The sequence below is a fragment of the Phoenix dactylifera genome, chromosome 17, assembly GCF_051530095.1.
Source record: "Phoenix dactylifera cultivar Ajwa chromosome 17, Ajwa_hap1_PhDact_Kaust_v1.1, whole genome shotgun sequence".
Lineage (NCBI taxonomy): Eukaryota > Viridiplantae > Streptophyta > Magnoliopsida > Arecales > Arecaceae > Phoenix > Phoenix dactylifera.
In genome coordinates, this window is record NC_143206.1 from 5582246 (window position 1) to 5633590 (window position 51345).

At 37.7% G+C, this 51345-nt stretch overlaps 2 protein-coding genes across 3 annotated transcripts; both read right to left on the bottom strand.

Moving 5' to 3' along the window:
- Positions 1-16057: 16057 nt before the first annotated feature.
- Positions 16058-16432, bottom strand: LOC103695760 (chaperone protein dnaJ 20, chloroplastic-like). The gene has a single exon (XM_088713799.2). The coding sequence runs from the start codon at positions 16430-16432 to the stop codon at positions 16058-16060; it is 375 nt and encodes a 124-aa protein (XP_088569925.2).
- A 5694-nt stretch (positions 16433-22126) lies between these two features.
- Positions 22127-40419, bottom strand: MOS4 (modifier of snc1,4). 2 transcript variants are annotated; one of them, XM_039120021.3, is made up of 7 exons: positions 40093-40418; positions 35807-35982; positions 30977-31060; positions 23181-23250; positions 22949-23082; positions 22816-22874; positions 22127-22599 (listed from the first exon to the last, which is right to left on the bottom strand). In XM_039120021.3, the coding sequence occupies exons 1-6, from the start codon at positions 40327-40329 to the stop codon at positions 22817-22819; spliced, it is 759 nt and encodes a 252-aa protein (XP_038975949.1). In that variant the 5' UTR covers positions 40330-40418; the 3' UTR covers positions 22127-22599; position 22816. The 2 variants fall into 2 exon arrangements, with proteins under 2 accessions (XP_038975949.1, XP_038975950.1); XM_039120022.3 differs by having other exon boundaries at positions 22459-22615; positions 40093-40419.
- Positions 40420-51345: the final 10926 nt, after the last annotated feature.

The window sequence follows — 51345 nt, forward strand, 5'->3', positions numbered from 1 at the left end:
TGGATATGGATATAATTTGGCCCTCTGATCTGAGATCGCAACCTGTAACTAGCAAGCAACTCACTGTACTTTGGTACCGATCTACCTGAATTTCTAATTCAGTGACGGAAGGTCATTGGGTGCAGTCAAGTACTTGCATAGTCAGTTGTGAGTCGAGATGGAGTTGACCCTTCCTGGAAACAGAAGATAATGTCTTGTGATTAATTTAGCAAAATCTTGGCCAAGGTAATCCCAGTGAGGAGTCACGGGATATGTAAAGTTAACCACATAATGGATGTACTAATTATAGGGTTGACAGTGAGCTCTAAGTCATCCTGGCATTAGGAGTCAAAGGGATTGAATTATACAGTAACCATAGTCCAGGATTTCAGAATATTTGCTTCACATATATTCGGCCTATCCGGACGTCGAGTACCATTGCTAGATGGTCACATCGATTAGTATAAGAAGACGTTCCTATACTACCGACTTAGGTTCGAACCTATGAGGTCACACGCATAGAAGTTTCTAGGTTGATCAAATCGCTGATTGATGATTAAGAATCATTTAGGGATAATTTGGTCAATTCGATTGACAAATTATCTAAAGCAAAAATTGCATTAAAATAATTATTAAATTATTGGAGGATTAATTAGTAATTAGATTGCTAATGAACTCAATTTGATTGAGTAATTGCGCTTAGGTTGAGCCAAATTGAATAGGATTCAATTTGGGCTGCATCAAAGTTTGACCTAATTGGATTGGGTTCAACCCAAGTAGATTGAGCTTGATCCAATTGATGGGACTTGACCTAATTGGATTAGGCTTGATCCAAATCAATTAGAAGACCTTATTTGATGAGGATTATGAGTCCAAATAATCAGAATTGGATAAGAAGAAGAATTCCTAAATTTTAGGAATCCATCCTTATCTTCTTGGAGAAGAATGATACCTTGATTTATCCCCAATATTTTCCATGCCTATCCTCCTTATTTTTGGCCAAAAATTGGCATGAGAAGAGAGAAGGCATGGGGCTATATTTTCTATAAAAATGGCACCTTAAATCTTTCTAGAAAGATTTAGATGAATTTCCTAATTTGTAGGGATTGCATGGTGCATGAAATAGGGTGGTCTGCGGCTGAACTTTGGACGTATGAATTTTTATCTTTTAGAGATCCAAAATGCACAAAATTTGGATATGTTTATCTTATCATAGCTGCCAAACCACCAGAATTTTTTAGGGATTTTATCAGCTAAATTAGTTGGCTAAATTAGGTGTGAGGCGTGGGGTGGTCTTTTGGCTATAAAAGACCCCCATACCTTGGGTTGAAGATATACAATATTTAGAAGTTTCAAAAAATTTTCTGAAAAAATTTTCTGAGGGCCTCCATACCTTCTTCTCCTTCTTCCTCACATCCATCCTCCATATCCTTGAAGAACAATCAAAGGTTGAGTGTTTAGAAGGAGACAGCTTCAGCCATTGCAACGTTCCTGCGCGAGCTAGCACTCCCGTGGAAGACGATCTACCTAGGGCTTTGCGTGTACTTCAAGTTTCTTCTATCATAAAAGGTATTAATCCCACATCAATATTTTATTTTGGAGTCTGGGTCTAGGTTTGATTCTCCGAGGTTTTATCCTCCTTTGGGGCTTCTCACGGAGTTATCTTCAGAATCCATTCGATGGATATTTGGAGATTAATCGGAATAGAGTATTTACCTTTCAGATCTGAAAGTTAATCATGCATGAAAGTTTTAGCATAATTGTTTAAACGATTCCGGCATAATCCTATGTGTTCTTAAAGTGCTGATTTCTAGATTTGATCTTATAAGCATGCATGAATTAAATTGTTTGATTTGATTTTTTCCGCTGTATTTTAAAACTTAAAAAGAACTACGTATGGTTTAATCCCCTTATGAAGGGGTACGTAGGCAACCCGATCAGGTTCAGCCATGGTTTTCACAAAAGAAAAAATCAGCATGCTTAACACCGAAGAACCTAGGATTCACCTTCAGAGACATCCTCCCCATTTTATTATTCGCATGAAAGCTAGAACCGAACATCCTCCCAAGCAAAAACGAATAACAATGGTTGATCTATAACCTGTAAAGGTCTCTGGAACTAATCATCAAATGAAATCCTGAATAAAACATAAAATTTGTTAATAAATTTAGAGTGGTAGAATGGTTGTGGATTAATTTGTTCATAGAAAAATAATTTGAAGAACCATTTTCCTTCTCAAGAACAAAAATGAAGAACCATTTAGTGAATTAGATACTGAGAATAATTTGAAAATTAACCTATAGATTCTAGAGTACTGTTAAGAAAGATAAAATGCCATCCAGTGTCTCTAGACCCATTGTTCGATGCAAGAGGTAATTGACCCACTTTGTTGATAGTTAACTTGAAGTAAAGCTAAGCCAGGCTAGTAATTTAGGATCCCCACATTCGAATTTGACGCAATCTATTTTTAATTCAAATGCATTCATGAACACATGCTGTCGCACAACTGAATGAAATTTTGCTCGTGCTTAAGTTCCACATTTGTAATATTAGAACTATTCATGTCATATCACTTTTCTTTTAGCAAATAGAAGTTAATTCATGAGTAAATGTGTTATATGAGTGATTCAACATTTTGGTCTGCCTTTCAGTTGAACATAGCTATGGTTATAATGTTGGTTGAGTTCGAGATCTCCATAGGCTTGGTCAGCCTAGGTGGTGCACATCAAGTTTTGTAACAGCTTGCCTGCCAAAAACAACTAAATAATCTTCTCATATATATAACACAAACTCTAAAGTTAGCATACATGAGGCAAATCACATTGTCAGCATCTCCACATTTTCCAAGGGTACAATGTGTACTACTTTTCTCTAGCTATATCATCTTTAAATTTTCAAGGTTGCAACACAACAAACTTGGGGTCGTGGTGTAATGGCCCACTGACATGGTATAACAATCTTGGGATCGTGCTATAACAATCCAACGCATGGTGGATGCCTCCAAGATGATAGAAGCCGAGTTGCTCCTTCCTAAAAAAACCTTGCTCAGCTAGGGTCAACAATTAGGGTTGCAGGGTCAAGTTGGAAGGATGCCGACTCGAGACTTAAATGCTTCTGCTCTATTTGGTCCAGCCAAAGAGGACGGACCAAGATGCACTAAAGGGGACTCAAGCACACAAGGATCATAGTATGGGCTATACGTTAGATGAACCCTCGTGCAACACGTCATTATGTTCGTGAACTGCTACATCACTTATCCCCCACTTCCTCTCCCAAGATGAGAATAGAATCTCGGATCGAGGAAGTAGTCTATTCAGCAGTTCAAAGGGTCATGCCTGATGACTTCAACTTTTAGGCATTTAGTATTGTCTCACAATTTTGAATCCTCCATCAGAAGATGCAGCGCTTGAAATCTCATGCTACGATCATGGCAAATTACTCTGAATCTGGGCTTATCATTCAAAATTATGATGCCACTTCATTCGCAATGCATGGGGCATGTTGCTGGAAACTGGACCCGGGGGCGACCACTGGCTAAGAAGGAGGAGCTCCGGTGGGTGGTGCGTCGGCGGGCTGCGTCCTCCGGGGGACCTGCAAGAAGCCGATGGTCGGGGTTTCCGATGCGGCCCTCCGATGCTTAAGTCAAAGGGGACTTTTATCGAGAAAGAAAGAGAGATGGCACGTAAAGTTCAAAGTCAAAAGTCAAGAAGTCCCCCTCCCCTGAGGCGAGGGAGTTTTCTTTTTACAGGAGAGGTGTAAGGGTTACCTGTGATGTAACTGGGCAAATTAATGAGTTACCGTCATGATTGGACGTGATCATGTAAATTAATAAGTTATCGTGGATGACTGAACGAGATTGAGTGAGTCAACGAGTTGCCGTAGATAGCCTGAGATTTTGGTCTGGCTAGATGTCCATGGAGATCGTGCGCATTTAATTATTGACAGTCGTAGCAGGGTATGATCCCGGGTTGATATATCGTGGCGTGACCGGCAAGCAAAGCATGGTGTGGTGAGACTGCTGCAAGGCATGGCCGCGCCATGCGGACGACAAGGTCGGCCTTCTGAGGTCGGCAGCTTTCTATGTTCGGATTGCTGAGCTCAGCAGCCTTCTGAGCTCGGCAGCTTTCTGTGCTCGGCCTTCTGCGCTCGGCTTTCAGAGCTCGGCAGCCATCTAAGCTCGGCAGCCTTCTGTGCTCGGCCTTCTGAGCTCGGCAGCCTTCTGAGCTCATGCATGCTGAGGTCGTGCATGTCGAGATCATGCTTGTCGGGGTCATACTCGGATTCGGGTGCTCTGATTGTATTTGTGGGGTGGTCCATTTGTCACCTTCTGTGCTCGACCTTCTAAACTCGGCAGCCTTTTGAGCTCGGCTGCCTTCTGTGCTCGGCCTGCTGAGCTCGGTGGCCTTCTGAGCTCGGCGTTCTGAGCTCGGCAACCTTCTGAGCTCGGCATTCTGAGCTCGGCGGCCTTCTAAGCTCAGCAGCCTTCTGTGCTCGGACTGCTGAGCTCGGCAGCTTCTGTGCTCGGCCTTCTGAGCTCGACAGCCTTCTGTGCTCATGCATGCTGAGGTCGGGCATGTCAAGATCATGCTTGCCAAGGTCATGCATGTCATCAGATTCGGGTGCTCTGATTGTATTTGTGGGGTGGTCCATTTTTCCCCCCAACTCTATCCTCCGATTTCTGAGTTCGAGCTGCTTTTTATCTCGGGCGAAGGAAGTAGTCCAGTCGTCGATCGTCCTGTAATATAGCTAAATGTCTATGGAGATGTACGTAAAAGTACATCCTAGGTTCTTCGGTGTTTGGCATGCTGAATTTTTTTTTTTGAAAACCATGGCTGAACCTGATTGGGTTGCCTATGTACCCCTTCACAAGGAGGATCAAGCCACACATAGTTCTTTTTAAGTGTCAAAAATGCAGCAGAAAAATAAATCAAACAATTTAATTCATGCATGCTTACAAGATTAAGGCCCTGTTTGGGGAAGCTTTTGGAGGGCCAAAAAGCACTTTCTGGCCCTCCAAAAGTACTTTTAAACAAAAAAAGATGTTTGGTAAAATTTCGGAAAAGCTGTTTCAGCTTTTGCGGGAAGCTGAAAACAGCTTTTGGGGGGAAGCTCTAATTTGTAGCTTCCTCTCAAAAGCTGTTTTCAGCTTTGTCGGAAAGCTGTTATTTTACCAAAAGTACCCCCATTTAAAAATTCTTTTTTCCTCCCAAAGTGGCCCATCCACCGCCTCTTCCTCTTCCGCCCATCACCCTCCTCTTCCTCTTCCTCTTCCACCCATCCCCCTCCTCTCCATCTCCCCCGCCGCCGCCCATGACGCCCTCCCCCTCTTCTTCCTCCTCCGCCGCCGCCCCCTCTCCCTCGCCGCCGCCCTCGACGCCCTCCGCCTTTTCTCCCTCCTCCTCTGTCGTTCCCTCTCCCCTACTGCTGTCGCCAACGCCCTCCTCCTCTGCCGCTCTCTCTCCCCCGCCGCCGCCTCCGACATCGTCTTCCTCTTCTCCATCCTCCTCTGCTGCTCCCTCTCCCCCGTCGCCGCCCCTGACTCCCTCCGCCTCTTCTCCCTCGCCCAACCACCTCTCCCTCTCCCCCGACCGCTCTCCCTCTTCCTCAAAGCTTCTCTCTTCGGCTTCGTCGCCCATCCTCCCGTCGTCGCGCCGCCGGGAGCTTGATCGCCCCTTCCATGACCATGCGGGAGAAGTGAGGCAAGGGAGGAAGAAGGGAGGGGAGAAGCTTCGGGAAGGAGAAAAAAGAAAGAAGAGAAGGAAAAGAAAAGAAAAGAAAAAGAAGAAAAGAAAAATAAAAGAAAAGAAAAAAAAAGAAGAAAAGGAAATGAAAAATAGAAAAAATAAAATAAATAAATAAATAAATAAATAAAAATATTAGTAATTGTTTAACCAATTTTATCATCTAGCAAGAAAATTTGTTAGAAAGATAAATGGTCATCAGAAGAGTAAAAATTAATTTACGCTAATAATTAAATTTTTTTATATTTTTATTATTGTATTATACTATAAATATAATATAATATTGTATCATAATACATTAATATGTTATGTTAGATAATTTAATATTATATTATATTATGAGAAATTAATTTATGCTAATAATTATAATATTTTATACCTTTATTATGTATTATACTATAAATATAATATTATATTACATTATATCATAATATGTTAATATATTATGTTAAATAATTTAATATTATGTTATATTATGGAAAATTAATTTATGATCATATTTTTGATGATATTGGAAACCGTGGGGTGCCCTTTTGGGCGGCGGCGTCCGCCCACGGCAACGTGCGTCCGCCTTGGCTCCCTTCCGTCGAGATTGCCACTGGTTAACTGCAAATGGTCATCAGAAGGATGAAAAATGAATTTACACTAATAATTTTAATATTTTATATATTTATTATTGATTATACTATAAATATAATATTATATTACATTATACCATAATATATTGATATGTCATGTTAAATAATTTAATATTATATTAAATTATTATTCTATAGTACACAGTATTATAGTACTATATTATAATAATATTATATTATATTATATTAATATTATACTATATCATATTTTTATGTATTAATACATATTATATTTTATTATGCTCTGTTTTATAATACTAGTAATATCCTTTATGGTCATTTTGTCACACAAAAGTACTTTTTCAGTTTGTTTACCAAACACATGTTAAAGCGCCACAGCACTTTAGAAATGTAGTTACCAAACAGCAAACAGCTTTTTATAACAGCTCTACTTCAGACAGCTCTACTTCCAACAGCTCTATTTCCAACAGCTCTACTGCCAACAGCTCCTCCAAACAGGGCCTAAATCTAGAAATCAGCACATTAAGAACACATAAGATTATGCCGAAATCGTTTAAACAATTATGCTAAAACTTTTATGCATGATTAACTATCAGATCTGAAATTTAAGAATTCTATTCCAATTAATCTCCGAATATCCATCGAATGGATTCTGGAGATATCTCCGTGAGGAGCCCTAAAAAAGGGTAAAACCTCAGGGAATCGGATCTAGACCTTGACACTATAATAAATGATTAATGCTAGATTAATACCTTTTATGATGGATGAAAGTTGTGGATCTAATTCTTGACTTCGCAGCCATGCACACAAATAGCCTCTACGAGAAGTACACACGAAGCCCTGAAGGATCTTCTTCCGCAACAGTGCTAGCAGCTGCAGAATACTTGAAAGCTGAAATCTGATTGCCGGGATTCAATCAACACTTGAACAATCGTCTTGAAACAGATGGAGATGAGGTTTGTAAGGAAAGTAGAGGACTCAGATCTGATCTTGAATCTTCTAGATATTCACCCTGAAAACCCTATCTAAAATGGAGAAGAAGAGGAGGAGGAGGCGTGTGAGGAAGAAGGCTGCAATGGATGATTTGCCGGCGCCCATGTTTGACACCTTTTAATGGCCTCCGAATTTCATTCAAAATTTGAAAATTATCTTCAGAAAATCTCCTTTAGTTGGTGCATGCAATGGAATAAGAACAACCCAAATCAGATCTCAACCAAATCTGATTTAAATTCAAATTTTAAACACATGCGCAAGAGGGAAGGAATTTGAAATCCATGCGGCAGAATTTTCCTTCCTCTTGTCGCATATATTTCATTTGAAATTTGAATTTAAATGATTCAGAGGTTCACACGCCAGCTTCGAAAATTATTTGATGCATGAATCATTTAATATATTGCTTAATGTTTGAATTCAAATTCAAACAACAAACAATGTCGCCATGTGTCAAGCAATGGGTCCATGCGCCATGCAATAATTTTGGTTTATTTAAAATTCATAAAATCCAATTCCATGTCACCACTAATTACCACATCATCAGAGCCTAATCCCCTTGGGTTGCACCTAATCAAATTTGGTTAAACCCGGATTAAAACAAAGCAATTTGGTTGAATCCAATCTAATCAGGTCAGACCCTAATTGAGCTTAAATTTAATCCAATTCAATTTTTGGCTTATCCAAACTCAATCAAATTGAATTAATTACTTTGTGTTGGACCTAATCCAATTAGGTCAATCCCCAATTAAGCACAAATTAATTTAAAATTAATTTGATCAACTTAAATCCTTTTGGTTCTGACCTAATCTAATCAGATCAAAACTCTGATTGAGCCCAAAGTTGAATCCAATTCAATTTGGCTCATCATTATCTCAATTACTCAATCAAATTGAGTTTATTAGTAATTTAATTACTAATTAATCCTTCAATAATTACTTTTATTATTTTATAAGTAATTTGCCAATCAAATTGACCAAATTATCCCTGAATGATTCTTAATCATTCATCAGCTTTCTTGATCAATCGGGAATCTTATATGCATGTGACTTCATAGGTTCGAACCTAAGCCGATAGTATAGGAACGATTTTTTATACTAATCGATGTGACCATCTAGCAATGGTACTCGACGTTCGGAGAGGCCGAATATATGCGAAACAAATATTCTGGAACCCGAAACTATGGTTCTGTATAATTCAATCCCTTTGACTCCTAATGCTAGGATGACTTGGAGCTCACTGTCAACCCTATAATTAGTACATCCATTATGTGATTAACTTTAGATATCTCATGACTCCTCACTGGGATTACCCTGACCAAGGTTTTGTTAAATTAATCACAAGACATTATCTCCTATTTCCAAGAGGGATCAATTCCATCTCGACTCACAACTGACTACGCAAGTACTTGACTGCACCTAGTGATCTTCCATCACTGAATTAGAAATCCAGGTAGTCCGATACCAAAGTACAATGAGTTGCTTGCTAGTCACAGATTGCGGTCTCAGGTCAGAGGGCCAAACTTATACCTATATCCACTCGGAACATCTTCTGATAGTAGAGCGTTATAAAATTGGTCACGTTCAGTAAAATGTACTCTTACACTTTACTTGTGTGGCATACCAGTGTCTCCACACTCCTTGGTTAAGAGGACAACCAACGTATATGTCACACAACGACCTAATCTCGATAATGTTGTCGTCCTTGTAACAACATATCATTTGGTCGTGAACTAGTTTAAGGACTCGAAGATAAATCCTCCTTTATCAACAATAAGTCCTAAGGACTTCATCATATAAGAGTTCATTTGAAGATGTAAAATGATGAATAATGCCAAAAAAATACTTTATTGATTTGTCAATTCATTTACAAAATTCAATCATCAATATGCTGATGATTGACATTTAGAATACAATTTCCAACAGTACGTGCCAAGTAGGCTGTACCTCTCGTGCAGTCGGGGCTAACGGCCTTAAGCCGAGCTGTCCAAGCCGAGCTAAGTGACTCTGCTCTGAGGTCGACTTTAGTGGCCTTCTTTGGCTTGTGGTCAACTCAGCAGGGTGCCCCCACTTAGATCGAGATCCGTCGTCGTAGGAGGCGTTGAATGGCGTTGAATGTCGTCGAAATAGCATCGAAATCTCGTCGAAGTGGTGTCGAAATATCGCCGAAGTGGCGTCGAATGTCATCGAAATGGCGTCGAATGTCGTCGAAATGGCATCGAAGTGGCATCGAAATGTTGTCGAAATGGCGTCGAATGTCGTCGAAATGGCGTCGAAGTGACGTCGAATGTCGTCGAAATACGTCGAAGTGGCGTTGAAATGTCGTCCAAGTGGCGTCGAAGTTTCGTCGAAATGGCGTCGAATGTAGTCGAAATGGCGTCGAATGTCGTCGAAATGGCGTCGAAATGGCGTCGAAGTGGCATCGAATGTTGTCGAAATGGCGTCGAAGTGGCATCGAAATGTCGTTGAAGTGGGGTTGAAATGGTATCGAAATGTCATCGAGCACTTAAATGAGCATAACAAAAGAGCTCGATCACTTAGATGAGCTTGAGTACGGAAGAGCTCGAGCACTTAGACGAGCTCGAGAACAGAAGAGTCCAGCCCGGAGGTAAGCATCAGCTCGAGAACATAGACGAGGGAGGGCGATGTTGGAGATGGAGGTACCTTTTGGAGACATATTGACAGCTTCCGAGCTTCAAGGTTCCTCAGGACTTGGCTCAACACCGGCTGGGAGTCGTTAGAGGCCGTTGGGCGGCACGCGTTGAGCTCTGGGCCGCGCCGCTACCCCTCGAGGTCGAGGAGCTATGATTATGCAGGATCCATGGCTACCCAAGAGCATTTTTTTGGACAAGCAAGATCCGATCTCATTGTTGCCTTGGTTGGCCAAGAGTTGCGTTGTAGGCCGAGCTGACCTGGACTATGAGAAGGTTTAACTTCATAGTACTTTCTTGGGATGGAATCTCCTGCGAATCTAGCCAGAGGAGTGCTCATTCTTTGGAAGGCATTACAAAATAAGGCATCAGCTGAACTTCCATTATGTACTAAAATACTTTTTAAAATCTTACAATAATGAAAGAAATAGCTACAGCGTTGTCATGAAGAGGGCTCAACACCCTTTTGGTCTTTATCGGAAAAGGAGATGACTTTCACAGTGCATGGATGCTTTGAAGAAACTCCTTCTTTCGAGCTCGATACTTCAGGTGCCTCTACTCGCCCATCCTCTGATGGTATTGATGATGCTCGCGAGAGGTCAGTTGTCGTTCCGCTCCTCACGCGGCATTGGGTTTTGTTCCTCGGGCTCTCTTCTATAGGCCTGATCACGGACAAAACAACTCAACCGACCTCGGCGGACAAGTGCCTCGATCTCATCACAGAGCTCGTAGCAATCCTCCGTATCATGGCCGCGATCTCGGTGGAAGTGGCAGTACTTTCTCGAGTGCTTCCACGATTCTGTCGGTCGCATCCTTAATGGAGGTCGGAGGTAGCCTTGACCCTCAATCTCCATGAGGATCTCTGCTCGGGTGGATGTGAGGGGAGTGTATGTCTGAAACTTTTGAAGGGGAGACCTCGAGCGAGCTAGGCTCTTGGGCCAAGGAGGCTCTTTCTCATGCCAGGAGAATCTACTGCTTGGTTGGGAGTGCTCCTCCTGGCGCTTCTTCTGCATCTTGGCAGGTCGTTCGGCTGCCTCCCGCCGAGAGGCCATGGCTTCCTCAGCCTTGGCATACTTGCGAGCTCGGGCCAATATTTTAAAAAAGTCGGCGGAAAAGCTCTTCTCGATGGAGAAGAGAAATTTGTAGGACCGAGCTCCAGTCTTCAATGCCGACATGGCGATTGACTGCTCGAGATCGCGAACCTCCCATGTGGTCGAGGTAAAGCGATTGATGTAGTATTTTAAGGATTCTCCCTCCTTCTACTTGATGGCGAAGAGGGAGTCTGAGATCCGGCACTGACGCCGGCTAGCGGCAAAATGGGTGGTGAGCTACCTGCCCAGCTGTTCAAAGGAGAAAATCGAGCTGAGCTTTAGTCTGGAGAACCAAAGACGAGCTGCCTTGCGGAGAGTCGCTGGGAAGGCTTTGCAGAGTAGAGCGTTTGTGGCTCCTTGGAGTGTCATAAGGGCCTTGTAGCTCTCCAAATGATCTAGAGGATCGGATGAGCCATCATATGGCTCAATTTGAGGCATCTTGAACCTCTGGGGGATTGACTCATCCATGATCCATTGAGGGAATGGAGACTCTGTGGTAAAGTCAAGGTCGGTATCTCGCTTCGGGCCTCGGTCTCGAAGCATCTGTATCTGCTGCTCCAAGTCCTCGACTTTTTTGCCGAGCTCGGGTGGGGCTCCTGTTGCAGCTTGGCATGGGGCAGACCCTGCCTCAGATGGGTGCTCCCGTTCTCGAGGCATCAAGCTTCGGCGCGAGCTCTCAGGATGATGGATGTGCGACAAGCCCTCCCGGCTTGGGGGTCGAGCTCGGTGGAAGCTTCGGTGGTGGCGACGCTCTACAAAAAAATGATGTCGCGAGTGGCGTCCTGAGGACTCATGCTCGTGAGGAGGGAGTAGAGGCTGGTCTTCTACTTGCTGTAGGTCTTGAACGGCCGCAGTGAGTGATTGGACTTATTGGACAAGCGTGTTGAACTGCTCTGGTTAGACTTGAAGGATTAGATCCGCCGGAGGCCTTGGTGATGGGTTCTGGACTGAGTGTCCAGGACTTGGTGCGCAATGCCGGAAGGCGTTAGTGGCTCCTTTACTCCTTAGCTTCATGGTCACAACTCGGTCCCTTCCTCTAGCGCCAACTGTTGCTGAAAACTGGACCTGGAGGCGACCACTGGCTGAGAAGGAGGAGCTCCGGTGGGTGGTGCGTCGGCGGGCTGCATCCTCCGAGGGACCTGCAAGAAGCCGGTGGCCAGGATTTCCGGCGCCGGCCCTCCGATGCTTAAGTCAGAGGAGGCTTTTGTGGAGAAAGAGAGAGAGATGGCACGTAAAGTTCAAAGTCAGAAGTCAAGAAATCCCCCGAGGAGAGGGAGTTTTTCTTTTATAGGAGAGGTGCCAGGGTTACCTGTGATGTGACTAGGCAAATTAATGGGTTACCGTCATGATTGGGCATGATCGTATGAATTAATGAGTTGTCGTAGATGACTGGACGAGATTGAGTGAGTCAACGAGTTGCCGTGGATGGCCTGAGATTTTAGGCTAGCTGGAGGTTCGTGGAGATTGTGCGCATTTAATTGTTGACGGTCGTAGCAGGGTATGGTCCCTGGTTGATATGTCGTGGCGTGGCCAGCAAGCAAAGCATGGTGCAGTAAGACTGCTGCAGGGCATGGCCGCAGCATGTGGACAACAAGGTCGGCCTTCTGAGGTCGGCAGCTTTCTATGCTCGGCCTGCTGAGCTCAGCAGCTTTCTGTGCTCGGCCTTTTAAGCTCGGTAGCTTTCTGTGCTCGTCCTTCTGAGCTCGGCAGCCTTCTGAGCTCGGTAGCCTTCTATGCTCGGCTTTCTGAGCTCAACAGCGTTCTGAGCTCAGTAGCCTTCTGAGTTCATGCATGTTGAGGTCATGCATGTCGAGATCATGCCTGTCGGGGTCATGCCTGTCATCAGATTCGGGTGCTATGATTGTATTTGTGGGGTGGTTCATTTTTCACCTTTTGTGCTCGGCCTTCTGTGCTCGGCATTCTGAGCTCGGCGGCCTTCTGCGCTCGGCAGCCTTCTGTGCTCATGCATGCTGAGGTCGTGCATATCGAGATCATGCTTGCCGAGGTCATGCCTGTCATCGAATTCGGGTGCTCTGATTGTATTTGTGGGGTGGTCCATTTTTCCCCCCAACAGGGCACATGGCACCTTTGGGATGGCAAACTCCCCCAGGCACAATCTATGCCAGGTGTTTGGTAAAAAGAAGCTTTTATTTGAGCGTGCATTTGGTGGCATCTTGGCCATTTGTGGTATTATAAAAGAGGAAGGTGGCATCTTTCTCCTCCATCTTCACCGTCGTCTTCCTTCTGAGCAATTGAGACCAGAGTTCTAGATCTTTTTGGCCATAGGTAGCCATGTAGAGAGTCCTTAGTCTGTCTTCCTCATCTTCTCCTCCTTCTAGATTGTCTTCTTAGCATCTTGCACCCATTAAATCCAGGCTGGCCAAGCTAGGCAGAGTTCTCTCCAAAGCCGACCTTGACCGGATTAGAACAGCATATAACATTCCAACCTATGTGGGGCTTAGTTTGCCCCTTCATGATAAAGGGGTCTCTGATCAAAGAGCATATCAGTTTCCCTTGTACGAGGATACCCTCAAAGCAGGATTTAGGATCCCTATTCACCTGTTTATTATCAAGGTGTTAGATACCTGCAAACTATCCCCCATACAGCCTGTCCCCAACAGTTGGCAGATGATCATGTGTTTTATTTATTTTTGTACTTTTCATAGCTTAAGGTTTAGTGTATATATTTTTAGATCTATTTTTATTTTAAAGAAGCATCCTACCAAAAATGTGTGGTAGTCCCTGACCTCAAGGAAGAGCATTAGATTCTTTCTCGACAACCTCCCTTCCATTCACATGTGGAAGGATAGGTACGTTGTAGCCATATCTACCTGTGACCGCTAGTCTATCTCGACCAATTGGGGTGCCCTCTATAAGCTAGAGGCCCAACAAGGTGCGCTTTCCAGAGCACTAGGCAAAGGAAATAGTTGAATCTTCAGGTAGATTGAAAGCGATAACTCCCAACCAGCTATTTTCATCTAGGAACCTGCTCCGAGTTGGATTCATAGACCCTAGTTCCTCGAGTAAACCATTGGCCTGGTTTATGCTTGCTTTATTTAGCTTTCTCCTTGGTCATGCATTTAACTCACCAATTTAACTTGTGTTGCAGATGCCAAGATGGTGTTACAGCAGGAAGATTTGATAAGAGTCGCTTGAGATGCTAGGAAGAGGATGGCAAAGGGCACTTTGATTGGGCCCTCCTCCAAGAAGCCGAAGTTGCGCCCCCCTTGCCTCGAGGGAAGCTCAGTTCGAATCGTGTCTTGTCTAGCTATAGGACATTCAAGTGCTGGCGGCACATGAAGCAGACATGCCAGAGTCTTCTCGCTCCAGCTTCATCGTTCGGTCAAGGCATGATCTCCAAAGCCTATAGTAAGGAGCATCACGAGATAGCGTTGGTTCCGTGGCTCTGTGAGAGGAGATCTGCCACAGGAAGGCCTCAAGGGTTTAGGAGTCCAGCCGAGGTTTGAGCTCCAAGGTGGAAGAACCGAGCTCGAAGAGCTCCAAGGCAAGGCGAGTCTTTCTACGGGTCTATAATGGATGGCCCCAAGACCGCTGATGCCCTTTGCGGGATGGTCTTTCCACTTCAGGACTAGGCTAGGATGGGAGAAATGCAGGATTCAGAACTTGGGCTTCTAATAACTCATTTGGCTATGATAGTAAGTGCTAACTCCCTTTGTTTCCTGTATGTTTTTGTTGTTTCAAGTTTGACATGATCTAATAACCTATCTTACAGGCTGCATGTGGCATCAGGGCTCTTCGAGACCGCCTCCAAAGCGTGGGGCCCTACTTGGATGATGCCTATATCGGGATGCAGACTGCAAACAAGGTAGTTGAAGAGGCCAAGAGAAGGGCCAACGAGACCCTGTAAAAGGCTGATGAGGCCATCAGGGATGCAAAAGAAGCAAGAGAGTGGGGAGAACTAAGAGAGCTTGGGCAGAGGATGTTGAGCAGAAGTTGGAGGGGCAAGAATTTGAGTACAAGCACCATCGATGCGACCATGCAATCTTAAAGAGACTTGGCTGCTACCGAGGAGAAGATTAGGGCTCTAAAGACCGAGCTGGCAAATAGAGACGAGCAGGCCGTCCTCGAGTATAAGGGCTCCCCAGCATTTGTAGATGAGCTCATGCATGCTGGAAAGGAGTCTTATGTAATAGGCTTCAAGTACTACCATGAGCAAGTCAAGGTCCTCCTTTCAGGTGCGACCCTTGGCCTCCTGAACGCTTATCGCAGCATTGACTCCTTGAAGTAGGGAGTTGTGGGAGCACGCTTCTGGAGAAGGTCAACCGGATGAGCTAAGGCCCCATGCAGAGGGAGCAGTGATTGTAGAGGAGTTTATGGTGGTGACTCCTACAAGTGAAGGGCTTGCTTCTGAGGCACTTGTTATTAGAGATCCGGTAGATTAGGAGATAAACAGAAACACTCAAAGAATAAACACTAACCCCTTATCAATAAACATAAACATTCCAGAATAAACACCATACTCTGCGGTGATAAATAGAAACACCACAGAATAAATACTTCATTAATGAAGTGTTTTTTTTTTTTTTGAAATGTGGTGTTGTTGTACAAACAATTAATGAAGTTTTTTTTTCCTGAAATGTGGGTAATGGAGAGAAAGGAGAGTGTTGATCTATTAACCGAGACTCTTGTTACTTCAGGATTGGTACAGGATCGAATGGCTCTAGAAGAGATCAAGTTTGCTTCTAGATTCATTCAAATAGAGCATAGTCTATATATATATATATATATATATATTTATATATGTATGAATGTGGATGGGTGTAGATATCTATGTATAGAAGCTAGATGCTCATGCTTGAGGTCGTGCATTGCTTATGTGTTTTTATCTGCACGCCGCGCTTTTATTAACTAAACCTCTGCAAATCCACTCAAATACTTGAACTGAAACAAAAATTCGACTCTATCAAATCTATGCTTAGAAATGATCATCGTTGGGAATGCTTTCCACCATCCAGAAATTGATAGGAGCACGGACCATGAGTCAAATCAGACTACGGAGGCAGAGCGATGGGCGGCGCTCCTCCTCATCCTGCTCGCCCAAGTGGCCTCCCGCCCGGCCCGGGCCATCCTCCTCTGGAGCACCTCCAACTGGACCTCCCAATCCCCGAAACTTTCTCGCCCCCCCAACCTAACCCCAGCGCCGCTGCCGACGGCCCGGAGAGCGAGGTCGTAGTCGTGGCGGAGAACGGGGTGGGAGAGGACTTCGTAGGCCGCGCGCACCCGCATGAACTGCTCCGCGAAGAAGGGCTTCTCGCAGGCGGAGCGGCAGGCGTCCGGGTGCCACTTCCGCGCCTGCCGTCGGTACGCCGCCTTTATCTCCGCCGGCTCAGCCGTCTCCGCCACCTCCAGCAGCTCGTACATCGTCCCCGCAGGCGCACACTGCGGCAGCGCCGCCGCCGAGACCCTCAGAGCAGTCCTCCTTCGATGAGTAGAAAACAAAGAGGGTCTGCAAAGAGGAGGAGGAGGAGAAAGCGGATGCAAGAGAGAAGGGAAAGAAGAGGAGAGAGAAAGCATTGGATTTCTTCTTTTCTCGCCTTGTGGAGAGAAATGATTTAGTTTTAGTAATGGAGAGCGCTCGCGTAGGATTTGGAGTTGGATGGGTTGGTTTATAGAGCGGAGGGGAGGAGAGAAGGTTGTAAAGCCCACGCGTTGGGTTTGCGAGCCATCAATCTTCTAGAAGTCTGAATGATTGGTACACTTCACGTTTCTTGCAATAGAACTTTTTTTATTGTTCTTCTAGAAGTTCAAAATGTTGAGAAGTTTAAAAAAAAAAAAAAAAGGCTTCCAAAAGAGTCAGGGCAAGGTGCATATAACATCATAAAATAAAATCAGAAAAAAAAAAAAAAAAAAGACTTGTCATATCAACCTCTTTGTATTTAAAGATATGTGGTTAACTTTTATGGCATTTTAAAATAGATAATGCTATATAATTGGTACACATCTAATATGAGGCCGGATTATATATAATGAGATATTTAGCAAATAATTAAAATAGGGGGATTGATAACCTACTCTTTGTTATAGTAGGTTATCAATCTACCCATTTTTCTGGAGACAAAAAAATACTCTTATTTTTTATAACTTTTAAGAATATTTTATATCTTTTTACAATCCCACATTAACTCATCCTTTCAACCTCCGAATTAATACTCTCTCTTTCTCTCTCATATGCTCTTCTTCTCTCATTCTATGAAGATTAACTTAAGAACTTGTTCTATAGTAAAATAAGTATCATGGAAAATTAGGTCAACTTTTTCATTGACTAGCTTACTAAGATTCTCATGGCATTTTAGGTCAGTCTATGCTCTTCTTCTCTCATTCTAGGTCATTCTCATACTTCTCTAGGTGGATAAGTTATTTTCCCATAGATAGCATTTATCTATGAAATGGAAAAAAAGTCTCACACACCTAGAAGATGGGTATATTATTTTTCCATCAGCCTGTAAAATAATATTTTTATTTTGTTCCTAAAACACCCCCAAACCTAATATTATATTATATTATATTATATTATATTATTATTTAATAATATAATATAATATATAATATATTATTGGGAAGAAATTAACTATTATATTAGTCACTATAATATTAAATCTTAAAATGGAAAATAAAAGAGAGAGTATTACTAAAGAGATATAGTCCATCGGATACCCCTTCTAGAAAACTATTTTAATTATTTGCTATCTCTTGCATTAAATATACTATAGCCTCATATTAGTGTGTACCTATTATATAGCATTATCTATTTTAAAATGCCATAAAAGTTAACCTCATCTCTCTCTCTCTCTCCTCCTCACTCTTTATCCATCCATAATCTCGTTACCTTTTGTAGCTTCTAAATTTTTTGCTTCATATTCCTTTCTTTTGGTACAATTATATTCCTTTTCTTAATTTTTTAAACATTTATACAAAGTATCATGGATCAAGCCTTTCATGCATTTAGTGCAAATCTTCTCTCTTGAAAGGATCCTAAAGAGCCAGAGATTTACAAAATTCCCAAGAAGACTACACATTTGGTAAAAAAGTTAGATATTTTCTAGTATTTTATGAAAGGAGCTAGAATTATCCTAATCATTTGATTTGTGACACTTGTACATAATTCTAACCATTCATTGTACATGGTAGAGCTTGTAAAAGGAAAAAATTTTATTAGCCAAACAACCAGACAAGAAGTTGTAAAAGTTCTCCGGTGAAATATTACTCTATTCTCCTAAACTCTCTCTATTTCTCTCTCATATGCTCTTCTCTTCTCATTCTATGAGGTTTAGCTTAAGGGTCGTTATTTAGTAGGTAAATATCATGGGAAAATAGCTCAACTTTTTCATTGACCAACTAACCCAAGTTCGCATACTTCTCTAGGTGGTAAATTATTTTCTCATACCCGTTCTTTTATTTTGTTCCTAAAACAACCCCAACCCTAATATTATATTATATCATTATATTATTTAATAATATAATATAATATAATATAATAAATTATATTATATATTTTATTAGATAATAGTATTATATTGTATTATACATATTATAATTTACAATATTATTGTTGTATATTATAGTAGTTATATATTATTATAAACATAATAATAATAATATATTTATAATAATATCATTCTACCAGTTACATAACTAGCCAGAGTTTGGCAGGGCCGGCTCAAGCCTTAGGCGACTACCTAACTAGCCAAAGTTTTACTTTTATATGTTGGCATGGCAGGCCCGAGCCTTAGGCGACCGAGGTAGTCGCCTAAGGCCTCGGTCCAAAGGAAAGCCTCAGAGAGGCAAAGAAAAAATAACCACAGAAAGGAGGAGGCAAAAAGGCAACGACTTGCGATGAAATAAGAAGATGAGAGGAGAGAAAGAGATTGAGAGAGAGGGAGGGAGGGAGGTTCCTTGCCCTATTTTCTGTATCTGACCGCGACCAAAAGAAAGCAAAGGCCCCATATAAAACAGGAACAAGCAGCTGGCTACGAGTCTTCCCCCTTGATGGAAGGGAGGTGGAGAGTTTCCTGGCCTACAGAGGGGCAATTTGGAAAGTTGGGGACAGTAGTTTTGTTTTGGGTGGAGAGAAAGAGAGAGGAGGGATTTGGTTGGCTTGATGCACGTCTGAAGCCACTCTTATCTTTCATCCCTTCTCTTTTTCGGTTTTGGTCTTGGTTTTCTTTCCCTCACATTACTCCTGATCCAGCTGGGCCCTCAGGAAGAAAGATAGGAGATTGGAGATGGACTTCTTGGAGGGTGGAGATTCTTTTAATTTTCTCCTCTCTGTTTCTTCTCCCCTCTTGGTTGGTGGAGAGAGAAAATGAGGGAGGGGGGATTGAATGGCTGCTGTGCCGTGATGTTGCAGTTGCCGCTTGGGTACTTACTTGAAGGGAAGATGGTGGGATGGGACTTTTATTAATTAGATGGAGTGAATTTCCCATAATTTTCCATAATGCCCCTACTTTCTCTAAGGGCTCGTTTGGTTCGCGGGAAGCATTTTTCCTCCTAAAAATATGATTTCTGGGAAACAAATTCCCAGAAAGAGGATGCCTAGAAAATACTTTTGGTATGTTTGGATTGACAATGGAAAAGTGACAAATTTACAAAATGCTTATGTTTGGTTGGCCATCCACTTTCCTGAGAAAGTTATGTATAATTCATATTATGCTCTTAATAAAAATTAGGTCTTTAATGTCTCTTTAATACTTCTTTAATGCTGAAAGATCTTTTTGGAAAAAATAAAAATAAAGTGATTCCTGTGTCATGGGAAAATAACTTTTCCATGTTTCTCATGGAAAAGACTTTCCCATAAAATGTGTGAATCCTATTCCCATGGGAATACAACTTTTCTGTTTCTCTCCTTTAAAAACTCCAACCAAACAAGAGGCATCTCATTACTTTCTCGTTGACCACACTTTCTCCCCTTCTTTTTTCGCGAACCAAACGAGCCCTTATGGAGAGATCCACTCTTTTCCTTACCTTGCCCATGAACTGTCATGGGATAACCTTCTCCTATTTTGCTCTTGCTTGACACGGTAAACACTTTTGTCAAGCATTACCTCATGGGCCTTCTTTTAGATAATTACTTTTCTATGCTTCCATTCAAAAATTATATTAAACTTGAGAGGCTTCTTATCTATCTTTGTTAGATTCATGCATCTTTGTTAAAATAGTGTACTTGACAGCTATCTATTTCCATATCATTTTTTTAAGCATTTTATACTTATTAAAAAAATTTATTATTAAAAAAAAAAAAGAAACCTCATCCGCTGAATTCGTCTTAGGCCTCTAAATGTATTGGGCCGCCCCTGTATGTTGGACCATAAAGTTCTAAATGCTACATTTGAACTTAGTTGATTTTTGTCAAATTTATTCAGATGGAGTCTAGTCATACCTTGTCCATACTACATCCTGTTTGAGAACCAAGGCAAGGTTTGGCATTCAAATCAGATGTCTTAACTACATATTTTCCATAATTACATCATCATCATGCTTGGTAAATGTTGAGAATGAGCCTAGTTTGATGGTCCATTTGCACCTTCTCCTATTGGAATTACCTTTTTTTCATTTTTGTGGAAAAAACTACACACTGATTTAAAATAATATTACCATCGTTATGTCAATTTCAAGATGCTGAAGTTGTACATACTACGAGCCTGTGAAATATTTTTTTTGCGACCAAAAAATAAATAAATAATTTATTAGTTTTCGTTAGTATCCCAGTAAATCTAATAAAATGACAGACTTTTGACCTAGTAAAGATGGTCTTTTGATGAATGAAACTAATAAAAACGGCATCCATGTATTTGAAATTTGTATGCAAGCTTCATGTCAGTATTCACCAGTTACACAGCACCAAGAACCAAGCATATCTGCTGTATAACAACCCATTTGCTCGTGGTGTAGCTACTATTTGTAGGCTTCAATCAAGTTGCCTTCTAAGGATAAAATATATAAAACAATTGAAGTCCCATTCGGATTTGCTCTCGGATAACAAATCTCCCTCGAAATTGCGACACTTTTATTTGACATCCGCCTATAGAAAATGGAGCACACACTCAATGAACCTTTGCGATCCCTCCTACTCCATTTTGAGTAGGGTTCAGGATTTTGGAGAATCTATGTTTCAGAAAATTTTTATAATTTGATTACTTTTTGATGCCACTACCAGAATTTTTGAATTTTCGAACTCTTCTAAAGACAAGCCCTAAGAAGAAGGGTGCCAAGAATTGGACCAAAGTAATGAATATAAGATAAAGGATCATGATTTTGTTCATGTAATTTGATAAAATTCTATATCGATCGGTGTATTCTGAGTCACTCAAGAAGATTGAGACAGCTAAAACCAAGAAAGAGAGAGAGAGAGAGAGAGAGAGAGAGAGAGAGAGAGAGAGAGAGATGGTCCTAGAAGCATTAAAATTCTATAGAAGATAAGAAAGACATAATAAAATCAATCTAGTATGTTCTTTTCTGTTGTAACTTGGAAAAAACCTGTTGCTTTGATCTCATTCCATCATAGCTTAACTAGTCCGTATCCCTCTCCTGTCGATGACAGTACCTAGATTTTGGCCCCAATGGTGACATTTCCCAGTGCTTCCAAAGAGATATAATTTTTTTTTCCATGTTGATTTCCAGGTTGTCCATTAGATATCATCGGATGACCAAATTAAAATGGAAGAGGGTTGAAATCCCACGAAGGGGGTGGAGAAACCCAACAGGTATCTGCCTTGGTCATGTGGAAGTAGAGGATGACTCTTTTCATTTTTTATGAATTGGCTTCAAACTAAAACTAAGCCAATGGTATTGGTGCTGAATTGCATGCTCTTCAGCCAACAAATCACTCCTTAAGCCAGCCTATATCTTCCTCCCATCATCCTCTTTTCTTTAGTTAATGGAGCAGATGTTTGGAGGTTTACATTTGCATTGTAATAGGGTGGAATGGCATAATCGAATGTCATCCCATCTGAACAGCCCTTGTCGGTCACAGTGGATAGGTCAAACTGTTAAGCAGTGGTCTAGGATTAACTTGGCTCAATTGGAGGCAAATCCAATATTAGATAATGGGTAGTTGGGTACTCAAATTGTTGCAGCACCTCTTATTGTTATTGAAATATCTAATCTAGACATTGAGGATGTTAATATGGACTGAAATCATCAAGCAGGATTCAATATTCTACCCAAACAAAAAAAAGAAAGAAAAAAATGGGGTTCAATATGTCAAAAATCCCTCGAAACATACTTGGCATTCTGACGGCTGGATTGTTTGGCGAAAGAGAGCAAGCAAGTCATCATTTGCTACAATCCCTTAAGATTTTAACAGCTGAATCTGCTGCCACTCTAGCTCAAGATTGCAATGGTGGCAGAAACTGTTACTTACCTCTGATCGTGCTCACCATCTAACTCACATCCAATATCCCCTTGCTGAGTGGTCATGAAACTCTCCAGTCAATGTCCACAAATTGAATTGAGCCCGTATGTGCCCACAGAGGCCAACAAAATTCAATTTCAATTAAGAAGACTGCAAAGCGTTAGATCTCTTCTACATCCTGTATGGCAACAAAACTATAAGAACATAGACTGAGAATACAGATTCGATGGTTGCTTCTAGAACTAAGCATGCTTACAGCATTATCTGGTTCTTTTTTTCTTATTTTAAATCCAAGACATGGATGGCCAAACATGACAACTGCAAATCTGAACGTTCATGATCTTAACATGCATAGAATTTCATTCATTATTAGACAGATTGGATGAAAATATACCTTATAGTCCTGAGGTTATTGCAGATTGATTTTGCACATTGGCATCCAAATCAAGACCACTGTAAGAGAACATTGAGTCAGATGCCAAGTAAATTGTAAATGATATGAGAGAACAGAGAATAACCAAACATACTTCTCCTTTGCTTCCATCTTGAGTTGGTCTATACGATTCTGAAGATCAGCACATGCAGCTTGGATCTCTATGTTCTTCTCACATAGCTCCCTCCATTGTGCCATCAGGGCATTAAGTTGCACACCTGTGTTTTGCTGGTGATATCATATACATGTAAGACCTGTATTAGAATCCTGAGAATTGGACAGATCATCCTCTTTGTAGCAATAAAGTTCAAGCCAAAAAATGCTACCTGATGGAATTTTCTTTCACGATTCACAGCTTCAATCTTTTCATTATATTCCAGAGCCACTGCTTGCATTCTAGAAGCAAATATAGGTAGCAGTAAGAAAAGCGATTCATGCACGAATGGAAAGAAATGGGTGATTAAGCTGCAGAGAAGACTTCTAGTGCATGGAGCATTAAAATATGCATGCGCTCTGTGCAGTTTAGGTCCGTTATGCAGCAGAAACTTTCAGTTTCTCCGCACAGCACGGTGGAGTAACAGTCTTTGAGACTCATGTTGGGGCCATAATGGCAAATTGACAATTTTGATCAGCTCAAAGACCCGCATGAATTTCAAACAGCCATTAGTGACATTCAACCTCAGTGGAACATTATTTCCACTCTGTAGTGGACTTAAACCATACTTTGGGTGCATCCCTGCATGCTTAATGCATGCATATATAAGTGCATGAATGCATCTATAAACATACATTTGATTGTGTGCATGTGCATGATTGGGCAGGCGTGCACTCATGCATGCACGCATTCATGCGTATGTGTGTGATGGCCAAGAAATTCATGAAAGACCATCTGAAGTATAGAGAGAGAAAAAGAACCCCATTATAGTTTCTTCTTGACTGGACGGGATTGAGAAACACCAGGAGATCCTACTAATTCCTCCACCTCCACTTCCTATCATTTACATCAGCAAACAAGTGTGCATATTGTTCTTAATGCAGAACATTCCAGAGCCCCCACGTGTAGAACAAACATCACACTCTGCTCTATAAAGTATGGACAAACATTGTTAAAATACCTATGTTGCCTTACATATTAATCAAACTTGTTCATAAACCACTATTTATTGTAATACAAATCTGTCTATGAGCCGAGGTTGTCTCTTAGACTTATCCAGGAGATCACACTCCCAACAACTCTTATCCTTAGTTACCAAAAGCGTGTGCTGGGCAGAGGAAAATGGTCGCGGGTGTAGGAAAGTGGCTGTCTTAGAAAATTGTTTAATAAGTCGCCACAAAAACAGTTCTCTAATGAGATTCCAAGGCAGGTGCAGCACCGTAAGAGTGTGGTTGAAACTGCTTCTACTAGAAGAAGAAAAATAATGTGTTTAGGAGAAGCTAGAAAACCTAACTTCTGGTTTCTCCTCCTGTGAGAAATTTCTAAAAAGGACAAGCAACACCATATATGCCAATAAATTAATATCTTTTCCAATAAACCTAACTGCTGCTAAGCTCCAATCTTCATTATCTTTTCCAATAAATTAATATCAACCCCCCCAAGTCTTCTAATCCATGTTCAATCATCTATATTTGCAATAGGAAAGCCATGGTTTACAATCCGATCGGGTCAGGCAGGCTGTGACCCATAAGCCTACATGGGTTGGGTCAATCCCAAACCCAGATTTCCAAAAACCCTGGGCAACCCACTGACCAGGCTGCTAGCCCACCAGATCCGCCCGGTTTGACCTAGTATTTGATTCATCCAGGTCAACTATTAGGTCAAAGGAAAGGCTACAAGGGCATGTCAGAGCACAGAGGTGGAGGTGGGGAGGCCTTGGATTTGTTGGAGAGGAGACATCAATATGGTCCTTCGATGAAGAGATCTACTATGATACTTAGATCTTTACCTCTACCGCCTGCCTCCATCGGCATTGGGTTTCCCTCCTCAGCTTTGAGATCTGGGAAAGGGCGAGGGTTTGGCGACCCTAGATGTGGGAGGACAGCTTCATTAAGCAGATCTGGCCATTGAGGAAGACCTTGTCATGGAGACCATCAATTCAGCAATTGTGGTGCCGATGGGGGGAAACAAGCAATGGTCTCAAACTCAAACTTGAAGTGGCCAAAGGTGGAGGCACCCACTCGAGGGTGGCCGACATACTGAAGTAGTAGCCACCAAAGCCACAGCTGGGGCTGGTGGGGTGCTCACATAGGGAGTGGAGAAGGAGCTATCAACCTCATCAGTTATGGCAGGGTTGGAGCAGGTCTAGGGTTCTACCATTGCTAGGATTTTCGAGCTCCGACTATGTTTCGCCACTGTTACTAGGGCTGCAGATGGGTCAAATCGGACTAGGGCATGCTTGACCCTGACCCAACTCAGTTTCATGTACTAGTTTTGATATTTAGATCATGCCCAATCAAATAGATGATCGAGTCAGGTCAAATCGGGCCTATGGAAAATATTTTAGGCCTAGTAAGTTGATCAAATCAGGTCAGGGAATATTCAAGTCTGGATCGGGTCTGGTTCGGGTCCAGCTGTACATTTGTTTACTAACAAGATTTCATGAAGAAAATTTTGTTCCTACTTCTGCATCAAACTGAATTTTGACTGCCACAAAAATGTTTGCTAACATGATGAAAACTCCATGAATTAATGTTAACCTAGAACTGCAATCTAAAAGGTTAATAACCTCAAAAGCTGGCCTTCTTAATGTAGTGAGATTAGTTTGAGCATTTTTCTCTTAATAAGAAAAAGAAGAAATCACTTAGAGTACTTTCTTTAGGTCAATTCAAGTCAGGTCAAGTCGAGTAACTAATTGGAAGACCCAAATGGACCCATATAGTGCATGAATCGAGTTGAATTGGGCCAAGTCAAAGCCTATGAAATCCAGACCTGACCTGGAATGTGGAACGAGCATAATATTTGAACCCGACCAGACCCCATGGGCCTTCAAGACGGGTGGGTTCAGGTCTAACCAGGTCGGACCAGGTCGGGTCACTAGTCAACCAAACCCATTCCCAGCCTTAACTGTTACAGTTTCCAAGCTTTATATTTTGCTTCCTTTACTCTGAAAGAGAAGAGGAAAGGCGAGGTCAAAAAATTGGGCTCCCCTCACTTCAGAGAGAGAGAATGCACGAGTTCGACTTGTGGTGAACCAATGGTTGATCCAGGATTGACCTCTGACCCATGATGCAAACATTAAAATAAGTCAACATCAGGTCGGATTTCATAACGTTGACACAAAGCATCTCCCTACTTAAGTTGTGTATATGGTGGTCATTCCCTAACACTTAACACAAATGGATCTACCAAGAATAGCAATCTCCACGATGACCAAAAGCAAAGATAAAAGGTTAAGTGTTGCCAATTATCAATATTTTAATAGGAAGCTATAGTACGTGAGCAGGCAAGGAACTGCATGATGCAAATGTGGTATGTGGACTGCATATGCAGGCATACATATACTTAGTATTAAATATTAAAAATAAATAAAATAATGATAATGGCAATATTTTTTATAAAGGATAGAAATTTTAATTAAGGATAGCAACTAACAATATCACAACAGTATCATTGTGCTCCTTTGCATTCATCAAGCAAAGTATTTGATCTGAAGGTAAATCACCCAATCAACAATCGTCCAAATGGCTGATTCAAGTACCAGAGTCAACTCCATTTCAGCACATCCATAGCTTGAGAACAACAACACAACCACAACTTCATGATTATGAAGCCCCCCTTGACCATCCACCACTGGTAGGGTGTTCCACCCATATTTTGTCAATACCACATAAGCGCAAGAACTCTCATCATTAAACTCTAATTACCTAGCAGGTTTAAAAAGTGACTTGCCGAATTAGTAGAGACAGACATCTAATTCCCAATTCACCCACTTCCTTGGGAAGGAAGACCATCCCAGTTAACAACCTACACCTGCTTTGCCCATCCTTATCCTGCAAATAAAAACCTCAAGATCTTCACCGTCTGAAAACTACCACTTTCTCCATACTACAAGCCACAATTCACCTAAATTCATTTCACAAAAAAGACTAGTAAACAACTCAAACCCATTACAAAACCTTATATGACCAACAAAAGCGCTTCAAGGTTAAAAGAAGACTTCCCAAACTCCTAAACAACCAAAAAAAGTAGTATGTCCGTGATCAAACAAAAATCCAACCACCCCATCCCCCGCACCTCACAAAACAAAAAAAATGTATGAAAATAAACTGTAGGATCAATAGGTTTCTAATAATAAACCAAAATGGAGGCTTCCGGACTAAAATTCCAGCAAAATATGATGCTAGTAATTCTCACTTTGTAGTACAATTTTCACCGGAAGCTGCTAGAAGCAATGATGGGAGTTTCAGCCAAAATGTGTTGATTTCAGCCTGAAATGATCTGAAATGTACTAAAGTTTTTATTGTTTGAGCCAGTTTCGGTCAAAACCGATTTCATACATTCTTTGAATTCATCACATTGATATTTAACATCATTTTGGGATTATTTTTACAATTATCTTAACTTTGGAGCCATTTCCTGGTCATTGGCCATTTATTTATTTAAAACCGACTAAATAGTGTAAATTTAGGGTCATCTTTTTCATTTTCAAGGACAAAGTAGAAATATTTATGGATGATAAGCAAGAAATATTTTCTTAACATTGACCATATATTTTCATAAATTTTTAAAAATTAAAAGTATTTCAGTGTTTGGCACAAAGCAAATTAAGAAAAACAGTTTTTTTTTATAGATTTAGGAGAACCCTTCGGTTCTAAAAACAGATGAAAAGGGGACTGGGGAAAGATATAATCTTAGATTTGCTAGACCTTAGTTTAAGTCTCACACTAAGATAAGATATATCTAGTAGTAGTTTTTTTGTAATAAGTAAATTATAAGTTATATGTTGGTACATGGTTTTCAATATGATGATAATTAATATAGCAAGTTTCATATTCATATATAGTTCCACATTAGTATGTTCCATTATTACAGCTGTTAAAATTGTTAGATGTTCAAGAATTAGGTTACTATCAAACAATAGTTCTTTGACAACTCGTTCGCTTTCAAAGAATTTTATAACTCTTCCTAGTTAGAAGCTTTCAGCCTGACAGCACAACCACCAAAAATTTGATGATCAAAAATGATACAATATACTTCCAAACTACATAATATATGTTTCCTTGGTTTATTTATTTTTTTCTTATTTTAACTAATCTTTTTCATCATTTTCCCTTATATTTTGGTCAGAAATCTGGAATTTGACCCAGAACTGTGTAAACAAAGCTTCGCAAGCTTCATGAAGACCAAAATTAACTTTTCCAACCTTGACTCAGAAGCGTTGTGTCATAGATAATTGGTTAAGCATAGACAAACATCTTGACTTCTTAGATCCTAGACAGCATTTTAAAAGACTATAGTTAGTAGAAAGGTGAAATCCCAAAAAAATGAAACATAACATCAAATAATATGCAGTATGTCAATGTTAGGTACCAACCTGACAACTCTAATAATTCACAAATTAATTTTGTCCTTCATATTTAAACAGGATAGACAAACAAAGGTTGCCACCTAAGCAAATAAGGAAATGTCTTCTAAAACATGAATCCCGTGCTTCTAAAACTCATATGCAATTGCATCACCAGCGATGCAGAGGAAGCTTCTAAAGCCTTAATAAAAACCTTGTAGAATGAACAAAGAGGAGGCAACTCACATTGACCAACCCATGAAAGTTACAAAAGTGGCCCAACATTCAAGGAGTTGTTGCCAACATCTCACCAGCAATGAAAACTAGTGGATCCATCCATCCATGAACTTACAGGAAGAGGTGCACAAAGATCATGGTCCTTGAGATGACGGTCAAAAAGTTATATCGTATTTCTTTTGAGAAATCACATTGACAGAGAAAAACCAATGGTAACTCTGCTGATGTCAGATTTAGTAATAAGCCATTTTTGCTGAAAAATTCTTGTTTAGTATGCATCCAAGCAAGGTTCGTCAATAGAATCGGGATCCATACTGATTGGCGCCTAGTACGGTTGGGTACTGGTTCGGTGCCGAACCAAACCGGCAACCGGCGCGCCCTAATTTTTTTTTTGACCAGCATGCCCTAATTTTTTTTTGAACAGTTCTCCAAAAATTTAATTGATAATCACTCTTTTTGAACTTTTTCTATAAATTTAAATCCAATTTGATGTTTTTTTATATTTCTTGATTTTTTTATTTTTTTTGAATTTAAGTCTAATAATGCCACAATGCTACTTGACTCGGCGCACCGAGTCGGCATCGAACCGGTCGGAACCAACCGGTTCCAGCAGGTTCAGGCCAGTTCCGGCTCGAAAAGAACCAATTTCGGCCAGTCCCATTGCGATTCGGGCCTGTATAGGCCGGAACCGTTTGCTATTAGATTCGGCAGACCTTGCATCCAAGTCATAGACTATTTTTCTGATCCACAAGGTCGGTACCTATCCAGGATTTTTTTTCTCTTGACCAGGAAGGTTGAAATCCCTTTTCCATTTTCTCAGTTTTAAGTGCTTTAAACGACAGATCTTCAGTATTATCAACAAATTTCATTCTAAATGTTTATTAGCAGTGTTGGCATTCAGCAACTTCTTATAGTAGATTTTTTTCATCAATATTACCTCTTCCACATTCATAGTGAATGTGCCTCCACATCTCTCAAAGTCTAATGGTGTTTTGAGCACTCCTCTGCTTCAAGAGCACATGAATAAACCATGAGTTGGAGTTTCCTATCTGAAGCCATTATATTGTAAAACAATAGTTTCAAACACGCTTTCTGCCCTTCCAGCTAGCTTAATAGCTCTGGCTTTTGCTACATTTTCTTGATGAATTTTGTCATAGTCATTCACAAGATAGAACCTAATTTGCAGCTACACCACATTTAACACATCCCAGAATATAGGCTTGCTATTTGTAATGCAGCGTCAGCTCAATTTAAATTTTCAACCAATAAAGCTTCATGCTTCCACAAATCACCTCCCCAAGACACCTTCATCATCATCTCATAGTCGGTTCATAATTGATAAATCAATGTTCTTTGCACATTACCTCTCATTTGAGTGGCACCATGATATCGTGCATCAGATATGGTTTTGTCAAATAGGAAAGAGAGAGACCATACGTGATATGTCTTGACAAAGATGTTCATGGAGTAGAGATACAGGCGAAAAACACTCATTGTGGCCTTTGAACTTATACATGACCATCCTCAAGCATTACTAAAAAGAATGACAAAGTATGCAGGTTTTATACACTAATAAAAACAAACCCCTTGATCTTATAAGTAGAATTCTGCCACCTCATCACTACAGGAAGGAATCAAAATTGATTTTAGCAGCATAAATTATCATACAGTGCCCAAGTATCCAAGCATTGTAAATTTAGAACATAACTGAAAGCTCTTCAAAGCATATCATCAAAAATTTTGTGAAAATAAAGCCAGGCATGAAAAGTCCATCACAACACAGAGCATGATAAGATCAAACGAAGTACCATTAAGATATTACATATGATTGATGATAGTGTCAAATTGGCTGTTGTTTCAATTTATGCACTGGTGACCTTAACAAGAGACTGAGGTTATGGATAGTGATCAACAACAGAGACTGATTTATTTGAATGTGTCTGAGCATAAAGGATGTATGGGAGCAAGTCATTTACAAGAAACTAAGGATGATGTTACTGATGCCCAATAAATTCTCACATGACATCCATGTTCAAATCTGCACATCAGTTGATAACCTAGGATGCTCATGAACTTCAGTCATTGAAACCATGTTCCAAGTTTTTCACCTTGTTCCTTTCTAGATGCGAGAACAACTAAAAAGTTTTAAAAAAAAATCATATCAAGATTCCTACTTTGATAAAGAATCTCATTTAACACAGCTGTCCAACTAATCAAGCTGTTCCTTGGAGGAGCATTTACATCTAAAATAAGTTCTAATGTAACTAACACATTGCAATAAGAGAACAGATACCTCTATTTCGATTGAACATATAAAGATACATATTACATAATGCTGTACTAGGGCCCACAGCATCAATGACTAGGAAAAATGACAGACATACCTGGACAAAAATGACTCCAATTGTTTGTTCTTCTGTTTCCAGACATCAGCACCATGCTTCAACATTAGCTCCAGATTCTCAATCCTGATTCAACATTAAAAGAGATTACATGTTTGTGTAAACCAAATAAAAGGTAAACTATGGGCATGAAAGAGTGCAAGAAAAAATAAGATGGTAAAACCTGACAATAAGATAATAGAGATTAGAAAAAAAATAAAAGCAAAAAAAAATCAAATCAAATAGAACCTAAGAAGTTACAGATGGCACATGAAAAAAAAAATCCTCATTTAAAATCCTCAAATCAGAATCTAGAAAGATAATAGAGCTTAGAATTAAAAGCTCATGATGAACACCTATTGCACTTACTTTTGTATCCAAATGATAGTCATTACAGACAACATTGTGGCAAAAATAACATTCCTAACACTTTGCAGATTTTTCTAGATTAAGGCATTTGAGTTTACAAGAAGTCAAGACTTCCACAAATCAAGTTACAATCAACGTGATTCTTTATGTCCATATTCAAATAGGAAAATAAGTATGCAAACATACAGATAAATATATGCACATGCTCATGCATGAGTGCATGTTTCAATAAAAACTTTAGCTCATGAAAACAAATTCAAGATACATCATAAACATGGTTACACCTTACAAAAGCATGGAAGATCTTGATTTAAGGTACACATGGAATTATTTTTAAATGAATAACTTTTAGTAGTCATGTTTTCTTTCTGTGAGTTAAGTATGCTGACTTTTAGCAAATTCCACTATAAAGATTTTGTAGATAACATGCAATTCATTTATTGGTCTTCTATTAAATTAAACAAGAAACACATCAAAATATAATTTTGTTCATATGCATCCATATCCTACACATCAACATTTACATAGCATGTTGCTTAACCATCTTCTACTCTCTTAATATATTTTTTTATGCAACACTTCCATTAAGCAATGGCAAATATATGCCACTTGAAGCAAAACTTTAGTTGTCATGATAAGTATGACATAAAGCAAGAAAGGATAAAGATTGTGAACAAGAGAACACAGGAACATTCAATATAAGGGTACCCAAAGCTCTCAGTAAGCATGTCAGTCAGCATCCATATAGACAAAATTATCATATGCACATACTGTACATAGAGTAAAGAAATGAGAGAGTTTGTTGGTACTTTTACTTTAAAAGCACAAAAAGTTTAGTTAACAATAATAATTTATGTAAAAAAATAAGGGTGTCATAAATCAGAAAAGGATCATGCTTCCGTAGTATGAAAGAAACAGTAGACATGGAACATGCAAACTTATTGGAGCGTATTCACCCTTGATTCAACATAAAAAGATCTCTTTTGGAAGATTATCCGTTGAATGTAATATACTAGAACAGTTGCCAGAAAAAGACCAAAATCTTTGAAGATGCCATTTATCAGAAAAGAAAAAAAAGAAAAAAGAAAACTGTAAGAAACAAAAGCTCACATGGAAAGGAAAATACAATAGGTCAACAATGTATTAAAACAGATCACAGGCTTGCAGCTGTCAGGGTTTTCATGGTGAGCAGAAGAGAACAAGCACTATAGCGGTCGCCATGTGACCAAGGCAAACTGCTAAAACATATCAATATCTTTTCTAACTATCAAAAATCAATATTTTACATCAACTTCATGCAAAAAATAATACTAATGACAAAAAAACATTAATGGTAAAGCTCATCCACCTAACACCATAACATCATGTTGACATCCATATGAAGGTCTATAATCAAATGACATTCAAACATCAGATAAAGATGTTGACAGTCACATAACATCAAGTCATCAACTATAGAGGAACGATGCCCACAATCATATAACATAATCCACAAAATAAAATATCATTATCAAGAGATGATAGACACCTTTAGAGTTCGGACAAAAAGGCCGAATGACAAATTGATGATTGACCATATTAGTAATGAATCATCATCTGCCACTTCTAGGAGGTTTGCTTCTCAAGCACAAAAATTAACTGTGTGCAAGTCATCCATCTCAACATATGCTTCCTCTCATTCTTCTTCTTTCCTGACTCCAATGACTCAAATCAATCTCACCGGTATTTATGTTTTGATTCTTTGGTTTCTTTAACTGTGTGGATGAAGCAGCTCCGGCATCTTTAGATCTAGCTCTCCTCCTTGTGTACCACTTAGGCTCACTATTAGCCCTAGAGGCTTCCTCAACCATACTCCATATCAACCCTCACAATGCAAGACGACTTCATCTCTAGGCTCATCTGCAGAAGAATCCTTCTTCACTAACCAGTCAACAACTTCACCATCATCAAAATCCTTCGCTGCTATGACATATCTTTTCTTGTCCAAACTCTTTCACTTGAGCCTCCCATTGAAATTGAAAAAGATTAGGTTATTGTCAGCCACTATAGCAGGTTTTCACTCATAGAATAGGGTTCTTGCCTAACATATTGGCCGCTTCTATGTAAGTTCCACATGGTGCCACAATGAAGCTTAGCATATTGGTTTTCAATTCGAAATACTATAACAGCCACTACAATGGCCACAGCAGCAGCTTTTTTTCAAAACAATGCTACAGCTTACCAAAGAACACTAAAAAAACAACTTTTTGTAGCAAAGTTCTTATATGTTAATTTTGTCTGGAATGTTGACCAAAAGATGCCCAACCAGGATATTAGGTGAAGGAAGCCTTCCTTGAATAAATTAATAAAGGTTTATTGGACTACAAAAGGTCCCCAATGTCCTCTAAAGTGCTGGATTCTGCAGTTTAATAGGTGATGCAAATAGTATCGGTGTGGGAATATAAAAAAAATAATCATGGTTCAGCATCATTGTTACCTGTCTAAATCAGTTCCATGGCAAAAGTCTAGAGTCAAACTAATGCTCTTGGAAGTTGGAAAGTCAGTTAGTAATTCAGTCTTGTTCTCTGTGAAAGTTATGGAAAATGTAGTGTCCAGTCTTCTAAGTTGAATGTATTTAATATTGGTGTCTTCTAGGCTGAATAGAGTAAATACTTTTTATTTCCAATGTGAGTCCATTATTAAGGTAATTGCTTAGGAGTCTATATAAAGGAGTTGTAAGGGACATGCAAGGAATACAAATGAATTAATCTAAAGGAAATATTGAAGGTCCTACATCAAGAAAAACTCTATGTTAACTTGAAAAAGTGTAAGTTTCTCGCTGATTCTTTGCTGTTTTTGGGATATGTAGACCAAAGCAAAGTTGAAGCAATTAGAAGCTGGCCTACACCAACTACAATTGGAGAAGTGCATAGTTTTTATGGCCTAGCTACCTTCTACAGACGTTTCATCGGAAATTTCAGCACTGTTATTGCACCAATGACAGATTGCATGAAGAAGGAAAAGTTTGAATGGACAAAAGAAGCAAAAGATAGCTTTCAAGTGATCAAATAAAAGTTGTGCACTACACCAGTCCTTGCTCTACCTAACTTTGACAAAGTCTTTGAAGTTGAATGTGATGCTTCAGGTGTTAGAGTTGGAGCTGTACTTAGCCAAAATGGGAAGCCAATCTCTTATTATAGCCAAGAGTGTTTGAAGTTTTATGTCCGGATTTTTTGAAGGGAAATCAGGAGAAAAAGCTTGTAAAGAAGAGAACTGAGTTCTGTCCAGAAAAGTTATTGTAGATTAATCGAATTGTCTCCCTTACATGTCCCTTCCAACTCCTTTATATAGACTCCTAAGCAACCACCTTAATAACGGACTTACATTGGAAATAAAATTTATTTACTCTAGTCAACCTAGAAGACACCAACATTACATACATTCAACTTAGAAGACTGGACACTACATTCACAGAGAACAAAACTGAATTACCAACAGACTTTCCAACTTCCAAGAGCATTATTTTTTTTATATTTCCATACCAATACTATTTGCATCACCATATCACAGAATACAAAGTCAACTAATAATTTTCATTAAAAATATGTAAGTTGAAATTAACTCTAGTTGCCTGGCATATTGAGTAGTCATCATCAGCCTCATTATCATGACTACTCCCTGTTTCATTTTTCCCATAGGTTGTCCTTTGGTGTAATGACCAACTGCCAGATAATGTCAGTCCTTAATTTTGACAGGAATGACCTGGTATTATGCTGGATAGGAAGAGAGAAAGGGGGTTTAGGGGACAGCATGAATAAAAATTATGGAGTGAATTTGCAAAAGGTCAAATAAGTAGAAAATATGGCTTAATAGGAAATACTGGAGAGACATGTTTGATAGAACCATCCAGTGAGTTAAGACAGTTTTCTGAAGAGTCATGTGATACAAGAACACTACATGAGTGCAGTGTCTAATAGTTAATAAAGGCACAATACAACAATTTACTCGGTGCTATAATTTTATTATGTGTATGTATCTGAATAGATTCTAATTTATAGAAAAATAATGATGATGATGTTTATAGTGTTATTTCATAAGTAGAACAATTTACTTGGTGCTATAACATTATTATGTGTATGTATCTGAATAGATTCTAATTTATAGAAAAATAATGATGGTGATGTTTATGGTGTTATTTCATAAGTAGTCAATGGTGTCAACAAACTGATGTAAACAGTGAATTTTTGTGTTTAAAAATTTTTAGTGATTAAAAATTTAGCAGCATCAGGGACTTACAAAAAACATGTCATCCTTTCACCCAAGAAGAGTGTTTGATTCTGAATCTGACAAATCCATATTCCACCCAGCATATATAAACTAGCAAAGTGGTGATATGACATTTCCCCTTTTTAACATTAGATGCCAAGCAAAGCCAGAACTGTTGACAGAGGGACCAAGAAATTGCATTACACAATCACTAATTACCTTACTATTTGATGTTGTAACAAGCTCTGAGCATTTCGTAGAGCTAGCCTCCACGCAGCAACATCATTACGCTTATTTAGCGGGGGAGGTTCTAATCCATAACGTGACATCTCCAAAGTTGCAGGTGGCTTGCCAGCTCTCACGCGTTCATACTCTCTAACAAGCATAGGGTGATCCTGAGAAATATGTACCAGAATTGGACATAGTACAATCCACAAGGAAGGTAGATTCATTAGAAGCATTTAAAATCAATATGCATACCCAACCAGCTAACCAGAAAAGGCATAAAATTGCAGGAATTGCAGGGAAAAGGAGAACTTCATAAGGTAATTGTTTAATTGTCAATGCAGAATACATGGATGAAGGCACAATAAATGGATGATTTAGATTTTTTCATGTAATCCAAACAACTATGTCTACGAAACATTTTAGAAATTGAAGTTAAAAAGTTGGGAACAAACACTCACGCATGCATACATACATGTGTGCATATAGGGAAGCCTTTAATGCTCTGATAACATAACTAATTTATCTATATTTTGTGCCAGAAGGCCCAAAACACAAGCTGGGCATCCAAGTGGACAATCCACATTTTTCATAGTCTGCATGTCTTAAAATAAATATGAACTCAAATTCACATGGTTTACATAGTTTACAAAAAATAGATCTGAAAAAGCATTTTATTTATAGACACATGGGCTATTTTCGATCATGATGAACAGCGTTGATCATTAATCTGGATGTCACAACACATAGTCTAAGTTGCTTATGTCATATTAATGTAAAAGATGTTTTCCATTTGTGTGTGAGCACATTTTCATTCTTGTCCCAGTTTTCTTTTTCTTTTTTTTACTTCACAGAAAATTATGAGAGCGGAAAGTACTATAAGTTAGATGTTACTAAATTTAGTTGATATTTCCTGATGTTAATTAATAGTTGATAATTTCTTTTTTCATGTTGAATATTATTAGTGGCCCAAAAAGAAATTCTGGCTACACCCCAACATGCAGATATTTGCGAGCACATGTATGTATGCATGCAAGTGCATGGAGATGTGGGTGACTGCTGCATGTGTGTGGGGTGTGTGTGTGTGTGTGTCTACATATCTGTATTGAAAAATAGAGAGACAACCTTCGCACTTACCTTGTAATAATGTCAAAAAATACAAGCATTAATGTGATTCAAAATTGTTTGTATTTCTAAATATTGGATGCCTATGACAAGACAACTAAAACAAAAAAGGATAACCAAATGTTTTCCAAAGTAACTTAGAATGATAAATTCTAGAGTTAACTTGGCAATACATTTTGATGTGTAAAGTTGAATGCATAGTCAATCTTGAGTTACATTATTAGTTAACTCTATTTGTTTGCATTCAGAAGTTCCAGATATAATTATCTGATCATGTATTCAATAGGTAGCAACCTTACATTTATCAACATCCAAGTTTATTTTTTCAGAATACAAGAATGGTGCAAGACAAGAAGAGGATAGAAGCTCTAGTGCTCATTAGATAAACAAAACAGGTAAAGTTGAAAAATATAGCAGTTTGGATTTCCTAGACAGGATATGCATGGAGCCAATAAGTGCTAATGATATAGTTTTGAATTAGATTTTAATGAGGCCTCACAAAGTAAAGAAAATTCCAAAATTGCTGGAATTTCCAGCAGGTCTGAAATTTAAATTTGCTAAGATTGAACTATAATGGTCAAAAAGACAAACCCTAAGGCAAAATGGTGGTTTTGTAGTTTACTTTTTGGATTAAGTCTCTCTTGGAGACTTAAAGGAACTAAGATGAACAACTTCTAGGAAACTTCCATGTTATATAGACTAAATCTGTGACATGCATGCACACACACATAGATGCATACATATAATTACACCAATGTCCACATTGCCATAAGAAGTTTGTAAATTAGCAGCAAAAGTCAAGGAAGTCATCATCATAAATCTTGGGGCCATAACTATAGGAGAAGATAAGGGAATGTCCAAAATTCATCCCAAAGCCTCTTTTTTACATAGGGATCAGGCCATCACCCAGAGATATAGTAGGTCATTTAAAGCTTCAAAAATAAAAATGCAAAAAGAAAAGAACCTTCCTTCTCCAAATTAGACAACTAAGAGTTCACACAAGTGAAAAAACAGAAAAAGAATTCCTCCTAAGACAATTTGGGGATCCCCATATGACTAGTCCTTCGCTAAGAGACTCATTGATAAAGAACAAAGAACAAAAGTAATTTAGAAATAATGAAGTTACTACATGAGGACTGAAAATTAAAGAATCTCACAATTTAGGATCACTGAAGAATCTCATATGCAAAGATATAAACTGCTAAACCACCGTAAAATGCAATCAAGCTTTTAAAAGAAACGAACTACATTCTCCATCTTTGATCATCAATACTGAAAACCAACAATCTGAGACATTAGTTGGTAAGAAAAATAGTCACCATAAGTTAGCATGGAGTATCACATGGAGTAAAGATTTAATAAGTTAGCATAGAGTAAATAATGATAAATTCTAAATTATCAAGCAGTATCGCATGGAGTAAAAATTTAATAAGTTAGCATTAGTTCTTTTTCTTTAAAAATAAAGTATTACATTTTCTCTCCTGTTTTAGAAATTGCTTATTCCATTTTCAGGTTAATCACCAATATTTTGTCAAACTAAGTTCTTTCTACATCTACTTTTGTATAAGCATGTTACACGAAGTAGAACATTTCCTTTCTTGTTTGATGTATTGAGTCTTAAGTTCATTAAGCAATTTACACAACCATGTTAGTTGGCACATATATACAAAAACTTTATATTATTGGTCCTTACTGTAATTGATCATGGTAAAAATACAGTGCAGCAAGCCTTGTGGACATAAAACAATCCTTGCAAGCCTAAGCACCTATAATTTTGTTCCATAAAAATTAAGTTCATGAGGGGACCAAGCACTAATAAGTTAGACAGTGACCATCTGATTTGCATATAGGAGTCAGGAAGCTAATTAAAAAGATATATATTGGTATATTTATGGGTAACACACATGAAGCACGACGAAGGAGACAAATTATAGGGTCATCCACAATTTTCATACATCATAATCAAAAAATCAACTCTATATTGTTTAAACCCCTTAACATCCATCATCAACACAACAACACTAAAGAGAAACAGCCATAGAACACTAATTTACTTAAGTAATTACCTCCGCAGAATGTTACATTCAATATTACACAATAAAGGGACATCCAAAGAAATCAAAGAGAAGGGAAAAATAAAAAGAAGTCAACATCCTCTTCTCATCCCAAGCAATAAGCTCCTCTATATTTTATGGATTATTCATGTATGCAATTAATTTACAAAAACTGTGCAGTCAGAAGCATTTCCATTCATGATAATTCAAAAACAACCATATAACCTTTAAACCCCTTGATTGCAAACATCATCTAAAAAGACATCTTAATGAACAGCTAATTGTGCAGGAGCTGACCTTTTTAAAATCTTTTAGCACAAAATGGCAACGAACAAAAAAAGAAAACAAGAAAATAGTTTAAAATACTCCTCATTTTTTGAAAATCTTAATAAGAAACTACAGTAGAGCTCCAAAGCCCTATCTCCATCAAAATACAAGCTTGCCCAAAACATAAACAACCAGGAAGAAATTTGAACCAAGCTATAAGCTATAACCTTGTCCTTATTAGCTATAAGCTATAACCAAGCTATAAGCTAAAAAAATGCTCCTCTTTCAACACCAAGCTATAAGCTATAATCCTCTCCTTGTTAGCTATAAGCTATAACTTAGCTATAAGCTAAAAATGCTCCTCTTCCAACACCAACCTATAAGCTCTAACCTTCTCCTTGTTTAAATAAAATTTAATAAATTTTGAACCAACTGTTTCGTGGATGATTCAAATCTGGAATTAAGATATGAAAACAAAACAGTCATAAATAAATGCATCTTCCATTCGTCCTAATCGAAAAACAATTATATAAATTTTTAACTCCTTGGCTTCTAATACCGCACTACAAAATATAAATACCGAAATTGCCACAAAACCTTAATTTATCCAAGAACTAAGCTCTTCAAAATCTCACATTTTATACAACATAACAAGGAACAATCCATAAAAACAAAAGAGGAAAAAAAAAGAATCTAAACATCCTCTTTCCAATCTCGGGGTACAAGCTCCGGTACATTTGCAGAAAACCTAAGAAGAAACTACAGTAGGACACCAAAACCCTAACTTTCATCAAAATTCAAGCTTTAAACGACAGGGAAGGACTCGTTGCGTACCTCAAAGCCGAACTTGGGCAGAGGAGGGAGCTCTCTGAGGAAATCCGCGGGCTTCTTGACGCTCCGCCGCATCTCCTCCTCAACGAGGCGGTCGACATCGGTCTTCACCCTGGGGTCGCCGTAGTCGTCGTCGATGTAGGGCAGCGCGTCGACGACGTCCGCCTTCGGACCGGCCGACCAGCCTTGGCGGGAAGGATCCGGCGGGGCTTCGAGCATCAGGATCTCTCTTCCCGCCATGATCTCTAAAAGGAGAGAAAGGGGTAGGGATGGTGAAAGCGAGCTGCTCGTGAGGGAAAGGGTTTTGGCTCTCCGTAGGGCGGACCCCTTATCGCCCGCGGCCCGGATTTTAAGCAGGGAGGCCGCTTCTTTTTGGGGACGAGGATTGTATCTTTCGCACGGAATAACGATTCACCTTCCTTTGGGCAAATCTACCGTTGGATCGCGAAATGCCGAGGAGTTCGAATGCTTTGAGATCTGTTAAGATATTAATCCAACGGTCAATGTCGTGAAAGAAGATCAATCATTCTTTCACTAGAAAAATACAACCCGAACCCTTTTTTTTCCCGTTATATCTTAGTCATATACTATTGTATATTATTTTTCTCAAAAATCATATCTTGTATTAAATATTTGTTGAAAACATATTTATTTATATTATATTATAGAATGAAAGAACAATATACTTGTTAGATTCCACCTGACTAATTTAATTCTAATACCGCTACTTTTTATTTACAAAGATCCTCGTACGTGATGCGATAAGAATGGGCTAATTATGAAATCTAGATAGGAGGTGAGAATGGAGAGGGATAACTCACTAGCAAATTTGAAACCACTCTGAAATATAGGATTTGGCCACGAAAAGCAAACCGAATAAATGATCTAGTTGGGTTTGAATTTATAAATTAGACTCTAATTTTTATTAGGTCAAGTCAGGTTTGATATAAATAGATCCAATTTGAAAAAACACCCGGTACTAATAGTCCACTTCGACTCAAGAAGTCTGCTCGAATGGAATCTTGAAGGACTTACAGAATATTAAATATTCATCATGTATCATCAAATGATCATGTATTCTAATGCATGTATGTATATATGTGTATATATATATGTATATGTATATATATATATATGTATATGTGTGTGTGTGTATATATGTGTGTGTGTGTATATGTGTGTGTGTGTGTTCACATGGAATTTTTGCAAGAAATATAGCATTGAATTATATTTACTTAGCAGGCACAAAAATGAGTTTGTATAATTGGATAGTTGGGTGTGATGCTTTAGACTAGCCATGTTGTTGATACTCTATTGCAGGTTGAAAATGTGACATTGTCGATGCTCCACCACAAATAGTAATGCAGAACTATTGATGCATTTTCACAAGCCGAAAATTTGATATTGTTGATGCCCCACTAAAGGCTAGTAATATGGTATTGTTGATATGTTTCCACAAACTAGAAAATTGGTATTATTGATTCTCCACTATAGACCAGAAATATAGTATTGTTATTGCCCTATCAGAAGTTAGAAACATGGGCATGGTTAGTCTAGAGTTAGCAAGTTAAGCATTATTGGATCAAAAACATTATTAGAAAAGATAATTTATTTGAAGCCACTATTGCATTGAAAAGCAATTTTGATGCTTCGTAATATATTTATACTACGATTGTTGAGTAATGAATATATATTTTATGTCAGATAGTTGGTACAGTATTTCGTGATTCTTTGTTGACCCAATGAATTTATATTGCTGAGTATAAAATGTTTGAGTATAATACTAATAATTTTATATTCTTGGAGTGGTTAATTTCGTTTATAGGAAGCTCGATGAGGTTAAAAGGTTAAAGAAGCATGGAAAAATTTTTTGAAGAGTTTTGAGAGTTTTTGTAATGGACAAGGTGACCTAGGAGAATCATGAGTTGATTTCTGCTGAGCACAAATCGACTCTAGCATAAGTCGAGTCGACCCCAGAATCGCCGCAAACAAAAAACAGAAAGTAGCGAATACCGGCCCTTTATAAATCGACCCCCAACAAACTAGAGTCAACCCTTGGCAAGCTTGAGTCGACTACAAAGTTAAATGAGTCGACCCACAGTGACCATAGGCGAAAGATAAAGTGCAGCAAAAACAAGCACTTTTTCGAGTCGACCTGTAAAGAAGTCGAGTTGATCCGTTTGCACCTGACAACAACAACGACTAATTTTTTGCAAAACTAGAATGGTTGTTTTCACTCCCAACGATTATTTTAGACTCTCTAATAGCTACAGACATCTTTTAACTGATTTTAAAATAAATAAATACATGAGAACATCCAAGAGAGACAAGAAGAAGAGGGGAGGATTAAGGAGAGTGAGTGGATGAGGTAAAAAAAAAAAAAAGAAATACAAGTTAACTACTACTTCTAGTGCAACTTGAGGATCAATCTAAGAAGTGACCATTCAAAGCCTCTACCCAATATCTATAGAGAAGAGAGCTTCAACTTTCTATTATTGAGTTTTTCCTACAAGATCAAGACCGGGCAAGAATGGGAAAGGGAAAGAGCTGACTCCTATTCTTCAAGAACCTAACTTTTAGAGCAATCAAACTCGAGCAGCAATGACAAAAATTCAACTTATTTAAAAGATACATTGTATTTATTTTCTATCTTTTTTTATGAATGAGATTAGAAAATCTTATGTGGAAATTTTGGTATGGCTAACACTGTGAAAAATCAGCAATATTGTAAGATTGATTGTACCCGTGAAATAGCTAGATGGCAATTGATTATCCTAAAAAATTAACTAAGTCTTGCTGAGCTTGGAAATTAGCAAAGAGTTCTTAAGTGTTGAAACTCGGGATTGGTCTAGTTGTACCAGCAAAATAGCTTGATTTTGATTGATTGTTAGAAAAATCAACCGAATTTAGTTATGAGCTTGAAAAATAACTGTGTTGTAATCTTGTTCATAGATCATAGTAAAATTTCCCAAGAGAAAGCCTTGGGCGGACATAGGATCTGAGTTTGGCTCTGAACCATTATAAAATTTTTGTCTTTGAGTTGTTTATGATTGTTCTTATCTTGTCCATTTATTTATCACTCAGTACTTAGCTATTGTTAACCCTAAAGGATGGATTTTGATGATCACAAAATAATTGAGTTAAATGTGTGTTAATCCTAAAGAATGGATTTTGCTGATCACAAAATAATTGAGTTAAATGTGTATTCTAATTATGTTGGCTTAAGTATGAAGGTTTGAATTTCAATAAGAAAATAGCACTTAGAACCTCCAAAGAGTCAAGAAAAAAAACAAAATCAAAGGTCCCTGAAAATTCTGTCTGTAAACTGAGTGAGTCGACCCCTACAGTAAATGAGTCGATGCAGTTCAAGAAAGATATAGAAAAATCACTGCCTGAGACAAATTAGATAAGCTGACCCATGTGCTTAAAAAGTCGACCCATTATCTACATGAGTCAACCTCCGATATTAAAGAGTCGACCCTTTGAGGCTAGCGCAGAAATTTTGTATGAACTGAAGGAATGAGCTGACCCTTGTGCTTAGTGAGTCATCCCCTTCAATATATGGGATGACCCCTGAATTTGGAGGGACGACCCCTATTATCATGACAGTTTCAACGGCTACTTTCCACGGAATTTCTGTTGGATCTCAACGGCTTGTTTTTTGGTCTAACGGCTAGTTGATGCTTCCTATAAATTCAAAGGAGCGCTAAAGGAAGAAGAAGAGAGAAACAAGAGAGAAAATCTAGAAATCAAATTCAAGCCTCCAAAGATCAAATCCTCACAAAAGAGCTTTCAAAAGTGAAAAACCATTTAGTGAGGAAATCAGTTGAAAATAATCAATAAAGAGTTGCTGTTGTACAATCAAGATATTCAACTACAGCCAACAACCATCTTCAAAACTTCACATCTATATTTATTGTTTCATTTATTTTGAAGCTTTGTTTACTTTGTTACGACATTTATTACTTAGCTTCAACTCTGCTGTAACAGTTTTATTTATTTCTGAAACTGGTAGAGGCTTTTCCAAACCTGAATTGAAAGTTGTTGAATCAGGAAATTCAACAAGTATAAAGATTTTGGTCGGTGATTCTATGAAACCAACTGAATTGTTTGTGATCCTGAAAAACAAACGGGTAAAGATTTTAAGTTGGTGATCCTGTGAAAACCAACGGGGTTCATTGTGTCCCAAAAAAATAACGAATTGAGTTGTGAACTCGCAAAACAACCACACTATAATTAAGAAGGTTATAGTAAAATTTCCAAGGATCTTAGGGAGTGGATATTGGTGTGGGTTACACCGAACCACTATAAATTTTTTGTGTTTGTGTATGCCTGTCTCTTTATACTTCTGCTCTTTAATTCTGCCATCATTTAGTACTTGTATCTTTCAAACTGAAATTATTATTTATCTGCTGCATTTAGTTAAAAAAATTTTAAAATCCAATTCACCTCCTCTCTTGGGTTGCATATCTGGGCAACAGCTGTGCATACTTAAGTTTAGATTAGTTTTATTTAAATATTGTTTAAATTTGTAAAAAGTTTTGAAAATCCAATTCACCCTCTTTCCCTCTTAAGTTGTCATCTTAAGCAACATTATTGTATTTTTTTCAGCATTGATTATTTACTAATTTTTATATCTATATTGTTGTGAGTGTGTGGAGATTCTAACTGACTCCTTCACTTTTTTTAGGAGTCATAGGAGGTTTTGGCTATGATTTGGGATTATTGGTGAGAGAAGGAATAGTTAGAGCATCATTGATACTAGTCAATTATCTAAAAATTTGTAATTGGACAACTCTTATTATATGCTAATGCAGAAATTATTTTATCTTGCATTGACAATAGGATTACATTATCTAGTAATGTTGAGGTTGCTTCAATCTTTAAGCCTTGCATATTTTTTTGGGCTTTGCCCTAAAGGTTGTACGGCCATATTATATGTTTAGCTTGAACAGCAGCTTAAGGGGGCGGCAAATTACCTCTGCTCATTTAAAAGAATTGGAGAAGAAATAAAAATATATTATTTTATCTAGTTTTTTGCCCCAAATAATGGAATTTATGCTTTTGTGTTGGTACTTTTCTTTCCTTCATCATGTACGTTAATCCAAATTCTTTCTTAACTTTCTTAAATGTTAAATTCAAAAGTTACTTTTGAGAAATTTTTTTGGCGTATCAAGGAACTCTTGATAGAAAGCACATCTTTTCAAATTTACCATGTTTTCTCAAATTTGCACTGAATTTTGTCATATTTTTACACTATTTTAGATTATTTTAAGAAGTGAATATTATTTTAGATTTGTACCTATCAAAGAAAGTGTAAGTGAATATATTACATTATGTAGTGCAAATACAAAGATATTAACATTGAACAAATAAGTTGTCTATATATAAAATTGATGGAGTAAAATAAAAGTATTATATCATATTTATGGACATTCCTGGCTTTCTCAAGTACTACCCACATCTCTAACCTGCATATGAAAGGCATATGAGTAGGATAACGTAATTCATAATTCTCTCCAAATTCATGATCTTATTTATAAGCAAAATCTTATATGAATATAAATGATTGTGGCAAGATTTTTTTAATCATAAGTCAGTATCATTCTGCCAAAAGCTTAGTTCTTTTAGTTACTCCTTCAATCCACTTAAATGAATGCCCATGAATATGTGCTTTAGAGGTTTTGTTTTTAAAGTTTCTAAGTAGTGTTTGTTAGAGTTTATGCAGCTATTTAATACTTATGTCTTTTGATGCCTTAAAACATTTAAGTTAGGTGTATATGAAGAGTCATCTTTATTATGATGTAAGCTCTTGTATTAGGTAATTTTGAAAAGAAGAACAATATGGCCTTAAAAAATAAAAATTTTAGAGGAATTTATTCTTCATCTTTCTTTTCCCTTTCTGCTTACATATTTGAATAAAGCATATAAAATATTTTACATTCATTGCACTAAAGAAATATTTTTAGAACTATGGTTATTCTACAAGGTAATTGATAATAAAAGGCTAGTTGTAAGGAGAATTTTAATAGTAGTGTTATGGTAAAGAAAAATATAAGAGTATTTTGAAGAAAAAAATCAAGTTCATCTCCAAGATAGAAGTTGAGAAAAACTAAAAAATGAAAATAAGACAATGAGAGAACAGGGAAGATAAGAGGAAAGAGATGTTGTGAATTAAAGAGACAAAGGTCTACATAGAACAAAATTTTGTGAAAGAAAAGAGAAGAATATATTGAATATTTTACAAAGGACAACAGATTAAAAAATGGAAGCTTGTAAAAATGTACAATTAATTACTCAAATATAGAAGTCTAAGTTTTTTTTTTTAATTACAAGAATCAAGTATAACTTAAATAATATTAGTCCACAAATTTTAATTAATGTGGTTTTTGAAAAAAAATTTTTGATACAAATAAAATTAAAGAAGAAAAATTAAGACCCAAATGATGAAAAGAAAATAAAAAACAATATTTATGAAGAAATTAAATAAGTCAAAGATGACAAAACAAAATGTCAAAAGAAATTACAATTATATGATAATGGAGAAATCAAAGAAACATATGGTGACAAATTTTTTTTGTAAAACCATTAGAAGAATTCAAAATTTAAAAAAGACACAAATTTTTTCAACAAAAAAAATGTTTTAAATAGAAATTTAAGCCACGATTCGGAAAGGTGATTTTCTCAAGTGATGCAACTCAAGTATAAATAGAAAAACTCTTTACTCAAATAAGATAAAAGAAATAAAGTTTGAGAAGCATGTGAAAAAAGAAAGGCTTAAGGAAATTTACTAATCAAGTATTAGAGGAGGTTTCACGAACAATTTAAATAAATGGAAATAACCATAATGATTTTATATCAAAAAGAATTTTTCACACCCCTACTTGTTGATAATTTTCAAAAATCTACAAGTGATACCTTAAATTGAAAGTAAACCAAATATATTATAATATTTATTTGAAACATTAATTATATATACACAAAGAAAGTCATGGTGAGAAGGATATTCGAACATGTGCACTTTAGAGTTCTGATGCCTTTTACATTTTTTAAGCTGTGTCATTTACAATTCATTTAGTGTTCAATATTTTTTTAGTTTTAATAATACGATTATATATGGAACACAAGAAGAGTTAATAAAAATCTATGCAAAACTTTACGTTATTTTTTTAAAGAAAAAAGAAACAAATTAATCATATTTTAAAGAAATTTATTCCTTATATGCTATCCCCTTCTATTGTTCTCCTTAACCAAATAGAATGTATTATGACTTTTTGTCTCTATTGCTTCATTATCATTTACTTGAAAATGAAGTAAATGAGGTTATTGTGTATCCGTATCCGTATTCATCAAAATATAGATATAGATATACTAGTGTCCGATATGTATTCAATCTGATTTCAGCCTTATCACTCTAAGTTGCATTAATTCAAATACATTGCCAATGACTTACCATTAACTAGGGTTAGTAGCTTTTATACAATGAGTAGCTTTACTATCTTACATCTAATTCTCGAACTCACAGGTTTGCTATGGTACTATCCCTATAAAGGGATGAGATATATGAAAATTTAAGCTTACTTAGATTACGGACAAAATATGCCAAATAAATCTCAAGTAATTCACAAGGAAAGCACAAACACCTAATCCACATCAATTAGTACCTACATGTTTTTTTAATAAATAAAATCTTTAATCACAATTATAAATGTCTTTCTGTATAAAAATCTATTTAATTATTGCTTTTGTGCGAAAATGTCAGCTTTATTTTTTTAACAAAATGGTACATTTGTTGCAATCCATGATGATTTTGCCCTTGAATCTAACAAATTATGTAAAAACATGTGTATGTGACCTTCCAAATTTGCACATCAAACTCTCATTTATCACCCACCTTGATATAGGGTTAAAATCATCTAAGAATCTATAAATGTATATCATTATGAAGGAAAAAATGATCTTTTCTTAATTAAAAATTAACTAGATTTTTTATATAAAATTCACCAACTATAAAGCATAATGAACATATTTCTAGTTCATTATACATGGTACATATACTCTCTTTGTACATACTTTTTATTTTATGGGTGCATGGTACCTATGCACAGGCTTGCTCTGTCTATAAACGGAAACAAAAAACTCTCCTTAAACCTCTCTCGTAGCCCAACCGCAGAAGTCAATAACACACACCAAAAACTCTAGATGATTGTATCTGTATTAGTCTTGTCGACTTGCTTTTTATTAAAAGTATTTTATAAAATGTATGAACTTTTTTCAGGTATGAATTTTATTAGATGAAGTGTTTGCATTTAAACTTCTCGTATTAGTCCGTATACTCCGTAGGCTCTTTAGGAGGTGTTTGGTATGGGGTGATTGTCCTAGAATCAAGGGTGATGTGGGTGGAGATGATGAGATCACCGCGTTTGGTTGCACCACGGTGATCCTACGTGACGGTGATCTTAAATCACCTCCACTTCTCAAATCACCCCCCAACTCGGTGATAGGATACCCATCCTTGAGGTCGGAAATGCAAGATCACCCCATGGCAGTGATCCTGAGTTGAAAGTTAAAGACAAAAATATTTCTCAAGTTAACAGAAAAATTGATATATCAATATACCATCAATATATTATGTCAATGTTATATATATATATTATGTTGATATTATATATTATATTAATGATATATATTATATTATAATATATTACTAATCATATTATTATCCTATTATTATTGAAGAATAATTTTAAATTCTAGAAGAAATATATTATTATATTTTATATTTATATAATAAAAATATTTAATATATTACTATATTAATATATTATGAGTTGAAAGTTAAAGATAAAAATACCCCTCAAGTTAGCAGAAAAATTGATATATCAATATACTATCAATATATTATGTCAATGTTATATATATATTATGTTGATACTATATATTATATTAATGATATATATTATATTATAATATATCACTAATCATATTATTATCCTATTATTATTGAAGAATAATTTTAAATTTTAGAAAAAAATATATTATTATATTTTATATTTATATAATGAAAATATTTAATATATTACTCCTATTTACCTTATTTTTTAATCGAAATAATTATTAGTATTAAACAAATCTATTATAAGTATAAATAAAAATATTAATTCTATAATGAAAAATAACATATTTTTATAAGATTAATAATTTATAGGAGTAATAAATATATTTTTATAGAATATATTAATAATTAATATATTGATAAATATATTAATATTTTATTATAATATATTTTATATGATTAATAAATATATGATAAGGGCTACTAAAAGTAGAATATGTGACAAAATTATGAAGCTATTATAAGAATTAGTATATTGACTTACATTTTTAATTCATAAGAATTAAAAATATATAAAAATCTATTTAAGATATATCAAGGGTATTTGTGGTATTATGTGGTCAGTGATCTTGGATTCCCGTACTATACCAAACAAGTTACTCATGAATATTCGAAGATTTTTAATCATTGGACCATGGCCTACCAAACACATTGATCTTAGATCACCGGAGATCAAATCACTCCGGCATTCGAATCATCCGGGATCTTAGATCACCGTGGTGATCCTGTTGGGGTTACCAAATGCCCCCTTATGGTTTATTCCATGATGCTTAAATGATATGAAAAGGTGTATGCTCTCGCTCCATTAATTTTAGATCCCAACACTATTTTTCACGTAGTCCTACTTCGAAGTCTGCTTAGTTGATTGCAATTGTTGCATATCATCTCTATTTAGTTTAATACTTTTCTTGTAGCATCAAATTTGTATGTACTTATGTATGAGAAGCATTGATCACAACTATCATTAAACATATTTAAGTTCTGACATCTAGAGTTCTCTCTCTTGCTCCATGTAGAAGATGATACCAAAGCTCTTACCTACTCCGGTGAACACCATAGCCCAGATTTCTGATGGGCACAATAATAGGATGTTGTGACACTACAAGAAAATCGGCCTTTTCCGACGCTTTTCTCCCGACGCTAGGAAGAAGCGTCGGTAAAAAAGGGCTCCCCACCAAAATATGCCAACGCTTTAGCTAAGCGTCGGTAATTCTCAAGAAAAGACGATGCTTATTAGCGTCGTCATACTCCCACTCCTAAGACGACGCTAATAAGCGTCGTCAAAAGCCAAATTAACACCAAAACCAAGCGGCCGGCTCCTTCCTCCTCATTTTGCATCCCGATCGATCAAGCCCTAGCTCCTCTCCTCCTCCCTTCTCTCCTCTCCGGCGCCGAGCGACGTCCGACGGCCACCGCCTTTCTCTCTCCCTCGTGCTCTTTCCCCCCTCGCGCGGCCTTCATTCCACCGCCTCTCCTCTCTCCGACCACCTAACGCCGGTGCCTTCCATCCCCTCTTTTTTTCTCTTTTCTCATTTTCCGCCTCCTCATTCCGCTGTCTCCCTCTTCTCCTCCTCTCAATGGAGCCTCGTCAGTTGCCGCCTCGTCATCGCTGGTGGGTGCTTTGGAGAAGAAGTAGACGGGAAAAAAGCTAAGTTGTTGAAGCCATCATCAAGGTGAGACCCAATCTTTTCTTTACGTTAGATTTTTGATGTTAGAGGGCTAAATCTTACAGGTTTAAGGTAATATTTAGCTTCTGAAATTTTGGAAATAGTGGGAAGCCACCGATTAGGGAAGAGGAAGGCTTTTAAGCACCTTTCTATCTACAATGATTTATTTTTTTAATCCTGTCATTGTAATGTGCAAACCTACACATTTCTATCCAACGGTTTGATTAGAGGCCCAATCTATTTCAACTAATTTGATCATTTGAAGTTATTTTGGTGGACACCTGCACTAGTATTAAATTTTTCTATTGGTGTGTAAGTAGAGTATATATTATCCTTTTGAAAGAGAGCAAGAGCTGTCCATACCACCAGGTCCCTAGACAGAGGAGACCAGTAATTTATTCATCTACTTGGTTTCTTATATATATATATATATATATATTTATCTCGCATGCATCAAACAACATATGTAGCTCCATACAGACTACAGCATATGAAAGGCCTGATGCAAACCAATTATGAAGGGGACATGACAGCCTACAGTAGTTCCATGGTTAAAAAGTAACGCTCTCTGTCTATCTTTAGAAGTCTAGAAGAACAATTTATAGAAGATGAAAGAGACTGCATCATGAAAAGTGACTATGTTAACAATCTTTTGAAGAGGAAGGTAGCTGATATGCTTATGAAAGAGTGAGA

Coding starts and splice junctions, on each gene's coding strand:
- MOS4 (XM_039120021.3), bottom strand. CDS start 40,329: ATGGCGGGAAGAGAGATCCTGATGCTCGAAGCCCCGCCGGATCCTTCC. Junction 35,983..40,092: donor TGCCCAAGTTCGGCTTTGAG/GTACGCAACGAG, acceptor CATATTTCTCAG/GATCACCCTATGCTTGTTAG. Junction 22,875..22,948: donor AAGATGGAAGCAAAGGAGAA/GTATGTTTGGTT, acceptor GTTCTCTTACAG/TGGTCTTGATTTGGATGCCA.
- LOC103695760 (XM_088713799.2), bottom strand. CDS start 16,432: ATGTACGAGCTGCTGGAGGTGGCGGAGACGGCTGAGCCGGCGGAGATA.